A 62,946-nucleotide genomic window follows, 5' to 3' on the forward strand; every position below is an offset into this window, starting at 1 on the left:
TGGATAGATTTGTGTTTTGGAGGGTCATGAGAGAATGTTAATGGTGTTTTACAATATATACCTTTACCCATGAATCTTCAACTAAAACTGTCATTAAAAAAGTTAACTTATGAAACTCTAATGTTACGTGTTGCAAAGAAATTGAATTTAGAGCCTCTAAGTGGATTTAGGCTATCTTATCAAAGAAAATGTAAAGTTTATTTGTTAACCGACAATGAAGATGTTGAACGATTCATTGCTTACATTAGTGTTTCGCAAGATGATGTTACATTGTATGTTGTTGAACCTAGAAGTAGTGAAGTTGGGTCAGTAGCGGGTAGTAATCAACTAAGTGCTTCAACCCCAGTTTATGGTGCTCACAATGTACAATGTTGTTATCAACCTCAAAATCTAATGGTTCCACCACAATTTCATCACCAAGAAAATTTTGTTTCACCACATTTTCAATACCAAACACAATATCAAACACAATTCAAAACCCACAACCTTTCCCTAATCCAAATCCCAATCAACTTTTAGCACCAAATTATGGTTTTCGTATTAACCAGTTAGACGATGATGAGCCAACAGAAAAAATTGTGAGTACTAGTCAGTATTCAAAATTTGATCTTGGTCAATCCCCGAACTTTGATCTTGTTCAATACTCAGATTTTGATGATGTTTCAGAAGAAAAAATAGACCCTGTGTGTAATGATTTTGATATTGGTCAATTCCCGAATTTTGATGATGAAACAGCCGCTGCCGAGGAAGATGTTGTTGATGATAATGAGGAGGAAGTTACGACTGTGAATGAACATGTTGAACATTCATTCTGTAATTCATATAACCTTGAAGAAGAAGAAGAAGAAAAAGAAGAAGAAGTCCCCGAAGAAAAGAAAAAGAAGAAAATGCCACGGGAGTATAACTGGAATATGCCATAATTATTTCAGATACCGGAAGAAGAGTTTGTAAAGATAGCAGTTGATTGTTACACAAAAGTTATTCGTATCAAGAAAAATGTTTGTTTTGATACAAAGGAAGACTTGAAGATAGCTTTGTATATGAAATGTTTGGAAGATGGCTATCAACTAAAAGTTAACAAATCAAGCAAAGATCGTTTCGAAACAAAGTGTATGATTGACAAAAACTATACGTGGCGTATGATTGTAAAGAGGATAAAAGATTGTGAAATGTTTCAAGTTAGGACTTTTATTGATAAACATACATATTCAAGAACCCAAGTTTTTCCTCACCATAGACAGGCAAACAAAAAGGTGTTGGGTGGTTTTCTAGTTGAGTTAATGTTTTTGAATGGCAGGGTATATCGGGGACATGAAATTATGACTGACATTAATGCTCGGTTCAAAATTAGTATCTCATATTCTCAAGCTTGGAGAGCCAAATGTTATGCCTTGGAAATGTTGAGGGGGTCGCCAGAAACATCGTTTGCCCAACTTCCAGTTTATTGTCATAATTTAAAGCTGAAAAATCCTGGGTCGGTAACTTATATCAAAACATATAGAGATGGACGTTTTGAGTTGTTGTTTATCGCCATTGGTGTTGTGGTTTGTAAATCAATATAATTTTGTTGACTCATTTTTATTAGTTACATGCATTTCACATTTAAATGATTATATTTCTTGTGTATATTATTTTGTAGATTCATTCGTTTATTACTTACATGTGTCCAGTTATTATAGTTGACGGAGCACATTTGAAAGGTCGATACCTTGGAGTAAACTTATTAGTAGTAGCCATGTATGCTAATAATGGGATACTACCAATAGCTTACGGGGTTGGTAAATCTGAAACCTCTGATTCATGGACATGGTTTATGGGGCATCTTAGGGATTGCATAGGTCCTATTAGCAATCTGACAATCATATCTGATAGGGCAAACTCAATTGACAACGTTATTAGAAGGTGTTTCCCAGATGCTTTTCATGGACTTTTTGGTGTTCATTTGTACAGAAATCTAAATCAAGGCCTGCTGGTATAAAAAAATCACAAATAGACATACTGGAAGGTTGTAAAAGCTTATTAGGAAGTAGATTTTAATAAGCATATAAATTGTTTAAGATGTGTTTTGCCTCAATGTGCTCAAACACTAGAAGATGTCAGGTTTGAAAGATGGTCAAGAGTACATCAACTTGGAGCAAGATATGGTTTAATGACGTCTAATAGTGCAGAATCAATTAACGCTCTAAGTCGTCATACCAAAAAATTACCTATTACTATGTTAATGGAGTTTTTTCGAGCCTCTATTCAACAGTGGTACTACAAGAAAAGAAACCATGCAGTTATTATTTCTTTAAATTCGTAACTTATCATATTTAATAGATTTTACTAAGTATTATTTATTTAAATTTACAGGAACATTGGAACATTGTGTTACACCATAGACTGAAAAAAAGATAACGAAACGTGTTGTGAAGTCAACGTCATTGAGAGTTAAACCATGTTCAAACACTTTGTTTGAAGTATTGGATAATAACTTAAATGGGCTTGTCGATCTAAATGCAAAGACGTGTAGTTGTATGAAATGACAAACATCTGGTTATCCGTGTGGCCATGTTATAAAAGATGCTCTTCATCTAAACCAAGATGATTCAAGCGCATACGCTATGGATTGCTACACTACAGAAGTATATCGACAGACTTATGTCGAGATTGTCTACACTATTCCACATCCTTATGAGTGGGACATACCAGATGATTTACAAACAGTTTTGCTACCAGTCATGGACAGAAGGCTACCTGGCCGACCAAAAAATCACGATCGTATACCGTCTAAGGGTGAAGAGAAGAGGATATCGACATGTAGTCGATGCAAGGAAAGTGGTCATACAAGGTTGACATGTGGATCACCAGTGCCATCACAATCATCTTTTCCTTTACCAAAATATGAATCCTCATCAAAATCCAAAGCTCATATGGTGCCAAGCAAAAGGAAATCAAAATCACAATCAAAATCTCAATCACAACCGGCTTCACCTTTTGGGACATAAACGTTGTATTATGTGTATTTTATGTGTAAATGCATACATTTTCAGTTAGACATGCATTAGTAACTTGAGTTTGAACATTGCTATGATCTGTTCAGTTGTTATTACTTATCAGATTGTTGTCTGTTATCTTTTTAAAGGTGTTTTCGTTGAATTCGCAACACGATAGTCAAATTCGCAACGCGATTTTCGCGTTGTGATTGTTGCGAAAGTCAAATTCGCGATGCGAAAGTGTACCTTCAACAGGTCTTTTTTGCCTTTCAACATAATGTAGATTGAAATTAAACAACAAATTAATTAAACAAAAAAAATAATTCAACATAATGCATATTAAAATTAAACAAAAAATAATAATTCTTATTTACAACAAATCAATTATAATACATCCAAATGCTCCTAACAATAGGGAACTTGATCTAAATACATCAATTTCACGCAGCTCACTTGAAGGATTAACCTGCAGAAACGTTATGGCCATGAGATTTTCTACACAACTAAAACCAACAAATATGAGCTGAAATTATTGAATTCTAGGTACTTAACCAAATATTTTTAAACCAACAAAGAGTATATATGTTAACAACACTTGCTCAAACTTACCAATAACAAATGGTTGTTTATGCACATTTTCAGCACGCGGATGCAGGTAGGCAACATCTCGTATATATCGCTCTAACCATAAAATGTCAAAACCACAACCTTACTGCACCTCTATCTCTATCAGTGGGAGGTAGAAACAGTTTACCTCATGTCATCATACGTTCCAAGACCATGCATATAAGAGGACCACAATCCCCTCTATCTCTATCGTCTCTCATCATTATAACTTTTAACTTATTTTCCTTCTTGTTTCCTGAATTAGTCCAATAATCAATTGCATCCAAGTATTTAGCCAAATGATCGCTCCATCCCCTACAAATAATATCTTTCAAATTAAACAATGATATGTAATTCAACATGCTGTCATATACTGTCGTCTTCAGGGATGGAAGCTGAAGCTCAACGAGAATCCAATGACGATATTCCATAACAGGGATAAACACATGCAACCATAAATAATAATTCAATTGCGCACATTAAATAAAATTTATGAACACCTTTAAATATGCACATCAAATACTAACCTTATCAACCTCCCACCACGCAGGATAAATGCGGGCTTTTCCATTACCCAGCACATATGAAGAGTCTCTCTAATTCTTCAAGTGAGCTGTGTGAAAATAAGAATGCATAATAGTCAATCGCGTCTTTTTATTTTCTTTAATTTCCTTATAATCAGAAGACGTGACACCCATGCATCAATATGCTGTTTTATAAAAAAAAATACATATATTAGTGAATTTACAAAATTTTAAAAAAATTAATCAAAATCAATATAAGAAGAATATAAGAGTTACCCCCCATTCGAAATAGTCATTCTCTTCAATCCCTAATAAAACTCCCCACTAAGACCGCTCAATAAACAAATGCATATCGTCGATTAGGCATATATCAACGTAGCACCCCTTGCTCCGCTCATATAGATAAAAATCAACTGCGGTCTTAGCCCAAAGGGTATTATCTATAATTATGTCTGGTAGTGTGCTCATCTCCCGTTGAGGAATGGTACTGGCCTGTAATTGATACGAAAGCCAACTCTGATCCATCATACCGGGCATGAGAGGGGGTTTAACAATATGTCGACATAGTATGCCATATGAATTGAGCTCTTGAACGGTGGGAGCGACCTCTTGAACGATGGGAGGGGCCTCTTGAACGATGAGAGGGACCTCTTGAGCGATGGCAAGTGAATCGGGCTTTCTTTTTACGTAGTCTTTGAACTATCGGGGTGAAAGGAGACGTAATGGCACATTCACGACGTCTGATGTGTGAACCCCTTCGTACAAGAAAAATCTGACGTAAATCATCTGCCTTATCGGGCCGCTAAAAATAAATTAATACATTAATCAGTAAATAAATAAATAAATAATGCCGAAAAAGGTTATTTACATTTTTTTAGTATTAAACAAACTTACCTCATTGCGTAGAGTATGAATAACCTCATTCTGCAACGATGAAACAATCTCACGTAGAGCGGCTACCTCATCACGTAAAGTAGATACCTCACCACATAAAACATCATTATCATCGCTTAAAACATCTACCTCACCACGTAAAGACCGTACCTCATCACGCCATGCACCATTATCGTCACGTAAAGTAATGACCTCATTACGCAAAGCACTGACCTCATCACGTAACTCCCTTAACTCATCCCGTAGAGGTGGAGAATAAGGAGATAAATGTCGTGGCATCTTTTTCGGTCGCCTATTATGAGGTGATGGTGGAGAAGAGGCTCGATTATGTGATGGAATAGGTGATGGCTCTTGGTGTGGAGGTATATAATCGGCTCAATCAGGTGATGGCTCTCGGTGTCGAGCTGTAGAATCGGCTCGATCAGGTGATGGCTCTCGAAGTGGGGGGTGCTCATCATCCATCCCATAAAAAAACGCCTACTAGCTTGCCACCAATCAGTGGCAAGCTCAGCCTCTGTGGGTATCAGCCTCTGTAATTGATGTTTGCCTCCTAACAATATAAAAGCTCAAACAAAGTCAAACGTCTACTAGTAAAACAATATATATGAGATATGGTAGTATTTGTGTTAACTTACATCATTCATCATCGTATATGGTAGTAAATCTTCCTAATCCAACAGCCGGATCCTCCTCCAGGTAATAGCCCTAGGAATATTGTTTGAATTTTTTTTAGCATATGTCCGCATGTTGGAAAAAGCCTCAAATATCCAAATCTAAAAACAATATAATACACAAACATTAATTTTAGTAATTGTTAAATAATTAATTATAATTTTGAAACATTATATAGAAATTCTTATCTTAAAACCCAAATAAAGCCTACCAAAGTGTATTTGGAACCATGACCACACAAACTACGACAGACCTCAAAGGTAGACGACAACTTTTTCCAGGTAGCTTTCCATAGATATGAACCCCACGGAAACACGTTCCATGCATTTAGGTCATCTACCAATAATATTAAATCCTCAGAAATAGGTTGTCTTCCCTCTTTGCCTAAAAAGCCGGCATTCAAAAGTAATAAAAGGCATACTCGGACAATATCAAGGTCATTCATCCTAGTAAAACCATCTTTAAAAAGTAATCTTTTCAAGTCGTCGACGTGTAAATTGGGCTTCGCCTTTGCCAGCTCAGGAAAAACCCAAAATAACCATGATGGGCGGGAGATATTACTAATGTACCGACCTACTTCATCGTGTCGTCCGAAACGTAGACCAGTGATTAAGCAAAACTCCTCCCGTCCAAAACAAGTATACACCGGTGGAAAATGAAACCATATCTCTTCATCACCACGTTGTATCCTCTCGGGTAGATCGTTAGTCATGGTCTGAAGAAACAAATGGGTCAACATAGCATCTCCACCTGGATGTTGTACTTTCAGCCATGGCCCGAAACAAGTATTCTCAAACAAATTTCTTTGTATAGGTGTAACTGCCGACGCAATTGTAGTGGCTAAGCTTAATTTATTCCTTAAAGTCAATGAAGCCGAAAAAAATTCCTAACAAAAACAATAAACATACCAAGTTAGATATACCAAAAACTACAAATTATACACTATAAACAGACATGATATTAAACAGGGAAAATATAGTCAAATATGTTTCAAACTAGCACGGTATTCACCCAAGTCATTATTCTATCAATGCATCAGATAACATTCCAGTAGTTTATTATTGAAACATAAATTCGCAACACTGTGAAGTTAGTATTTGTCTTTGTTTTTTGGTTGAAGTAATGCAATTAATTCAAGTTTCAATTTGCAGAAGAATAGTAGTTTTTGAAACTTAAATTCGCAACACGAAAATGAAAATCGCAACGTAAAATTAAAATCGTGTTGCGATTTTCGTTTTACGAATTTCATTTTCGTGTTGCGAATTTAAGTTTCAAAAACTATTCTTCTGCAAATTTAAACTTGAATGAATTGCATTACTTCAACCAAAATACTAACTTCACAGGGTTAAAAACAGTTTAACAGTATTGGTAGCAACCGAATGAATTTACTAAGCAATTTAAGTGAAATGGTTAATCTATATATTGAAATTACCAGTAAATTTATCATCAATTTAAATATGAAAAATATAATAATAATATAAAAATTTCAAAATAAAATTAAAAGAAAAAAGCTAACACTTGGTGGTTGATTTTTCATTTGTGGCCTTGAATGGTAGTGAGAGGGTAACTCTAAGAGATGGAGATATAGGGGAGTCGCCGGAGATGGGGACGGATGTCGCCGTAGAGAGTGAGAGATGGAGATGAGATTGAGTTGTGATTTAGGGTTTTAGGTTATGAGTTGCGATTATATTGTTTACATTTGTATTGCGAAATTAATATTGTGCGTTTCGAATTCGAAAATAAAATTCGCTTTGCGAATTTGACTTCTGTGTTGCGAATTTGATTTCTATGTTGCGATTTACAAATTCGCGTTGCGAATTTCAGATTCGTTTTGCTATTTACATATTCGCGTTACGAATTTGGAAATTCGCGTTGCGGAAAAGAAATTCGCATTGCGAATTTGGAATATGTGTTGCGAAATTAGAGATCGCATAGCAAATTTGTTGGTCATTTTCGTAAATAAAAAAAAATTGGTTAAAATCGTATATTATAAAACATTTTCGGTCATTGAAGTTATTTTCTCTATTTTTTATAACCACATGTATTTAATCAGTTGATCGTCTAATTCGAATCGGATCTTACAAATATAAGGGCACAAAATTTTTTTGGTATAACCATTGATGTCTGATATATTGATCGACTAATCAGAATCGAATATTGCAGAGGCAAGGGAAACTCTCCTAATCCAATTTACTTTCATTTGCAATCAGTGAAATTTAAACATCTGACATTACTTAAAGATCTATTGTCTGATTCTGTTAGACTCACGGGTGGTTGTGGTCTTGTCCCAATTTGTTTTGGTTCAATGGCGTTTTAGATTTTAATAATTTTAAAAATAGGCAAATGTTCGCCCTCAAATTTTTGGGTTCAATTTTTTTATAATTATATAATTTAAGATTTGAACTTATTTTTGAATATAAATATTTTTAAATTCTATGTCAGTTTTAAAATTATGCAACACAAGCCGTACTTTTTTTATTAATTAAATATTAATTAGGTATTTATAAAACTTAATAACTTGACGTATAAATTTAAATTTGTAAATTCAACCATAACACCATAATTTATTGTTTTTATTTGTTCCTTAAGATTCCATTTAATTCATCTTGGTCTAAACATGTTTATCACTTTATATTTTTTTTTATTTTATAAATAGGGTTTTTTTTAATTTTATTGATGGAGTTTATATAACTTAACTCTTAAGGGAAATTCAATGAAAAGTTTATAATAATATGAATTTTATATAAAAACTTAAGTACCAAAAAGAACAATTGAATGAATTTTTTTTTTTATAAAAAATCCATACAATTTCGTTATAAACAAAATATATCATAAAATTGATCAAAAAATATTATTATATAATTACTAGATTATAAAGGTACCGACACATTAATAAGATGATTTTATATTACATAAGAAGTGTAATTAGAGTCAAACTTATATGAGCATAATCAGATATTTTAATTAAGATTGCGTATGATTTTAAAATTTATAGAAAAATATAATTGTTTGATGGCATGGTGGGAGTTTGTGAGTGGGCCAGCGATGGAGGGGCCTATGAGGAATATTTGGCATCAATTAATTATTTGGTCCGCCTGCTGGCCTCCCTACATTTCGCTTTCAAAATGAGTATGAGCTCCCACTAATTGAGTTATTCACGGCATTTCATTTTCTTCCATTAAACAAATTCAATTCAAATATCACTCTTCTACGGAACAATGCATTTCAGTCATGTATACTCATTATTGATCATTTTTAAATAACGACGTAATTCAAATAACGATGTAATCCATAATATTTTAATATATCGTAATCTTGATTCCTTCCGTTACTAATAAAATTCAATTATCATCGTAAAATAAAATCAGCCGGTGGCATGTTGATTGCAATTTAATAAAATAATAACAGTTGCTATTTCTGTAGTCGTCGTTTTTTATCACTTCCGAACTTTTTTTTTTCAACATGAAAATTATAAAAAGAATAATTCCCACAACTCTAAGAGTTATGTTACTTGTCGTACCAGTTTCATAAACAACACTTGTCAAATATTAAATAAAGTTTCTGAATTATTTTTTTTTCTTTCCTAAGTCTCTGCACTTTTATTTACTTAAAACAAGTTCTTATCATTAGATTTATAATTAAATAAATTTTATTATAAATATAAAATTAATTGATGCTAAATATTAAAACATATCTAAATTTAGGAGGGGTTGAAAACTGGATAATTGAGTGCAAGATATATTAAAAATCAATCGAATAAGGTGGAGGTTTTGATAAGAGCATTTGAATAAGGATGGGAGTCCCCATCCCCACAATTTATGATGTATACTAACCACCTATCTGTCAAACCACACTATTTCCTTAATCTTTACACTTTTATCAAATAAACTTTTTTTTATTTTACAATTAAACTTAATTCACATGTAAAGAAAAATCAAATCATTTTTAACAAAAATGTTAGTTTAAATAATAAAATTTTTAACCTTTAAGTGATATTTTTTTTTGGATAAGTAAGCTTTTATTTCCAAAAGAGCAATGTTGCTACAACAAACATCCCTAAAGGGAGAACCAAATACTAACAACAAAAATGGTTAGTCAATGCCCCAATAATAGCATAGAATACAATTAACATTATCAATTCTATTGATATTTTTGCCTCTAAATTGTATTCGAACCAGCTCTTTGATGGAAGACAGAACTTGATCGACTTCTCTGGAGCCACGATGGTAGATTCTTCTATTTCTCTCCTCCCATATCAAGTAGATGAACGAAGTCCAAGCTAGTTTCAAGATTGTAGTAAGAAGGGATTTACCTTTCCATTCTTTACTAGCCCAGCAAATCTTTTCTTCCCATGTCATGTGTGAAACATGCAGTTGAGAAAGATTAAGAATGGAGCTCCAAAGTGATTTAGCAAAGCTGCATTCAGAAAATAAATGGTCCCTAGTTTCATTAGTCTCATTACATAGCACATATCTACAATCATTGACAATGCCCATCCGAGACAATCTTTCCCGAGTTGGAAGTCTGTCCAAGATGGCCATCCAAGTGATCATACTGAATTTTGGTATGTGAGAAGGGAACCAAATGATTTTGTGCCAATTAACTTTGTTTCTTTTTTCTCTAACAGCTTCCCAAACATCTCTAGAAGTTTTAGTTCCTGCATTGAGAATGGGGAGTGCAGTGGATCTAAGTTTCAGAAGTCTCTTTATGCTCCAGCTATGGGAAACTTTCCCTGCCATGTCTTTGAAATCTTCATTCTTAATTACATAGCAATGTAACCAGGCGACCCAGAGGGACCCGTCTCCTGCGAGAATATTGCGAATTAGCTGGACCATGCATGCTGTGTTCCAGTCTTTGATGTTTTTCAGGCCTAAGCCACCTTCAGATTTAGGGCAGCAAAGTTTAACCCAGCTGACTCTAGCTCCTGCAGCTGGCTGGTCAGTTCCTTTCCATAGAAACCTGGAACAGAGTTGATTAATGCGATTTAAAATAATTTGGGGAAGATTGAATTGCCTGCACTAGTAGTTAGCCATACTGCACAGGACTGTTTTAACTAATTCAAGTCTACCAGCGTAGCTTAGGAATTTGCTCGACCAGTGGTGAAGTTTAAGCTTAATTCTTTCAATGAGAGGCTGGCAGTCATGTTCAGACAGTTTTTTGGTTACTAAAGGAACCCCCAAATACCTAACTGGAAGGAGACCTTCTTTGAAGCCAGATATGTTTTTGATAATTTGAAGATTCCGAGAGGAAATACCAGCTGCAAAGAGTTCTTTCTTACTTACATTAAGTTTAAGCCCAGACATGTGATAGAAATGATTGCGGACAGAGATAATTCCAGCAATTGAATCAGGGTTTCATTTACATTAAGTGATATTTCACATATACTTTTATGTTAAAATGTATTTGTCTATCTTATATAAAAAAATTTAGCTGACCTTATTCCCATATGTAATGGGATAAGGGGAGGTAAGGTAGTAGGCTGCTCCAACGCTAGGTTGGCGTCCGTAGGACTTGATCCCACGACCACAAGGTTAAGAGCCTTGCGCTCTACCAACTGAGCTGGACAGACAATTCTGTCTATCTTATATAACATATTGACAAATAATTTAACATTATAAAAATGTTTAAAAATAAATGTTAGAAAATTTCATAAATATTAAAAAAAATCGGCATTTTAAAAAAATTTATTAATCAAATTTAATTTAAGAAATAATAATCAATGTAATAAAATATAGGGTAAAGTATACAAATGGTCCTCGGACTATATGGTATTACTTTACTAAGTCTCCTGACTGTTAAAAGTTTCAAAATGATCCTTTAAGTATATGGAGTTACTTTGTTGAGTTCCTTGACTATTAAAAGTTACAAAATGGCCACCCGACTATTCATTATGTTCCAAAATCATCCTTTTTCATTAATAATTTTATGGCAGTTTGAGTTGTATGTTAACTTGCTAATTGAGACATGATAAACTCCGATCTCATAATTTGAAACGACTATCATATCTCAGTTAACATGTTGAAGTCCAGCTCAGATAACTGTTAAATTTTTAACGGAAAAGCACGAGTTTGGAATATAATGAATAGTCGAGTTACCTTTTTTTAACATTTAATAGCCGAGAGACTCAACAAAGAAACTCCCTATAATTGGGGGATCATTTTGTAATATTTAATAGTCAAGGGACTTAATAAACTAGTATCCTATAGTCATAGGACCATTTATGTACTTTACCCTAAAATATATAAATATATAAATATTAAAAGTTAAATTTATTATTATACTAAAAAATAAATAAGAGAAAGATATGAGGAGATAAGAACCATTCAAAGATGATGAAAAAATGGTCCACCAAAAATAACGTTAATGATGCATGTTGGCCAGTAATAACTTTAACATATCAATGAGTGGGTGACTAGGTGTTGGATTCCAATTCATTTAATGCTTATATTTTTATAGATTCCATTATATATATATATACTTTTCAATTTTAATATAGGTCGAAAACTATATATTAAATAAAATTATATTTATTTTATTAACAAGTGTTAAATTTAATAGTAAAACAAATTATATTCTCAATATAACAATTTAAAATCAAGTCTCGAAGATAGTGTTGTGTAATCCCAACAATAATCATAAAACATAAACGAAAAATAGAAATATTTTTTAAAAATAAAAATCGAGTGGTAAATATATTAGATGGTTGTCATTCGAATTTAATTGGTCTGCATAAATAAATTAGATCGTTGATAATATTCTTTGAACCTTTGGGTCACGATTAGGTGGTTGTGTAATCCCTCAAATATGTGATACATCTCTCATGAATATGTCCATCTCCCTAATTTCAGTTAAAGATTAGTATATCTAACCAATCTTTGTCATTCGAATTTAATTGGTCTGCATAAATAAATTACATCGTTGATAATATTCTTATAACTTTAGGGTCACAATTATGTTTGTCATCATATAATATTAATTATTATTAGTGTGAAGTTTATTTAGTTCAAGTAAATTTTGCTCTAATACATCTCGTATTTAATGATAACATATATAAATATTTTTTTTGTTTGGAAGTGAAGACACAGTTTTAAATTAAATGAATTGCATTTTAATGATCACATCTAAATATATACTTTTCCAGCTTGTGGCTCAGTTCCAACAGAAAACTGTACATCCATAACAACTCTTTGCCCATTTTTGTTGTTGTAATGAATTTCACTTTAGTGATTGGTAATATCATATATTTCTGAAGCTTTGACTGCAAAGCGACAACTATCCTTAAAAAATAATCATATACTCACATCTCTTAATGTTAACTTCCGTTTTCAAATCACAAACATCTCTTAATGTTACGAGTAAATATTAGAAAATCTATTTTATAGTATCCTAATAAGCTTTTTGCAATCCCTTGAGAAGAAGATTTTTTAAGCTAGAATTTTGCAATCCTTCTCACTCAAGTGATTTGGTCAATTATTCTATAACCACTAGTACAAGCGGTGTTTTTAGCGGCGTTTTGATAATAAACGCCACTAACTTTAAACATATAGCGGCGTTTTAATTCAAAACGTCGCAAAATGATAAAATTTGCGGCGCTTTTTTTTACAAACGCCGCAATAAGGTTCATATATAGTGGCATTTTTTCAACAAACGCCGCAACATAAAGTAATTTAACGGCGTTTCAATATGGTTCATATATAGTAGTGTCGTTACAACAAACTCCGCAATAGAAAGTAATTTAGCGGCGTTTTCATACAAACGTTGCAATATTTTGGTATTTTAGCGGCGTTTTTATACAAACGCCGCAATAGATTAATTTATAGAGGCGTTTATTCTGAAAGCGCAACAAAATAATAGTACTGTAGAGGCGTTGTTAGAAAAACGCCGCAGTAGGTTTAATATATAGCAGCGTTGTATGAAATACGCTGCGATAGGTTTCATATAGTGGTGTTTCTATACAAACGCCGCAATAAGATTATTGTTAAAGTCTTTTTTTTTTCAAAATATTGATTGAAATTATAAAGGCACAAATACAAAGGAAAAATTGATGGTAAGAATTGTTTAAAAATAATTGATGGTTAGAAAAATTAACAAATAATTGTGATTAGAAGATTAGATTGAATTAAATAAAAAATAGAACTAATATTAAGAAAATTAATAAATAATTTTATTCATAAGATTGAATTAAATAAAATTAAAGGATTAAATTATAAAACAAATATTTTTAATTAGAGAGTATATAATTTAAATTTAATAAAAAATAAATTTAAAATAAAATATTAAATTATTTTTATTTTTATTTAAAGTTAAATTTAAAATATAAATGTAAATTAACTCAAATAATTATGAAAATTTAAATTTATCTCAAATTTTAAAAAGAAAAATGATGGTGTTGGCCAATGTGGTGTTGATTCTAATAGTTTTGATGGTTACAATATACTCTAAATAATGCTATTATTGTAATAATAATATGAAGGGATTTGGTCTAGTGGTTAAATGTTAAAACTTTCATCCACTCGACACAAGTTAAAATCCTATGGCTGCAATTATTTGTTGTTTTATTCTTTTTTTTTCCTTCTTTTAAATCAATTAAATGATGTCACGTAATAATATTTGATTGATTGTTATTAATTTAATAAAAAATTATTTATTATTAATTAATTTAGAACTTTTTTGTTAATGTGATATTACACATGGATATATCACGTCAGTATTTAATCTACATGAATCTGCCACATCAATATATTATGATTTAGATATGTTACGTCAGCATCTCCCTCTATATATATTTGCTAAGTTAGTTTTAAGTGTCGATTGTCAGTTGACTAATAGTTTTCATCAAATGAGAGAGTTTTTTCATCAAATGAGATATCAAATTGGCAGTATTGTCTAACGTTAGGAATATTTTGTTGCATTATATTTTTATAATTCAAATCAAATTTTTATTTTATTGGTTTTTAAAAATTAAGTTTTTTATTTATTTATAGGAAGCTCGTTATTATTTTAACCAAACTTAAATTAAAGTCAACATTATAATTGTCATATATATTTGGGAATCTCTTATTGTGGGGTGCTTTTGAAGCCACTTGTATAATTGATTGGACGAGGGGCGGAAATGGAATCGAAGGGCAAGTGTTAGACGACAGGGAATCCATCTTTAGGCCTACCCGGAATCTCGTTCTTTTCTTTATTCATTCTCATTTGTCATTTTCCCAAGGAAGACCTTTCCATTACGTCTTTTGAGCTGAAATTTCACCACTGAATCCCAACTGGCCCTCACCATATATATTATTTAGAATTTCTCTTCGTCTCTTTCTCATAGCTTATCACTTGATATTTATGATCAAATATATCCCTTTTGTATCTTATATTATGTCTTTATTATTTTTAAAAATCATTATTTCGAAACTTGAGTTCATTTCTCTATAAAAATAAAACGGGTGTCTTCTTCGTGCTTAACCTAATCCACCAATTCATGCAGACAAATATCCAAAACGGCGAAGTTACTATAAAGCCAAGGGCTTGAATTCCGTGCTTAATTCACCCTCTTTTAACAATTTTTTATTTTATTTTTAATAAAACAAGGCTTTAAGGATATTTTTACCCCTGTGATAGATCCAATTTTTTATTAATTGACACGGAAAAACCATAAGTGAGAAAAATAATAAATTTAATCTACTACAGGGACAAAATTAGCTCTTAAGCCATAAAATAATGATATAAATGAATAATTTTTTTAGATAAATATATTTATTAAAAAGCTTAATAAATAATTATAAGTGAGATAAAAACAAATTTACATTCAAATAGTTTTAATATCTGATTAACCCGTGCTACTAATTTAATTAGAGATAGAAGTTATGATAATTTATTTCCTTTTGGATAAGAAATGTATAAGCACGAAAGGATTGTCGTATAAAAGTTGTACTTAAACAAATATAATTTTGTTGAATATTCATTAACATATTCATAGGGTTCAAGGGGTTCGGCTCTTACATACCCATTTATTTCATTTAATTTCCAAAAGGAATAAAAAATGGTAATTAACACGCTAACACGTTGAAGTGTTAAGAATATGGAAATAGTTGATATTATGTTGAAGCATGAGAAGATAGAATAATGAAGTAGGTTAACTATTGGACTAATGATGTTCATGGATCACTTTGGTACTCTCAAATTTGGGCTGCCTACTTTAGTCTTTTGGGCACCCAAAGGCCCAAGGTTTGATCCAAGTGTTACTTTTCTAAAAAAATAATACATATCTTCAACATCCTCGATCAATCAATCAATTAATGGATCTCATAAAAAAATTTATTCATCAATTCTCTTAATTTTCCAAGAACTCTAAATCCATCTTTCAAAACTAAATTCCCAATTCCTTTTATTGTTTCTCAATTTAATTTAAACAAAGAATTTCTTAAAACTTCATTTTCTAAACTATAATCTCTAGGGAAATCCAAGAAATGATGAAGAACTTCAATTTCTAATACAGGGTGTTACTTTGTTGAATCTCTCGACTATTAAAAGTTATAAAATGGTTTCCCGACTATGCTACTTTGTTGAGTCTCTCGACTATTAAAATTTACAAAATGGTTACCCGACTATTTATATGTTCTAAACTCATCCTTTTATGTTAAATTCGACAGTCGTCTGAGCTGGAAATAAACATATTAATTGAGATAAGATAAAATTTGATTTTAAAACTTTTTGGGTTGTATTTTGTGGATTGACTCTTCATTTATATTATATAGTCGAGTCGATGCTTGAAACATCATGTCACCGAGCTAGTTATTGAAAGCAACAGTGGTACCAGTAGATATTATTAAAATATAATATTATTATATATCAATCAACAGGTTAATATCCAACTAAGACGACCGTCAACTTTTGACAGAAAATGACAAGTTTAGAACATGTAAATAGTCGAACGGTTATTTTGTAACTTTTAATAGTTGAATGACTTAACAAAAAAACGCTATATAGTTAATGAATAATTTTGTAACTTTTAATAGTCAAAATACTTAACAACACAACGACTTATAATCGGTAACCGTTTGTATACTTTATCCTTTTTTAAGTTGTTTGGTGATAATAAAACAAAAGTATTTGTTAAAATGATTTACGAGTGATTTTCAATCATTTTTGGGAAATTTGGATTATTTTCAAAATCCATGTCCGGGTTGTAGTTTTCTTAAATCTTTTATGAGCGATTGTGTATTGCATAAATAAAGACGACCCTTTTAATCTAATTTATTTTACTCACAATCGTCAGGATTCAAACTCTTTATTTTTATTTAAGAGATCAAATGCCTCGTGCTCGTTGTTGGTAGAAATTGCGATAACTTCTTGTGGTATCAATTTTTATTCATCTAATAATGTTAGTAGTGGTTAATGAATAGATTGGAACAAGTGGATTAGAAAATACAATATATTTGTTTAAATTAACATGTTTTATAAGGTGCATTAATGTTGACAACGACATGAATGATGATTATCCATGATGTGTTATACTATATTTTAAACATGGTAAATAAGTACGATAAACAACAACGATTAACAGTAGTCAAAGGATTAAATTAATATAATTTACGAGTTCAATAATTATATTTAATATGTTTTCATAAAAAAATTAAATCAACTATTTAATACGAATTCGATAATAAAATTACCCTTAAACCTAACAACAAACATCACTTCTATGATAGTGTCATGTAATATTGATGATTAAATTGTACAACACCTTATGTCGATAACAATCCAACCAAACAAAAGGAAAATAATTTCTATTGTAATTTTTAAATAATTGAGGTAGGCATTTTTTATTTTTAAAAATTTAAAATATTCCTATAATTATTAATATTTAATTTATTAATCGATTAATTTAATTATATAAGAAATTTACCATATATTTAATAGTTTATAGTTTTAATTTTGAAACTTTTTATTGTATATCATAAGATTTACTAATTTATCTAGTATTTGGTCTTCCTATATGTTCAAACTAGTTGACATTCACACATGGAAAATGGGAGAAAATTATCTTAATTCAAAAACACGTTTTCTAGATTATAATCCCAATTTGTCAATGTTGGCTTTATTTTTTTTTATTTTGTTGGCCACATAATGTTGACTTTATTTAATAAAACTCAATTTGGCTTCACAAATGCACTTCAAACTATTGAAAAAGCTAAATTAATAGTATACAGTTTTGGTCTTATTCTTCATTCCATCCCTCTATTTTGTGAAATCTGTGAAATCATTCTATCTGTTTTAGTTTATCAGAATTTGATCTTCGTACTTTATGAAAACTAAAAGGCTACTTCAATTGGATAATACTATTAAACTTTTATCATTAAATCATTAACTTGAAAATCTACAGCTAAACAATTTATATGCAAAATATAACAAAAATAAGCATTTTAACTATTTGTATGCAACAAGTTTGCAGAAATCAACGTATCAAATTTATGTATTTATCAATTATTGGATTAACTTCTCAATTTTCATAACATATGGTAATCGATTTCTGATAAACTAAAAGTAAATGGGCTAACTTCTCAAAATTTGTAAAGTGAAGGAATGAAATCCATGATAAGACCCACATTTATAACCTAATAAACAAGTTCAAAATTAGTGTGTATTTTATGACTTATAAAAGTTTAGGGGTCAATTTGATTAAACTTTACCAAGAGATTATTTTGTATATTAAGTTATGTTTTATTTACTTGTTATTGTACTAATTTCGCTTGTTTCTAGCTTGTAGGGTTAAAAAAATTTTTAATCATTTCATTTATCTCTCACTGAATTGTTAGTGAAATTGTTTTTGTGTCTCATTTTTATTTAGGATAATAATAACTCTCAATATTCACATATTTTACAATATAATATTTATTATATTCTAAAGGCTTAATGCTCAAATAAGTGCCCAAATTATGTACTTTTTTTTCTTAAATAAGTGTCTCCATTTTTTTCGCTCATTCAGGTGTCTAACGTTACAAATGCTATTCTATTGGGTGTTCGGACCATTAACGATGTTAATTTTCCCATTAAGTGACATGTATCACAACCTGGTAATTTTAAAAATTTTATATACAATTTTAAAAAAACAAAATAATATATTTTTAAAAAAGAAACACATAAATTTTGAAACAACCCCTAAACCCACGACGATCGTTTCCCTTTGTCGTCGAAGAAGCTCTACCTAACCTCTCCTTCCCCTACGACCAAAACCCCTATGATAAAACATCGACGACAAATCGACATTTTAAATCCCACGAACCCTAAGAGAAAAATTACGATCTCACGCAATTTCGATGGTGAATCGACGACAACTACGACAACATATAACTAGGATGATGGCAAGGACTACATCAACGACGGTGGTCTTGGCCGGAGAGGGCGGAGAGGCAGATTAAGGTTAGAATTTGGGATTTTGGGACTGTTTAATAATATAAGAAAAGTTAGAGTTATTTATAAATATAATAATATTTTTAATATGTTTTTTTAAAAATATAAATTTTAAAATTATCAGGTTGTGACATGTGTCACTTAACAGTTAAAACTAACAACGTTGACGGTCCGGGCACCTAAAGTACTAACGTTTGTAATGTTAGGCACCCAGATTGATCGGAAAAAACGTAGTCACTTATTTGATACAAAAGACATAATTTGGGCACTTATTTGGGTATTAAGCCTATTCTAAAATCTTTCCCAAAAATCAGCGTGAAAGACGCGACTATAAACAGAAAATTCATCTCCCTATCTTTTCGTTTCAGAACTTTCTCAAATCTGAAAGGTTAAAATATGCTCTAAATCCTTGTACTCTTTGCACGTATGGAATTAAGACTTCTTACGTTTACTTCTAGGAATTTAGTCCATTTACTTTCATTTAAAAATATTGTATATTATTAAAATAAGAATATAATGCTTTATACTATTATATTAATAGTTTAACTTATGGTAAACTATGATTAAATACTGGATGGCTCGGTTATAATGTGTGCTTATTAGAGTTGTGTAAAATTCAATCTGACTCGAAATAATATTATTTTTTTAATTTTATATTATTCAAGTCAATTTAAATTTTTATTCAGAGTTTGAGTCCTAGTTTATTTTGGATTTTCAAAATTTTAAAAAAAATCTAAAATTGAAAATTAAAATGCTATCGTTTTGGTCTTTAGTTGAGTAATATGATTATTTTGTGATCTAGCCTTTAATTTTCTTGTTTCATGAATTTATTCTTCGAATAAGTTTATTTTTGATAAAATTTGAAATGCATGCTCCTCAACCATTATAGAATACATATGTGGTTTCAATTCATATTTCTAACAATAAATTTCCTATGTTTTCAGTTTAGGCCCTTTAAGTTCGCACAATTTCCTTATTTCTTCAATTCATCCTTGTTTTAAATCCATTTTAACCAAATTTCAATCACATGCTATTTTACCATTGTAGAATATCTATGTAACTTTAATACATATTTTACAAACAAATTTTTATTTTTTAATTTAGTCCCTCAAGTTTACATTTTATTTGATTCGGTTCCCTGATTGCATCTCTTAATAGCTTTGTACTTCATTCAATACTTAATCCTTCAAATACATTTTGAAAAACAACATCATAAATCTATTATATAATTTTAAATGATATTTGATTAATTAAATAACATTATAAATCTCACTTTCGCATGTGAAAAATAATATGAAGAAATATATATGTATATTGTATATGATTATAGAGAGTTTTACACCTTTTCAGGACCGTTGGATGAGAGAAATCAAAGGTTGAGATTAATGGTAAGAAATGAGATAAAAAACAATGAGTTAATCTCAGTATTTGATTTTCCTCAATCCAATGGTCCAAAAAAGGTGTAAAACCCTTAGTTTTACATTGGGTATAGGTGGATCCTAACCTTATTAATGAGACAGGATCCGTTCACACCCAGTGTAAAACTAAGAGTTTTACACCTTTTTAGGACCATTAGAAGAGATAAATCAAAGGCTGAGATTAACAGTAAGAAAGGAGAATATATTCACTAGAGAAAAAACAAGAAGTTAATCTCAGCCATTGATTTCCTTCAATCCAACGATGCTAAAAAGGTGTAAAACTCTTAAGTTTTACAGTGAGTGTAAGTGGATCCTCCCTATTAAAGGGATAGGATTCGTTTACACCCAATTTAAAACTAAGAGTTTTACACCTTTTTAGGACCACTGGATGAGAGAAATTAAAGGATGAGATTAACAGTAGGAAATAAGCAGATATTTATTGAAAAACAAATAATTAATCTCAGCCTTTCATTTCACTCAATCCAATGGTCGTAAAATGGTGTAAAACTCAACTAATAATAATAAAATTTGAATGATAGAAAGATACTCATAAACTCAACTAACTTAATCTGTAATATCCCAAAAATCGGTTCAGTGACCAAAATGTAAGAATTCTAAACTTAGTGGTTTGATTGGAATAAATTTAAAAGTTCATGGACTTAATTAGAATTTATTTGTGTAGGACTGATTATATAATAAGGAAAGATAAGAGGGTATAATGGTCTTTTCATAAGAAATATTTTTATCTTTCCTTTTATGGGATATAAAACACGTAGAGAATGAGAGGAAATGAAAGAAAAGTCTGGAGACTTGGTTTAGTTATCTTCTTCTTCCCGTGACTCCATTGGTAAGGAGAGTTGGTTTCAACTTGATTGTTTCTTTCATTTTTAAATGGATTTTGATTCTTGGAGTATTAGAAAAGCTTAAGCAAGCTTAAAGGAAAGTAGAAGCTAAAAGATTAATAAGTTATGAGAGATTAAATATAAGAGGTTTCAAAGTGAAATTGTTGAAGACAAGTTGTAAATGAATTTTGAGGTTAAATTTGACTTGTCATGAACTGAAATAAGAAATTCAAAGTGTTAGAACTGAATTTGGAACATGTTGATAAATTGGTATGATTATTGAATTCAAGTGAGTATGTGAGATATTAGCTATCAGGATGAGTTAAAATGATATAAGTTGATTTGAATAAGTGTAGTTAAGTTGACATGTAAATAAAAATTTTCTTTGGATATGCTCATATCGGTTTTGTAAACTTTTTAGTTAAATTGATGTAAATATGCTATTTTATTTAATATAAGTTGGAATTTTTACAATTTTGTTCAAGTATATGATTTGACAGGTTAATGTAACATCTCATACTCGTATTCGGGTCGGATACAGGTTGGGAATGTTACATAATCTTTTTCCACTCAACATGATCGAATACTCAATCCTAATGTGTATACCCAATAGACCAAATTTTGAATCTCAAAACCCCATTTTTATTTCCTTATTTTTCATTAATAAGATAGCCTTTAATACAAATTGTTATCAACAATTAATCAAATCTTATATTTGGTTCAATTATTAGTTACAATTAAATTCTCTTTTTGAGTCTGTCAATTCTCATCTTATTTTCGTTTTTAATTATTATCAATAAGATTATAACATGTGTCGTTATCTTATTGGAATATTATTAAATTTTTAAGTGAAATTATAATAAATTAAAATATATATAAATAATAAAAATGAAATGTATAATTATATAAATTTACTTGATTTTATATAAACATTTTTATTAGTAATTAATGTATAATAATTTGATTAAAACTATTTTAAAAATTTAATTAATAAAATTTATAATTCAATAATCAAAATAAAACTGTCCCAATAACATAGTGACATACAGGCCAAAAGATAGTTTACCCTAATTATTATAATATTGAGGGCTAAATTGGCTGTCCCTTTTTCTCATATGTATGGGATAGGGGGAGGTAAGATAGTAGGTTACCCCAACACCAGGTTGAGAGCAGCTTCCGTAAGAGACCTCTGAATTATGAAATGCCCTCCGTGGGACTCGATCCCACGACCTCAAGGTTAAGAACCTTGTGCTCTACCAACTGAGCTAGTTGAGGGCTAAATTGAATTATTAAAATCAAACGGCTACGGGTCCAATATCTCTTTATCATTTGAAGAAAGAATCCCATGTGAATTGTGGGACATAACTTTGACTCCGCTTCCGGTTACAGGTAAAATAAGTGGAGCTCTCCACCTTTTGACCTTCAGTTTCCCCATTTTATCATCACTTCGACACAGTCTTCGAAACTTGTTTATCAGGTTGCCGAGGTACCTTTATTATTGGGTAAACTATACTAAAGACCACTATATTATTCTCAAAGGATCCTTTTAGTCATTAAATGTTTAAAAATTATAAAATTATAAAATTACAAAATGATTATTTAAATTTTATCAAAATATTACAAAATTATCACTGCGATCATATAATTTTTATATTTATCACAATATTATAATGATAATTATGTAATAGTTCAATAAATTTAACAATCATTTTATAACATTTAACATTGACTAAAACAATCATTTGAAAATACTTCAGTGACCTATGGTGAGTTTACCCTTTATCTTTTCTAGACTTGTAGGTCAGTGTGCTGACATATTTGTATACGTGGAATGATTTTATTAGACGGTGAGTTTGACGCGAATATATGAAAGGACGAGGGGTATTAGGTGACACGATGCACAATGCATTGTATTTTGACGGCATTGCTTTGACTCGAATCTTTTGGCTTTGCTTTTCTGACTTTTTTTTTGGTTTCATGTTTTTTTCATCATTATTTCAAGTCGTCTCCGATTCCATGTATTTCCCTATAAAATCAAAATACTGGAGTTCTTCTATGGATGAACAAAAATGGCGGTGGAATTGATGATTGGATTTGGTGCTGCTGGGGATAATAGCTTTGCAGCGAAAATGGAGGAAACAGCTTTGAAAGAGGCTGCAACTGCTGGGATTCAAGGCGTCGAGGAATTGATAAGATTGATGTCCAAAGCTGAACATCTTTACAATCAAGACGATTCTATTAGAACTTCTTCTTCAGATTCGGAGTCCAGCTTTGAGATCCAAGCTGTTACAGATAAGACTGTAAATTCTTTCAAGAAGGTTATTTCTTTGTTGGGTCGTCCCAGAACCGGCCATGCTCGGTTCCGACGCCCCCCGGTTAGTCCTCTCCGACAAGACGAGAAACACAAGCAATTAGAAACCAAAGTAAAGGTGTCTGCTTTTAAGCCGTTTTGTCCGGCACAACAGGTTCATAGGTTGCCTCCTCTGCCTCATAATCATCAACAGAGTAAAAACAGCGCTGTTTCGGCGGCGGCGAAGACCGGTGAAAGGCCTGGTACGATCAATTTCTCATCGATGACAGGGGATAGTGATAGCATGCAGCTGCCATCTTTCTCTTCCCATGTTCCTTCATCCGGTAAACCACCGCTGTCTTCCTCTCTGAAAAGGAAATGCAATTCCATGGATGATGCTGCTCTCAAGTGTGGATCATCATCTGGCCGTTGCCATTGCTCCAAGAAGAGGTTGGGTTTTCATTCTTTTGATCTAGTTTGATCTTAAAAGTTTCATCCATTTTACTGACTTTTTTCTTAATCTGACATAGGAAATCAAGAGTGAAGAAAGTGACTAGAGTTCCAGCAATCAGCAATAAGATTGCCGATATTCCTCCTGATGATTATTCCTGGAGAAAATATGGGCAGAAACCAATCAAGGGTTCTCCTCATCCAAGGTGAGTTGTTAATGCTATAGCTTGGCGTTTCTGAGTCAAATGAACTCGGTCCCTGAGTTTCCCCTAACTCGATTCTTTTTGCAGGGGGTATTACAAGTGTAGCAGCGTCAGAGGTTGTCCTGCGAGGAAGCACGTGGAACGAGCATTAGACGATCCGAAGATGCTGATTGTAACATATGAAGGGGATCACAGCCACAGGCGAAACATCAGTGGTGCACCGGCGACTATGATCCTGGAGTCATCTTAGTCCACCCCCCAATCCAACGGCCCTGAAATGATCATTCAAAATCGAATCAAACCCAAGATCAGACATTCTGTAAAGTTGTAAGAGGTAGTCAACTTGGATCCATGGCTTTAGGGTAGAAGACAATATAGTGTCCATTGTTTTTGGTTTTGTCAGAAGGCTCTGTGAAGAAAAGAAGGCATGGATTTGGTTTGATCTGAATCATGCAAGTGTCGGCTTCTTTGTTATTATTTATTTATTTATTTAATGTTCTTATGCTCTATTTATCGGCGTTATTAAATAAAAAAAATCTCATTAATTATTTTTTAAACAATAACCCTTTAACAGAGTTATTCCTTCAAAGTGTACACGTAAGATTAACTCGCCTATTTATTACGTAAACATGTCTCATGTTTTACAAGATACAAGGTTTTATGCACATTTTAAATTATTTAACTTAATATGATTATTTAATATCTTGTGTTTTTCTGAACGCGAGGTCCATGAGATATTTAGAAATTATCGTTTAAAAAAATTTTGAGATTTAAAATTTGAAAAGATTCTCTGTACATTTACCTCGTTTTGGGACAGTGCGAAAACCACTATAAATAAAGTCATTCCCCGTCCAAATTCCTCACACATTCATTAAAAAGAATTCTCTCTCACATATTCACTCTCTAATATTATTATGGCAATAATACACTTGGACTTGATCTTTAGCATGTATGCATTTATTGGCAGGATAGTCTGGTGATAATTTTTATTTATTAATTTGTTTTAAAAATTTTAATTATTTTAAACAATTTATTTATTTTTTTAATAATTTTGTTCGATTTTATTTATTTATGTATTTATTTCGAATTAATTATTCATTTATTTTGAATTTATTTACTTGTTTATTTATTTATTTAATTATTTCGAATTTATTTGTTTGTTTCGAAATTATTTGTTTATTTGAAGAGATATGAACCTTCATTGAAGTGTTTTATCAATCATTTCCCGGTCCCTCCATACTTGCACGAAGCTAGTTTTGGTTATGTTGGCACTATAACTTATGGTACGAAGTTGCACTCTCCATTAATAAATGTGTTGCTTGAACAGTAGAGACTAGAGATGCACATGTTTCATTTTCCTTGTGGGGAGGCAACTATTACCCTCGAAGATGTCTTATACCATCTTGGGGCTGCTTGTTGATGGAAATCATATTACCAATATGATTCATGGGGACTGGCTAAGCTTGTGTGAGGAGCTGCTCAGACTTACTCTAAAAAATGATGATTTGGATGGAGCGAAGATCTAAATTACAATTTTGGGCTACAATTTTACGTAGCCCCACCGATGCTACTACAGAAATTAAACAAATAATTTTTTAAATCTATGTTTATTTCATTTAATTTATTTATTTATTATATTTAAATTTTGTTTTAGTTTATGTTATTGTAAATTTTTGACGATAAATTTTTAATATATTCACACCATTTTATTTTGCAGCAATATGCTCGTGCTCATATTTTAAAAGTTATTGGGGGATCTTGATGTCTGATAAATCCTGAAACAAAGTGCATTTGATGTGGTTGCATCATCTACGCGATTTGTGGGCCGCTAAAAATAAGAGTTGGAGATCGATATTGTTGGCTTTTTTGTTTCGGGATCTATGTAAAGTTGTTCATTCGAACAAACAAGCAATTGGTGGCTATTTGATGTTGTTACGATCGCGGGCTTGGTTTTGAATGTCGTTTTTTAGCGCCAATTCCTACACAACTGTCCTCATTACAATTTTCACTGCTACAGAGGTAATTACAAATAACCTATGCTTATATATTTATTTCTACATGTTTTTTTAGTTTTACAAATAATTATATTTTATTATATGAATGATAGGTGGATCGTCGCACTTAGCCACTCCCACCTACCACAAAGTATGCGTGACTTTAGATTGTCGATCGATAAGATAATAGACGAGGTAATTAATTTTATAATTTTAATTTGTAAATTAAATATCAATTCTTTGTTTGAGTTTTTGTAACATAGTTTAAAAATATTTGTGTAGTTCGTGTGGACGCAGTACATTGACGATGCTATTAGAGCGTCTACTCCAAATGAGATACGTCATAGGTCGTATGTTTGGATGTTGGTGGTCTCATTGATAGTCTATGAGAATGTCGAGTGCCATCCTGCTGATCGCGTATCGCGACAATTTGGTTGTGTTCAAACGGTTCCACCACCACCAACAACCTTGGACAATGCCTTACATTGCATGACACGACAGAGGAAGACGAATGTTAATTGAGAGGTGTATCATTTGGATTTGGTGATGCAGTAGATGTCAAGGTTTGTTAGGCAACCCGTTTCTGAACCTATCTTGGCTTATGGTGTTTCAGATGATTACATGTCGTGGTACGAGCAAAATGGAATGTCGTATATTCTGACCGAGGAAGAGCGAGCACGATAAATTTATAGGCCTCCCCAAAATCGCCCGCCCACGCAACGTCCCCCGACGCAACATGTTGTAAGTTATGGTAGATGAAAACAAGCTCAAGCCTCATCATCGGTAACGACACATACACTTACAGAGCATCAGACACCGCTAACGACATCTACACTCACCTACTCGACATTTCAGCATATGGCGACGCCGTCATCATTTCAGCATATGGCATCACCGATGGAAGGTTTTTCGTTGACATATTTGGTTTCTATCCGATGGTCATTGTCCATTCTCATTTCCCTTCTACACCAACTGAACTGTATTATTCGTCACCTCCGTGTGTATCTGTTCGACCATTGGCAACATACTTTAGATCTAGAAGTGTTGAGCATACGCCGCTGCAGAGTATGTTCTACGCCAGTCTTGGTTCTAGTGGCAGTGGTGGTACATGCCATGTAGATGATGGTGATGGTGGTGGTGATCAGAGTGATGATGATGCCCCCAAATATAGATTCGTAGAAATCCTCGTCGGACTCGTCATCCACCAGAGTGCAGTACAGGTAGACATAAGCATAATTAGTTGTTTACATTTATAATTTTTTAGTTATTCGAACTACATTTTCTTTTTTTAGTTAATTGAACTTCTTTTTCTTTTTTGTTTAAAAAATAGTATTCAAATATAATGTTCTAGTTTTTTTTTAATTTGTTTAAATTATTAATCAACTTTAAATTATTAATTTGTTTAAGTTATCATTGAACAATATGATAATTAGTTGTTTGGTTTGATGCATAAACAACTTGAGAATTATCATACCCATACAAAATTTATTTTAATACTAATTTAAAAATATAATAAAAAAGTACACGAGTTGTTTAAAGTTCTCTATCACGACGTTCACGGGCAATACATAGTAGAACTGGCTCTTTGCCCTTATGATTTTATGATAATGGAGTTAGTCCTTTATTGCTTGTTGAATATGGTTATTCCTCAAACGTTACATTCAACTCGATATTCCTACCACCAACACATGTATAAGCCTTAAACATCGTCCGAAGGTCGCTTGTATTCGATAAGGTCAACATGTAATGTGCTTTAGTACTAATATTTCCCACGAGAACTTTAGCTTCCAACGAAGACATAAGTTGTGTTGTAGTTTTTTTAAACTCCGTTGAAATCAAATCGTATAACTCATATTTCTTAATATTGGCATTGAAGGAAGTGTATAAATAAGTTCCGGAATGGAACATAGTTGCAGAAAATGTCGCCATTAATATTTGTTTTGCAAAGGTATTTCATCCAAAATAAACACCAGTCTTGTTTTTATAGACAGATTTTCTCGCTCCTTTTATACCGAGACTTGCCATGTTAAATCAAATGTTGCTTCCATGCCAGGAATCTCTACGGAACTCGCGTTTTGTAGAGCGCAAGTTTCCTAAAATGTCAGGAATATATTTGAAACTCACGTTTTGCACAGAGTGAGATTATTGACTATAAATATCATCTTCTTCTATTGATATTGTAAATTTTAACACGATCTATACTTATAAGAGGTTTTCTTCTGTGGCACAACTTGGCACTAAACTTTTGTCAATATTGGTTCTATAAGTTATGCCACCCAAAGAGAATGCTTTTTATAAAAGACATGGACTTCTCGAAAAAAATGCTTGTTTCGTAAATTTTGCCTTTTTCGTCAAACCAACAATGTTTATAAAAGACATTATCTTCGGGTGGCCTCCTCTGCAACTTGTCTTTTATACAATATATTTGTAAAGTCGATTAAACATGAGTAACCCGACCTTCTTGGGAAACACTATGAAGGCATCTTCTTCTGGTGGCATCCTCTATGACTTTTATCGCTCGTGACGATGATTTAACAAATGACACACCACCACTCGTCTTATCGCTCGAGAAACTAATCGTTTCTAAGAAGGCATTCTCTTCAGGTGACTCCATCAACTTATCGCTTGTGACGTGGATTTGACAGTGGTGGGCATGGCTTCCGAGTTCTGAATTCCATTTTATGCTCGATCCACCTCCATCAAACCCACGATGTTTCTAAGAAGGCATCCTCTTTCGATGGCATCCTCTACTTGAGGCATCAAACCCACAGATGACACACCTCGCTCGTTCCTTCATCCTTATTGTTTTTTTAATTGCACTACTTTTGTTTCGAACAATTTTCAACACGGTTATTACACCGCTTAAAATGTCTCGTATGTGCCGATACTAACCATGTTTATCGAGCCATTTTAGCTTGTTCTGTAAACACAAAACCAAACATTGGATCCATTTTGAACCCAATTTTTTATCTTCTTATTCTTGCACAAAACAAGCTTTGGTATCATTTTCAACGCGATTTTTAACCCATCTACAATATCTCGTATGCCTTTATATTAGCCTCAACTGAAAGATAAATTCCAATACTATGTGAAGAATCTTATAAGTTACAAAAAATTTCGAGATTAAATAGTCGAACATACCTATAAACACTTGTGGTTTGATGGAAAAACTAAATATCTCGCTTTTTGGAAAACACGAGGTACATAAATACTTTTCGCGATAAATTTATCGGAATGATTTAATATCTCGAGGTATTAAATAATAATATTAAATCGAGTAATCTAAAAAGTACATAGTAACTCACATCCTGTAAAATGCGAGGTATGATCAAGCACTGGGTAGGACGCGAGTTAATCTTACGTGTGCACTTTGGGTTATTTTTCTAATAAATCTGTTAAGAGAATTATTGTAAAAAAATAATAATTAAGGAGGGGTTTTAATTTAATAACGCCCAATTTATCTGAAAAGTTTTCCCTGAATAATGGTATACAATATGATGGTGGATCTTCTTGAGGATGCTGTCACTTTAATTTGTTCCTCTCTCTCTCCACTAAAGCTCTGAATTATGACCCATTAGTACACATTTATATATTTAATGATATGCAAATGGGTTTTACTGTATCGCACAAAGGAGGGTGTCTTATATATGAAGGTTGACCTTGGCTGAATTTAAATAATGTTGAAGTGAAGTGTGACAAAGAAAGAACAAATAAAGCTAGTGTGTGGTTTTTTTTAGCTTGCGATTGTTGTGGACTGACGTTGATTTTGTGAATATTGGGTAAATATGGTCGAAAAAGTATATTTTAAGCAAATATCTCTCTCTATATAACTGATTGTTTTTTATTTGCTATGTTAAAAATTTTATGATAAAGTATATAAATGATCTTTGATTATAAGATATTATTTTATTAAGTTTTATGAGTATTAAAAATTAAAATAATTACTCGACTATTCATATATTCTAAACTCATTTGTTTGTTTTGTTAAAAAAGTTATAGATCGTTTGAGTTGATTGTCAGCATTAGATTTTATGATGCATACAAATATCGTCATTGCTTTCAAGCACTCACTCGAAGACATATTGCTTGAAACACTAGCTTGACAGTATAATAATATAAACATAGACTCGATCCATAAAATACAATTCAAACAGAGCTTAGATGGACGTCATTTTTTAATATAAAAGAATGAGTTTGAAACATATAAATAGTTGAGTGATCATTTTGTAACTTTTAATAGTCAAAGGACTCAACAAAATAATACCCTATATTCGAGGGACTATTTTTATATTTTACTCAATATTTTATATGAATTATAATATTTTATTTTGGGTTAGTGTATTTTTTTTTTGTGTTTTACCCAACGAATCTAAAGACATTACTTAAGCTTCCGATATGTTCCAGCAGTTAAAGAGTTGGGGGACTTGCTTTACGTAACGAAACAAGCATCTCCCTGTGATTCAACTCAGTTTTAATGTAGGAAAATAAGAAACAGAAGTGGTACCCAAGATTCACGATTCTCGGACCTTTGGTTACAGACTTTGGCTTATTTATTTTACAACATCCGATAGTGTATGCAACAAACTGAAACTATGATCTGGGAGTCCAACTTACTATAATGCCAAACCTTATCACTAGTATTGATTGGTTCATGCTCCTCCTTTGCTTGGAGGTTAACGGTGTCGGTTGGTGAGATTGTTCTTCACTGTTTTAAGCTTGCGAAGGGCTTCTATCATGGTGATCTGTCCATCGGGGGAAACAGAGGTGCAAGACAGTCCAACTCCGATGACTGTTTTTAAGCAATCATATTCTCGGTTGATCTGTCGGTTATGGTACTGCAAATTTTGCAACAATAATAGGAGTTCAGGGTCAAGAACCTGTTCGAAATTGGAAGGGAAAGCCGATTGTGTCCATTTAATTAGACTTGGTTCTCCGACAAAGCTTTCGTGGGTTGGACTTATTCCTGTAAATAACTGCAGCAACACCACTCCAAAGCTGTACACATCCCCTGCTGTAGATGCCTTCCCTCCAACCCCATACTCTGCATCACACAACAGATTCATTACTTCGATCTTAGAGTCTGTCAATAGCATTTTGGGGCGTTTGTGGTAGTACTAACCTGGAGGTAAGTATCCTATAGATCCCTTCAGGGCATTGGTGGAGCTAATGGAAGGTTGATCGCTTGATTTTTCCATCAGCAACCCCGCTAACCTGAAATCGCGGATCTTGGCAGTCATGTCTTGGTCCAAAAGAATGTTGCTGGGCTTCAAATCACAGTGCACCACGGGCACTTCACAATCGTGGTGCAGATAATCTATTGCTGAAGCAACGTCAATGGCCACATTCAATCTTTCCATAATATTTAACCCGCGTCCATCTGCATTCCTTCTGTTCCCCTTAAGCCAGTCTTCGACGCTTCCATTGGCAAGGTATTCGTACACCAATGCCAGGAATTCCACGTTTTTGTTGTGCACACCCGAGCATGACGTGATTAGCTTGACCAGATTGCGGTGCCTCACGTTTCTTAGAGCTTCACATTCGGCTCTAAAGCTCTTCCAGGATCCAATCCGCCCTATATCAAGGACCTTGATTGCGACAAGGACGCCATTAAGACACGCTTTATAAACTGAACCAAAACTCCCATATCCAATCAAATTTCCAGGGTCGAAATTCTGAGTTGCATTTCGGATCTCATGGAATGAGATCAATTGGTGTTGCTCCTTCAGCTGTTCAGAAGTTCCAGTGATCATGTGCTTGCCCTTTTTTATATAGAACAACGAGGCTACAATGAAACACAAAGAAAATGTTGCAATCACAGCTACAATAACATAAACTTTGACTAATGTTCTATGGCGGCCACGCGTGTTCTTACAAGTCAAGGGCGAGCAAAGCTTTCTGTAACCCTTCAAATCGACGCTAGAAAGATTCTTGAAAATCCCACCGCTTGGTAGGGTTCCTTCCAAGTCATTGAAAGAGAGGTTCAACGATTGAAGGATTTGTAGTTTTTGAAGATCTGCCGGAATGGAGCCTGAAAGTTGGTTTGATGAGAGATCCAAAGTTTCCAGTGCTTTCACTTCCCCAATCTCTCCTGGAATTGGGCCTGATAGCTTATTGTCGGCCATGTATAATTTCTCCAAGCTCATGCAATCTTTAATCGAATTGGGAATATTACCAGACAAATGGTTCATGGACAGGTCAATTGCAACAACACTTTTTAGAAGTCCGATCTCTTCAGGAATTGGTCCATTAAGAGAATTCTTGGACAGGTTCAACACAGTGCTCAAGCTTGGGATATTGAGAATTTCTTTGGGGATGCTTCCGTTGAGTGACAACTGTCGTTTGGATGTCAAAATAAATTCATTCTTCTCGGATAATAATTAAAGGAAAATTCGTAGCGTAGAGAAGTAGGGTCAAATCCACAGGGACTTAGAAAATTATAAATTTCTGTCTGAATTATTTATGCCAGGCGTGAAACAGTAAAAATAGAGGGATTTTAGTAAAAGATAATAAAATGATTAAATAAAAGTAATTAAAGTAAAAATAAGAAGATGAAGATTGTAAATAAATACGGTAAAAGTAGCCTCAATCTTCACTTTGATTCAATTTCCTTTAGATCATCGAATAAGATATTCTCTTCGGGATTTACGTCGGTTACTTTGTCTACAAGGGCTATCCTTGTGACTCTATCTTGTATACCGAATACCCAAGGCAATCTTTGATTTCGGCTTCGGTAGTTGATTCTAACAACATCTATTGTCGTAGATCAAATACCGTTTAAGTTCGTGGCGACCGACTCGGATTGTTGTTTCTATAACCGTCAATTCCGATCTCAATTCCCTCTTGGCGAAGCTATCTCGCCAAGTGTGTTCCCAGGAAGTCGAATTGCTTTCTATAAGCCGAATCTTCCTCCCACACGTTTAATCGTAACAACTTCTTGACCAAAGTCAATCTTCGATTTTGAAAACTGTTTTGATTTTGAAAAATAAGCGCAGAGATTGAGAGAGAGATTCCGATGATATTAAGGGACCGTTTCAATTCTCCCGTTGGAATTGAATCATCGCGACAGCTCTCGGCTTATGAAAAGTTTAGCTAAGCATGACAAAAGTCATACTTAGCATAAAAATAAAACTTGAAAATAAAGAAAAATAAAAAGAACTTGAAAAGGAAAAGAGAACTTTTATAAAAACTAGAGAGAAAAGAAGAATGTATTCTGAATGATTAGTTTAGGCTTACCCCAAGTGGGTATTTATAGCCTCTCAAAGCCTAAAGGATAAACAAAGAAAATAATAAAATAATACAAAAGATAATTGTTTTTAAATTTAAATTCAAACTTAAACTAGTCTCCTAATGCAACTCTGCTCGTCAATCTTCCAGAAGGCGTGTAGACGAAGTCTCCTAGAAACCGCTGCTGACTGGACCTTCTAGAAACTGCCATGTCAGACCGCGTCGTGCCCAGAGTCGTGCCCATGTCTCCAGCCGTGACCAAATAATAAAAAAAATGCAGAATTCGCCCCGTTTTATCACCAATTCTGGAAAGTAAGGACCTGCACGAAAATAGACATAACACAACCAAATCAGCAGCAATAACTTCACAAAATCGAAGAAATAACGAACAGATATTAACGATTCTGAACACTCATCATTGAGCCTGTTGTGGGACAAATCCATGAAGAGCTATTGAAGTAAATGTTCTAGAATGAATCTAGAATGCTGCTGAAGTAATCTGCTGTTGTGTGTGTGTAGAATGTAGTGCAGTTAGTTTGTTAGTATTCTGTTATACCAGATTACCGGCTTAGGGAATTTGTTGTTATGTGTATATAAACCATGCTCTCATTAATTAAGAATTAAGAAGCTTTCTTTACAGATTTCAGTCTTCTTTATACATCCTAATATGTTATCATCTGCCTTTTGATCCTGGAGATTGCTGCCTTCATGGGTGAGTGTAGCAACATTGCTTTTGAATTCGGGGAAGCTGCTCGTAGTAGCAAGATCTTCACACATAAGAAGATCAACATCTTGTTGGATGAAATGAATTTCTTGCTGTTGAAACAACAAGTATTGCTCACGGTTCGCAGTCACAAGTTAGAGAGGCTGCTCAATGGAGAATTACTACCACCACCGGCTCGAATTGCTGATGAATCAGGTGCTAGTGTTGTGAATGAAGACTATGAAAACTATGTTGCACAGGACAATGCTCTAGCGTCCTGGTTGCTATCTACGATTAATGATCCCTTACTGCCCCAGTTTGTAGTAGCTGAAACCGCAATTGATGGATGGCAAACGGTTCAGAAATTCTTTGCTAATCGGTCCACTACGAGTGTGATGAGTCTGCATTGCAAACTCAGATCCGTCAAGAAAGGTGATGATAGCATGAGATTCTATCTTACAAAGATTAAAGAAGTGTGTGATGCACTTGCAGCGTGTGGGAGTGCGATCTCGGACCTTGAACAAATTGCTACCATTCTCAATGGTCTCTCAGTTGAATATCAACCATTTGTGGCTGTGATTACTGCAAGCAAAGAAATGTTTTCTGTTGACAGTGTAAAAATAGTCTTGATGGATGTTGAGTAACAATTAAGTGGTTTTTAATCACAACAATCTCTTCCTATGAGTGCGAATGTGGCTACTTTACGAACAAGCAATCGTGACAATGGAAGGCCTACAGCTCAGGTCTACAATGGCAATAGAGTTGGCAATTATAATAGGAGTAGCAAACCTACAGGGCGTGGTCATGGCCATCCTCGGTTGCAGTGTCAGTTATGTGGAAAGAATGGAAATTCGGTTGATCGCTACTAGCATCGCTTCGATCTGACATTTCCAGGCATGTTAGCTGACAAAAATGAAGGTACTGAAGCACATCATACTGTGCTAGATGAATGCAAGTCATGCAACAGTGGTGTGCATGCTCAAGCACATTCTGCATCAACAAATTCTAGTCGATGGATTGTGGACTCAGGGGCTACCCACCATATCACTCTTGATGCCTCGAACCTTACTACTAGCTCGGATTACACTGGACCAGATAAGGTAGTTGTTGGTAATAAGCATAGCCTAAGTATAGCTCGAGCTGGTTTTTCAGCTATGGCTACTAACTCTCGTGTGCTGGTTCTTAATGATTTATTGCATGTGCCCTTAGTAACTAAAAACCTTCTTTATGTGTCAAAGTTTGCTAGAGATAACAAGGTAGTTTTTGAGTTTCATGCAGGGTCGTGCTTGGTTAAAGATGAGGTGACTAAAGTGATGTTGCTTAGGGGACAAGAGCATGCATGCCTCTATCAGTTCATAACAAATGCAGAATGCTTGGAAGCTTGTCATGCCACAATGATAGAAGGTTTCAATAGTAGTAATAAAGAGTATGATCTATGGCACAAGAGGCTTGGGCATCCTGCTCATCATGTCCTTGTGCAAGTATGTAAACAAGTTGGTGTAATATTTCCTTCTAGAAATAATATGGTTGGCAATTCATTTTGTGTTGCATGTAGATTGGGTAGGAGCCATAAACTTCCATTTAATCGATCTCAAACAGTGTATACCATGCCGTTTCACTTAGTTTTTAGTGATGTATGGGGTCCAGCTCACATAGCCTCCAATGGATATAGATATTATATTTCTTTCTTTGATGCATGCACGAGGCATAGTTGGGTCTACCTGCTCAAAACCAAGGATCAGGTTCTGCCAACTTTTCAGTTGTTCTTCAATCTCAAACAAACTCAATTTAACGCCACAGTAAAATAAGTTCAAAACGATTGGGGAGGTAAGTATCGATCAGTCTCGATGTGGCTTAAGTCATTAGGCGTAGTGCATCACCTTGCATGTTCACATACGTCTGAGCAAAATGGTGTGGTCGAACGGAAACATAGACATATCATTGAGTCAGCCTTGGTTCTCATGGCTCAAGCTTCAATTCTATTTAAATTATGATCTTATGCAGTATACACTGTTGTGTACCTCATCAATCGGTTGCCTACAAGCGTTGTTCAAGACAAATCCCCATACGAGATGATGTATTCCAAGAAACCAGATTACAAATATCTTCGAATCTTTGGGTGTCGTTGCTTTCCCCATTTACGGCCGTACAATGCTCACAAACTCAGCTATCGATCCTCTTAGTGCATGTTCTTAGGATATAACACTCAGCACAAAGGTTACCAATGCATGGACTCGGATGGTTGAATATTAATTTCACGTCATGTTATTTTTGATGAAGAATTCTTTCCTTTTACAGTATCAGGCAGCAAGACTGAATGCAAGTGTGCATTGCGTAGGAATGGTGTGAAAATTCCTATAATAGGTGGTGCTCAACGTGTCTGTATGGGAAGAGAATCATATGGTGTTAACCCTGTGACCAATGCTGATAAGTCAGGGTCCAATTCTTTTAATAATATGAGTCTGCCTGAAGATGCTGGTCATGAATCAAATGTGCAGCTTGTGGTGTCAGGAAACAATGCAGTAGATGAGGATGAGCAACAAGATGAGAATATAGTTGCACAATAAAGTTTAAGGGAGGTAAGTACTTCCTCATCGACCCAGGTTAATGAAGGATCGAGAAGCAACAGTCGAGGTAGTCATGATCAGCATGAGACATCACTACCAGTGACAGGCCATCACATGATAACACGCAACAAAATTGGAGCATTCAAACCCAAATTGTACTCCTCAACTCTCAGTGATGGATCTGCTTGTCAGAATAACAATAGTATAAATGAGGTTGAACCTCAAAATGTTCATGAAGCCTTCGAGAATCCGCTGTGGAAGGCTTTCGTTCTTGCTGAGTTTGAAGCACTTCAAAGGAATAATACTTGGTCGCTTATTCCTCTTCCAGATGAAAGATCTGCCGTAGGCTGTAGGTGGCTGTTTCGAGTCAAGCATAATGCTGATGGCTCGGAACAAAAATATAAAGCTAGACTCGTGGCCAAAGGGTTTTCACAAGTGCCTGGCCAGGACTTTCAAGAAACGTTTAGTCCTGTTGTAAAAATGTCAACAGTAAATATTGTATTGACAATTGCTGCTCGCAATGGTTGGAGCTTAAGGCAAGTAGACATTAATAATACGTTTTAAAATGGTGAATTAAATGAAGAGGTGTTCATGGAACAACCTCAAGGCTTTGAGCAACAGGCTGCAAATGGAACAAGGTTGGTGTGCAAACTACAGAAAGCCTTGTATGGGTTAAGGCAAGCACCAAGGAATTGGTACTCCAAGCTAAAAACTTTTTTGGTGGACTTGTCAAAGCTCTCGTGCAAACAACTCTTTGTTTATTAAACATAGTAATTTCACTAGCACGTATGTCTTAGCCCATGTTGATGATATCATTGTTACAGGAGGTAAAAATGAGGATATTGGGAAAGTTCTGAAGTTATTAGGAGAGAGGTTTTCACTCAAAGACTTGGGTACGCTTAACTTTTTTCTTGGAATTGAAGTTAAGTGTGTTGATGGTGTAGTGTTTCTCAGCCAGAAGAAGTATATAATAGAGCTGCTCGATAAGTCAGGAATGAGTAAGGCCACAACAACTCCTACGCCTATGGTTGCATCGGTTAAACTGTCAAGTAATAATGCATGCATATTATTAGAAAATGCAAAGGAATATCACAGTTTGGTTGGGTCTTTGCTTTATGCTTGTCATACAAGGGCAGTCATAACTTATTGTTTGAATAAGCTAGCACAATTCATGCATGCACCATGTGAACAACACTTGGTGGCTGTCAAACGTGTGTTGAGATACCTTAGGGGGACACTCGATTATGGCTTGGTGTTTTTTGCCAAAAACAGAACCGTTTCAGCTTGTGGCCTTTGCTGATGCCGATTGGGGAAGCAGTGTTGATGATAGAATGTCTGTATCAGGCACTTGTGTCTTCCTTGGTGGCAGTATGGTTCAATTGAGTTCAAAGAAATAGAAGATAGTTTCGAGGTCCACCACAGAGGCTGAGTACAGGACTCTAGCTTATGCCACCTCTGATATTATTTGGCTTGAAGCATTGCTGACTGATATGAGGGTTCGAGTTCAAGCTGCTTCAGTGGTGTGGAATGACAACACCAGTGCAATTGCTATGAGTGCTAATCCAGTATACCACTCTAGGACAAACCACGTGGAGTTAGACATACACTTCGTAAGGGAATGCGTTATTATAGGAAAACTTCAAGTGAACTTTGTACCTTCTGAACATCAAGTGGCATTAACGAAAGATAGCTTTGTTCAGTTCAGGCAAAGGCTTGGTGTGTTGTCGTTTCTTGAAGTTGAGAAGAGAAAAAAGTAAGGGGAATATATAAGTAAATGTTCTAGAATGAATCTAGAATGCTGCTGAAGTAATCTGTTGTGTGTGTGTAGAATGTAGTGCAGTTAGTTTGTTAGTATTATGTTATACCAGATTACCGGCTTAGGGAATTGGTTGTTATGTGTATATAAACCATGCTCTCATAAATGAAGAATTAAGAAGCTTTCTTTACAGATTTCAGTCTTCTTTATACATCCTAATTAGAGAAATTTCTGGAAGTTTTGAAAACTAGAAGGTATTTAACCCACCAGTAGATTTCCAGACAAGTAGATTTGGTATAATTGTTGAAGATCACCAAGATTGCTTGGAATCCGACCAGATATCTGATTTCTGGCCAAATTCAATACTTAGAGTTCCACCAGTTTATCCATCTCAGGTGGTATTTCTCCGGAGATGGAAATGTAACTCAAATCAAGCAAAGTCAAGCCACTAAGTTGGGAAGTTGATGATGGTATGTTGCCAGAAATACGACTTTCTCCGATTTACAGTTTCTCGAGCACCTAGGAAAGATTACCGACGGATTCTGGAATTTCGCCGCCCAAAGGATTACCATTTAAAGCAAGAAGCTTTAGATAAGAACTGTTGGTCAAAGAAGTGATGATGTACTAAACACCATCATCGCCTGTACTCAACATTTCTAGAAATGGAAGATTTCCCAAACCCGGTGGCACTGTTCCTCCAAGAAGATTGTATGCCATGCGAATGACTTTTATATTGGTGAGAATTTGCAAAGAGCCTGGAATCCCACCGGTGAACTTATTGAAGCAAAAGTTGAAGACCAAAAGATTAGGGAGTGTGACCCCAACGTTGTAGGGAAGTCTACCCCAAAGATCGTTGGAAGCTAAGGCCAAAACAACTAGGGAAGACATGTTGTAGATGGAAGAAAGAACGAACAGCCCCCTTAGATAATTAATGGTGAGGTCAAGCACCTTAAGATTTCGAAGACGACACAACTCGGTGGGAATGCTTCCTGTAAGACTGTTGGTGCCCAAACTCAGTGTGTCGAGTGACGAAATATTAGCTATAGAAGCTGGAATTGCGCCAGTGAAACGGTTTCGTCTCAAGTTTAAAACTTGAAGTTTGGCAAGCCGGTCAAGATCATTAGGGATGCTTCCAGTAATCCTATTTGACATCATATCAAGAGCTCTAAGCTCAGTCAATTTGGTTATATTCGACGGAATCACACCAGATAAGATATTTTGGCTCAAATTTAGATATATTAAGCGAAAGAGATTCCTCATTTGAGCAGGCAATGCACCCGAGAGTTGATTATCTTGAAATTGAAGGGAACGAAGGAAGGAGAGGTTCCCAATGTGAGGGCTTATGGACCCCTGAAGATGGAACCCGGAAAGGTTGAGCTCAACCACTCTGGTGCTGCGTTTGTTGCAGAGAACTCCAGTCCAGTTACATGGAGATAGGTTTAGCTCCCATTGTGAAAGGATTCGGGAGGGGGGGGGGGCCGAAGTTGATTATCTTAGTCCAATTTATATTTTACTTAATGCCGTCTTCATCATGCACATACGTTGCTATCTCTCTGTTTATTCTTTATTATTATTTTCGCTAATTTTACGTATTCTTCCTGATCTGTACAGAGGCGGCTACGTCGTTTTTCGTTAATATTATTTTCTCTAATTTTAAGTAAATCGTCATGATCTGCACAGAGACGTATAAAAATAACTCTTTAAACTCCATTCAAATTTGATTTTTATTGTTTAAAGAATATTTTAATTAAAAATAGGTGTTTAATATTCTTTCGTTATACTTTTAAGTGTCTATCATTAAAAAATATGTTAAATGACAAATGTCACGTTCATTTTGTTATAATTTTTTTAAATATTTTATTTTTCAAAAAATAAAAAATATACAAACGTGACATGTGTCACTTGACGATATTTTTTAACGATAAACATTTAAAAGTATAACAGAGAAAATATTATACATATATTTTTAACAAAATTTTTTTTCTATAGGCAACAAAAGTCAATTTTAGGTATAGTTTAAACTCTTATTTTTTTATTAAACCTTTTGTATTTATTATTAGTGCAAACCATGTGGAATTCCAACAAGTGTTTGTGCGGATCTTCAATGGGAAACCCGTGGAAGATGGGAAGAAGATGAATGAGTCTCGTCTTTGATTGAAATGGAGTCCCACCACTAGGAAAATTGATGCATAATGTCGTTTGAGTGACACGTTTTATGGTTAGCTCTCGGATCGTTTGTTCTTTTTCTTCTTCCATCGGGATGTTGTATGTGTCGTCTTCAGAGTTTGTCTCCGGATTTGATTATGCTTATGAACTCTGCTCTTGTTCTTTTTGTTTTTTTCTCTTTTCTCGAAGCGTTTGTGCGTGGATTCCTCGTGCTCGTGCTTCGATCTCCGGATCTAGATCTACTAATTCACTTGGGTTTCTTCTGGTCATAAATAAAAAACTTGAAAAAAAAAATCAGTACTTGCGATTAGTCCCCGTCAACGACGCCAATTTGATAACCGTCGTTTTGCTATCAAAATAATTTTGGCTTCTTAATAAATAGAAAGGAAAAATAGTATAGAGAAGCATGGTCGATCCACAGAGACTGTGGTGTTTCTGATTTAGTAAAACTCTTTCTTGATTTTAGAAGAAGATAGAATTTCAGATGAAATTGAAAAGATAAAATAAAATAAAATAAAAAGGAAAAATATTAAAATAATAAATAATGATTTAAAAATAGTAATAAATATAAAAGGAGGTTTTAAATTATTTAAAGAAGTATAATGAGATAAAAATTAAATAAACAAATAAATAAAAAAATAAATTGGGATAAAGAAAATTTATGGTAAAAGCAGCCTCAGACTTCAGCTTTGTCTCAAATTACTCGGATCATCGAAACAGATCTTTACTGCAAGATTCATGTCGGCTTACAAAGACAATTCTTCGTTGCCGACTCAGATTATGTTGTTGCAACAATAACTGATTCCGATCTCAGTTTCCTCTTACCAAACAATTTTGCTAAGTGTGTTCTCGGGAAGTCGAATGTGCTTCAATAAGCCAATCCTTCTTCCAACGTTAACCATAACAACATCTAGACCAACGTCAACTTTTGGTTTTGAAAATCGTTTTGATTTGAGAAGTAAGCTCAGAAAAAAGAGAGAAAAATTCGAAGCGATTTAAGTACCTTACAAATCTCACGTTTGAAATTGAGCATTTGCTTTAGCCTTCTGTTTAAAAGAAAATTAGCTAAGCATGACTAAAGTCATACTTAGTATATTTGTAAACAAAGTTTTAAAGGGAAATAAAGGAAGTGTGCGAAAAATAGTGAGAAAGCTAGAGAGAAAAAAAGATTTTATTCTCAGATGAGATATATATGTTTCTAGGCTTACCCTGAGAGTGTATTTATAGCCTTTAAATTCCTAAAAACAAGCTAAAGATAATTCATAAAATAATACCTTAAATCTTAATTAAAACACTTAAAACTATTTAAACTAAAATACCTAAAACAAAGATAAAATAAAATAATATTTAAAATAATATCCTAAATCCTAATTGAAATACTAAAATTATTTAAACTAAAATTCCTAAAGATAAAATTAAAATAATATCCTAAAACATGAGTTTAATTCAAATCCGAATTGCAGAAACGTGCTGCTGATCTGTTCGTTCTTCTAGAAGCGCTGACTGGACCTTCTAGAAACTGACACGTAAAACCATGTGATGCCCAGAGTCGTGCCCATGTCTCCAGCCGTGACCAACTAATAAAAAATTGCAGAATGCCTTCCTTTTAGTGCAATTTCCAGAATCTGACGTCCTGCACAGAAAATGAATTAAAACGAACAAATAAGCCATAAAAACCAATGATTAAGGAGTAATTTAAAAGTAAAATATTAACTAAATTAAGCACTTATCAAATTCCCCTCACTTATTCAATGCTTGTCCTCAAGCATTCCTCAATTAACATATCAAAATCATAAGTTTCCATCTTCAATTTCAATTTATTCCTCAAACTTCCAATCGAACTAAGTTCATGACATTTGCCGAATTCAAGTTACAATCAAGCAAAGACACAACTAAAAAAATTTAAACTAAGCAAGACATCCCAATTAATTGCCAATTTCAATGAAACATAACTCAATACCTCAGAAAGATTCACACATATCCGCTTAAAGTGTTTGAGGTGAATGAAATCACTCAAACCAAAACTAACCAAAATATTACCATAGGCTTGGAATCCAATCAAGTCTTCACTACGAAAAATGAACATAATGAAATAATCAAGGGTCTTTAAACAAGGTGTAACGGGGCTTAGGTTAGGATAGGGAAAAGGCCAAAAAGAAAGGTTTAAAATACCGAAACAAGATATCGAAATAATTAAGAACAATCCATGAATTAACATGAAGCACAATGAAACAAGGAAAATGAATAGATGAAAGACAATTGAAATGATCGATTTTTCTTTCCCTTTTTTTTGCTATTCGAAACAGTGAACATTTTGTTCTTTTTTTCTTCTTCGAAACAACGATTTTTTTTCTTTTTCATGGAACAAGAGTGATACAAGATCTCAAGTCTCGGTAAGGGCACGAGAAGAGAGGAAAATAAAAAGAAAGGCTTCAAGTTTAATTATGAGGTATAAAACAAAGAAAGGGAAATAAACTCAAATGTGGTCCACTAGTGGTTATATAAACATATAGGTTTTTTGGGAAAAGTGAGTTTATCCTAGGTGCCCCTATCACATTAAAACATTACGTTCAACATGTAGTCTCGATATGCATTGTGATTAAAAGTTCTATAATATCCTAATTAGTCCGGCACACTCAATTCAAACAATGATCAAGAAAGAAAATGTATGCTCGTGGATCAAATCTCAAAAGAAAAATTTATATGCACTGAGTCAAGTTCATCTCTATCGACAAAAACATGAAATATCAATATTCAACAAAAAATTCACCAACTTTACAAATCACTGCATTGTGATTAAAAGTTCTATAATATCCTAATTAGTCCGGCACACTCAATTCAAACAATGAGCAAGAAAGAAAATGTATGCTCGTGGATCAAATCTCAAAAGAAAAATTTATATGCACTGAGTCAAGTTCATCTCTATCGACAAAAGCATGAAATATCAATACTCAACAAAAAATTCACCAGCTATACAAATCACCAATCATGCAAATTAAATTCGATCAAAACATGATCACAATCCAAAAGGAAGCAAGAGTATAAAGTGAAGTTCAAGACTAGCAACCAACGATCCTAACACATCAATATCAGAATAACTCAATTTCAAACAATCAAACAAGTCAAGGAAAAATTTGACGACATGCTTATCTTTCCCCCATCACTTAATCCGTTTTGTCCCAAAACATATGTCAAATTTAAAAACAAAGAGAGGGAAAAGGAATACTCCCCAATCTAGTGGCGACCACGGCCACATCCATGTCAAGACGAGCCCGGGCAAAGGTAAGAAATATTCGATCGGAATTCGAATCTGTTCAGAGAAAAATAAAATAAAATAAAACATCTGATAAAATAAAATAAAATAAAATAAATGGAATGAAATACATTTTGCTAAAAATAAAGTGAAATTAAAATAAAAATAAAACGAAATGGGTTGCCTCTCATCAAGCGCTATTGTTTAACGTCGCTAGCTCAAGGACTTGATTCAGACTATATGTTTCGAGAGAAATACTTCTTCCACTTCATACGTTTTTCCAACTAAGAACTTCCTTATGAGAAATTCTAGGATAATATAATTTTTTTTATTTTGTTCTCTTAGATTTTGGCTTTCTCATAGGCTTTTTTTCGGATCTTTTTTTGCTTTAAAAGCTTATCCGAAATAGTACCTGGTGAAGTAGCATTTTCAATCTAAAAAGGCATTTTTTAAATGTTTTGGTATTTATTTCAATTCTATCTAAGGTGCCTGCAAAACAAAAGGTAAAATTTTAGTTTTAGAGAAATGTAAAAAGAAATCAGAATTGATTGAATGAATATTTTCAAACTCCCTTTCTTCCTCTTTGTGGCAAAGTTCAGGATCCTTGGAGAGATTATAAGAAAAATTAGATTCAATATATTCATCAATTAAAAGATTTATAACATCAACATAATTAATTCTTTCAACACGATCCGGGCATTTCATTGCTTTGTAAACATCAAATTCAACGATCTCACCATCAAATTCCATTGTCAGCATACTACTTCTAACATCGATCTTTGTATGCGCGATGCTTAGGAAGGGTATGACTAAGAGTACCTCGGAATAAGAATCCGACCTATCATGTTTCATGTCAATGACATAGAAATCATCAAGAAAAAATAATACATCGACATTCACTAAGACATTTTCCATCACTCCTACTGGATAGATCACAGATCGATCAACCAACTATATGGTTATTCCTGTTTCCTTCAAAGGCTCGTTAGTAATCATTTTATAAATAGAAAATGACATAACGTTGATTGAATCTCCTAAGTCACACATTAAACGTTTAATTTTAAAATTACCTATTTTACAAAGTATAGCGAACATACCTTGATCCTTCATCTTTGGTGGGAGCTTTCGTTGAAAAATTACAGAGACATGTTCTCTCATATTTACCTTTTCGTGCCCCCATTACTTTCCTCTTTGTAGTGCAAAGTTCTTTTAAAAATCGAGCATACCTTGGTACTTGTGTAATTAGTTCAAGAAGAGGTATGTTGACTTGAAGTTTTTTGAACACCTCTAAGATCTCTTTTTCTTCAGCTCTTTTATCACTCTTCATCAACCTTGATGGGAAGGGTGGTGGCGTGATTTCATGAGAAGAAAAAGAAGGATGTGAGTTAGACGTACCTTGTATTTCTGGAGGTGGCGTTTCCTCTTGTTCTTCCTGATGTGAGACTTTTTCTGCTGGAACTTCGGGTGAGATGCTTGTTCCACTTCAGAATGTGATGGCACTAATATTCTCTCTCGGATTTAACTCCGTTTGAGTAGGTAGTCTTCCTTGTGATTCCAATTTTCCCAAATTTTAAGCTGGTCGGCTCACTTGGTTATCCAATTCTTGAAGATGTGTCTCAGTTCGGCTTTGGAATTTTTCCTAAAAAGTTCCCTACATCATTGATTTTTGCATTGCCTCCTTGTACCAGTGGGTAACAATTCGTTGGATGGTCTAACTTTGTGCATATCCCACATGCTCTTGTTGCTCCAAATTTTCCTGTAACAAGTTAATTAACTACTTCAATTAATTTATCTAACTTATTTTCAAGGGAAAATGTACTTATCTCATGAACCCGTCGGCTGAGTTCACTTGAAAACTATTGAGAGTTGACTGCCATGGTTGAAAGCAATTCCCTTGCTGTTAGGGTCATGTTGACTAATGCTCCTCGACTGGCGACATCTACCATTTTCATCTCCATAGGTAAAACGCCTTCATAAAAATATTGAATTAACATTTTCTCACTTAATTCGTGTTGCGGACAACGAGCGCAAAGCTTTTTAAATTGTTCCCAATAGTCATAAAGACATTTTTCGCTCTTTTGTTAAATGGAAAGAGTGCTCATTCGTAATTCGCTTGCTTTAGCCGCTGGAAAGAACCTGTCAAGAAAAATTCAACTCATGTCAGCCAATAAATTAACTAAATTTGGAGGTAAATAAAATAACCAATCTTTAGCCAAGTCGGCTAAAGAGAAAGGGAAAGTCCTCAATTTAATTTGATATTCAATAACTCATTGTGATTTCATGCTAGTGCAAACCATGTGGAATTCCAACAAGTGTTTGTATGGATCTTCACTGGGAAAGCCGTGGAAGATGGAAAGAAGATGAATGAGTCCCATCTTTAATTGAAACGGAGTCCCACCACTAGGAAAATTGATGCATAATGGCGTCTGAGTGACAGGTGTTGTGGCTAGCTCTCAGATCGTTTATTCTTTTTCTTCTGCTATTGGGATGTTGTATGCGTCTGCTTTACAGTTTGTCTCCGAATTTGATTCTACTTTTGAACTCTGTTCTTGTCTTCTTGTCTTTTTCTCTTTTCTCGAAGCGTTTGTGTGTGGATTCTTCTTGCAAGTGATTCGATCTTCGGATCTAGATCTATTAATTCACCTGGGTTTCTTCAGATCATAAATAAAAAACTAGAAAAATAAATTAGTACTTGCTGTTAGTCCCTAGCAACGACGCCAATTTGAAAACCGTAGTTTTTCTATCAAAATAATTCCGACTTCTTAATAAATAGAAAGAAAAAGTAATATAGAGAAGCAGGGTCGATCCATAGGGACTGTGGTGTTTCTGATTTAGTAAAACTCTTTTTTGATTTTAGAAGAAGATAGAATTCCAGATAAAATTGGAAAGATAAAATAAAATAAAATAAAAAAAGGAAAATAATAAAATAATAAATAATGATTTAAAAATAGTAATAAAGATAAAAGGGGGTTTTAAATTATTTAAAGAAGTATAATGAGATAAAAATTAAATAAGCAAATAAATAAAATAAATAAATTGGGATAAAGAAAACTTATGGTAAAAGCAACCCGCGACTTCAACTTTGCCTCAAATTCCTCGGATCATCGAAACAAATATTTACTCCAAGATTCACGTCGGATTACAAGGGCAATTCTTCGTTGCCGACTCGGATTATGTTGTTTCAATAATAACTGATTCCGATCTCGGTTTCCTCTTAGCAAATAATTTTGCTAAGTGTGTTATCTGGAAGTCGAATGTGCTTCAATAAGTCAATCTTTCTTCCAACGTTAATCATAACATCCAGACCAATGTCAACTTTTGGTTTTGAAAATCGTTTTGATTTGAAAAGTAAGTTCAGAAAACAGAGAGAAAAATCCGAAGCGATTTAAGTGCCTTACAATTCTCACTTTTGGAATTGAGCATTTGCTTTAGCCTTCGGTTTAAAAGAAAATTAGCTAAGCATGACCAAAGTCATACTTAGTATATTTGAAAACAAAATTTTAAAGGGAAATAAAGGAAGTATGCGAACAATAGACAAAAAGCTAGAGAAAAAAAGAATATTTTATTTTTCAGATGAGAGAGATATGTTTATAGGCTTACCCTGAGAGGGTATTTATAGCCTTCAAATTCCTAAAAACAAGTAAAAATAATTCATAAAATAATATCTTAAATCCTAATTAAAACACTTAAAACTATTTAAACTAAAATACCTAAAACAAAGATAAAATAAAATAATATTTAAAATAATATCCTCAATCCTAATTGAAATTCTAAAACTATTTAAACTAAAATTCCTAAAGATAAAATTAAAATAATTTTCTAAAACATGAGTTTAATTCAAATCCGAATTGCAGAAATGTGCGGCTAATCTATTCATTCTTCTAGAAGCACTGACTGGACCTTCTAGAAACTGCAACGCCAAACCGTGTGATGTCCAGAGTCGTGCCCATGTCTCTAGCCATGACCAAATAATAAAAAAATTACAGATTGCCTTCCTTTTAGTGCAATTTCCAGAATCTGACGTCCTGCAGAGAAAATAAATTAAAACGAACAAATAAGCCACAAAAACCAATGATTAAGGAATAATTTAAAAGCAAAATATTAACTAAATTAAGCACTTATCATTCCATCATCCATTGCTATTAAGCCAACCATTAATCCATCTAACACTTCTATTACACTTCCATCATCCACTGCTATTACGCCAACCATTAATTCATCTCACACTTCTATTCCACCTCCATCATCTACGGCTATTACGCCTATCATTCATCCATTTCACACTTCTATTTCACCTCTATCATCAACTACTATTACGCCCACCATTAATCCATCTTACACTTTTATTTCACCTCCATCATCCACTACTATTTCATCCACCATTCATGCTATAAATGTTCATCCTATGGTTACAAGAGGAAAAATGGGTATTTTTAAGCCTAAGGCGTTCTTGGCAGAAGGTGTCTCAAAATCTTCAACTGTCTTTAAGGCGTTTGCTCAGCATGCATTGAGTGAGGCTTTTCACTTTGAACATTTGTCTCTAATGAAGAATAAAACATGGGATCTTCAACAATTACTTCCCAATAGGAAACTAGTTGGATTTAAATGGTTATTCAAGGTAAAGCGTAAGCCTGACGGGTCCGTTGATCGGTACAAGGCTCGTCTTATTGCCAAAGGATTTTCTCAGACCATAGGAAGTGTTTTTTGTGAGACCTTTAGTCTGTTGTGCGTGCATTAACGATAAGAACTGTGTTGGCTGTTTTTGTTCTTCAAGGGTGGTTCATAAGGCAAATTGATATTAACAACACATTTCTAAATAGAAAGTTGTCTGAAGAAATTTATATGAATCAACCTCATGGCTTTGTCAAGCATGGTCCATGTGGTGAAAATCTTGTATGTCGGCTTAGGAAGGCTCTGTATAGACTTCGTCAAGCTCTGAGAGCATGGTATAAGACTTTAACTGCTGCTCTAACTTTAAAGATAGGGTTTGTTACTTCCAGAGCTGACTCTTCCTTGTTCATTAAGAGCAATGCATATTTTAAACTTCTGCTTATGGTCTATGTGGATGATATTATCATTGCAGGAAGTGTTGAAGATGATGTAACTATTTTTGTGAAGTAAATAAATACTGAATTTTCTTTGAAAAACATAGGGCAGCCTGAGTTTTTCTTGGCTATGGAAACTCAGTATTGCTATACTGGTCTAACCCTTAATCAGAAAAGATATTTAGCTGAGTTATTGCTAAAGGCTAACATGTCTAATGTTCATCCAACCCCCACACTAATAGTGGTTACATCGAAACTACAAGCTAATGACGAACAGATGTTTGATGATGTCCATCTTTTTAGAAGCATTGTAGGTGGTCTTCAATATGTCACTTTGACTCGGCCTGACATTGTATTTGCTGTTAATAAGGTCAGTCAATACATGAACAACCCTTGTTTGGTTTATTGGAATGAAGTCAAACAGATTCTCCGGTATTTGTGTGGCACTATTGATTTTGAACTGTTCTATCAGCCATCAAAGTCACTTGCCCTCATCTGCTATGCAGATGTAGATTGGACTACTTCTGTGCAAGATAAGAGATCCATGACGGGGTTTTGTATTTACCTTAGAGGTAATCCTATAGCCAGGGCCGGTCCAATGAGTTTTAATACCCTGGGCGAGATAATAATTTTATACCCCTATCCGAATAAAAATTGTTGTTCACTACAAGGGTAGACTCAAAATAAACACTCAGCCATTACAAACCAAAATAGAAATCCATTCAGATAAGTCCACTGTAAGATGCAAACCTTATTGCAATTGCCATCAACCAAGTGTGGAGAAGATATTCCATGAGAGAGGTCATAAGTAGACAAAACATCTTTCAGCGTGCTACTTATGTTTTAGCTCATAAAAAAATTAGCTAAAAGCTACAAAAGACCCAGAAGAAAGCTTGACAAGTAATCCTATCAAGCCCTGCCAAGCGCAACCAACATGGAACAATCAAATTATCATTTAACAGGCAGTGAAATATGAATATAGGCAAGAACGCATATAAAAAGATCAAAACTTTTCAGCTTCTGATATAAAGAATGAAGCTTTATGAGGTTAATAAAACATTGGTGATATCTGGGAACTTCTCTTTAATGGCGGCTTTGATTCTCGATCCAATCGATTCGGGACCTGTGTAGTTCACAACGCATTCCCCGCCATCAATGGAAAATACTTCAACGCTCCCACCGTAATTCTTGATAGCCAGTCTCAGTATATCAAGATGACGATTCACTTCCTGTTTATTCGCGAATTCCAAACAAATTTCAATTTAGATGAATAATCTTTGTTTTGTTATTTTCGACGAATCTCAAGTTTGGTATAGAAAATTCACCTCAACGGTTGTTTCCTTCACTACATCGTCGTACACTTACCGGATTTCCTTAACTGCATCCCCAAATTTTTCTTTCAAAACCCTTTCGATCCCCATTTTCATGGTGGTTGTTGAGCTAGGGCAGCTCTCACATGCTCCTAAAACTCGATCAACTCTACATTAGCCAAAAGCACATGGATAATTAAATCATGAAACAAAGATAAAAAAGAGTGACCTAGGAGTTTGAGAGAGACGACGCTGTCTTCGACGGACAAAACGTCGACGTTTCCACCATCGAAGATCAAGTAAGGCCTCACATCCTCCAGAACCAGGTCCACGTTTTGAGCGGTGAGCTCGAACTGCTTCGACGAGTATAGCCCGGGAGACGAGCCGGTGGCCGCGTCTGGGCCGGGCTCGACGCTTTTACGGCCATTTTCAGTCAGATTCTTCTCGGAGGGACCCGTCTGCGTTGATTTAGGGATGAGTATAGAGGCACAACAATACCTGAAATTACCTTTGTGGCTATAGGGAACTTAGTAAATCTGATGCCCCTATATGTTGCTCTGGGCCGTCGCCCCTACATGCTGCTCTGGGCCGTCGCCAATCTGACACATATATTGGGCCGGCCCTGCCTATAGCTTTGTGTTCTAAGAAGCAAAATGTTGTTTCAAGATCAACCTCTGAAGCTGAATACATGAGTGTTGCTAATGTCATTTCTGAACTTGTTTGGATTGAACAATTTATTGATGAAATTGGAATTACTTTGGAAGGTAAGCCTGTTGTTTGGTGTGATAACACGTCGACAGTCTCTATGACGGCTAACCCTATTCATTATGCTTAAATAAAACATGTGGAAATAAATGTTCATTTTGGTCGAGAGAGGGTTCTTGCTGAAAAACTTCTGGTTAATTATGTGCCTTCAGCTGAGCAGCTTGCTGATATTCTCACAAAGCCAATACCTCCATCGCAGTTTCATAATGTGCGACAGCAGCATGGTGTTGTTTCTCTTTCAGCTTTGCAAGAAAAGAGAAAACCAGGAGAATGTTAGAGTACCTTAGTGTTAGAATACATAGTCTAGAGTCTGTGTATTTATTATGTAGGCCATTGGGCCGTTGTAACAGATTCATTGTAACTGCTTGTATCAGGCTTTAAATATGTGTAGTCTGATCTGTTTGATTAAGGGATCAATTTTATCAACTTTAGTAAAAATGAAATAATATTTCCTTAGTTTCTCTCTTCTGTGCAGACTTTCCCTTTTCTATTTTTCCTATTTCGTTTATGACCTAACGATCTTAATTTTCTTGTTCGATCCTTCATCAGAGTCTTCACCGGAGTCCTCATCTTCGATCTCCTGCATCTAATAATTTATTCAAGATATGTTTTAGACCTGAAATGATAGTTTTGAAGTGTGCATCACAAAAGAATGTATTTATTGTATGATGAACACTAAACCAAATTTATACATCAATGTAGAGAAAAACGTCCTTCGATGCAGTATTATCATCTTTCAACAAATCAAGTAAGAGAAAATCCTTCCGATTCGTTATCATCAATATCATTCAAACTACTATAACGTACACCATCAATGACATTGATGTATATCCACTATGTTTTATTTCACTTATTTTGAGCCAAATTTAAGATTATTATACACCTATACTATCCAATATACCATTTATTGTATATGAATTGATATTGTTTCGTGGTGCGATCGTACTTAAAATTTTCAAATTCTCTTATATTTTAGATTTTTTCTTTAGATTTTTTTATTGATTATCTAATTTCGTATCCCCGACATAATTTTCTACGTCCGTCGGTGACCACAACCAATTTGAACAACAATGTTATATGCACCGACGCCATCTTCTGAAATTTCATTGGCCTCGTTTATTGGTTGGATTGTTGATCAAACACCTTCGTTGTCATTATTTTTCACAGGTCATTCATTATTGTACGATTAGGACGTATCAATAAATGAATATGCTGATCAATGCATGGTGACATTGACAGTGTTGGTCAAAATGAGGGAGACAATGATAATGATGATCCTATTGAAAAATGTGTAATACATACAAATCTGATGCATGATCAACGTGTACTGCACTGCGAAACTCATTCATTTAGATATAATTAGTGATATTATATTTCTTAATCTTTATTGTATATGACAATATAATATTATATTTTGATTATGTTTAATATAGTTTAAGCACAAACTTTTGAACATATTAAAAATCCAGAGAATTCATGTTATGGTGGCCACACTTCCCTCCTTCAAAGAATTGTTATCACCAGGATTATTATGTAAAATAAAGGTGTGTTTTTTGAAAGATATAACTGAGTAGATGCATCTTTATTTTACATAATAGTGTTAGTGATATTTTGATAACTAATTAGGTTTAGATGTTAATTTAATAAATATTATTTGTTTGAAAGAAGCAACTAATTTTTATTCAAAATAGGAAATATATCAAATTACAATAAATATTTACAATCATAATCGTAAATTAAGCACATAATTAGAAAAATTTTCTACAATCATTTAAACAAAACTAGTAACTTAAGATCACATAAGGACCATACAAGGAAAGATTAAATCTAACCAAGAAACTTGAACAAAGATAGATACAAACAGATTTGATCGATCGGTAAATGAACCAAAAAAGGGATCAAACTATTGAAAGACCATCGACAAATCGTAAATCATACTCGAGCGACGTGAAAAACTATCCACGAACGCAAATCGGATATCCAAATTCAATCCAATGGTCCAAAGCAGGGAAGATCAATAATATTTTAGATAAACGCCATCTTAGTCAGTCGTGATGATGTCAAATCAACTCTTAGAAAAAAGATAAATGAAAATGGCCAAACAACCGAAAAACATTCAAAAAAACATAAGAAAATGTGTTATAAAGACATATGAAAACGTGTCATATAGACAGACTTATTTAAAATCAAAAAAAAAAATACATACACAATATAAAAAAGAAAAAATAATATTGGTGGTCAGCAACCATTAAAGCTAGTATTGTCGTCAATCAACGAAGACAAAAAAGAAAAGAGATAAGAGATACACCAATGGAAAAATCCTATTATGTGACTTTGTATAATAATTGAATCTTGGGTAATTTGTAGAAAAATCTAATTTAAACATTATAATTTGTATAAAAAGAATGCTGGGAACTCAATCATGTTTTGTCATTTCATAATACTTGTATTTAAGGATGTAGACATAATTTTATATTAGGAGATGAACTTATAAAATTTTAAAGATAAAAGTATATGATTATCAGAAAATACAAAAAAAAAACTTAAATTATACAAAAACTTAAAATTGTCGAGGGGGACAGCCCCAATCGTCACCTAGTTCCATCCCTGAACTGTATCATACCTGCAAAGTGAGTGTCGATATTTTCTTGCTTGCACAATTGAATTGAAAGGAGGCCTAGGCCATGGAACTAAGAGTTGACAACTTTGCAATAAGGAGGGCCCCAAACATCTCGAACAAGTGGCTGCTGGATCTCTACTGAAGCATCGATCATCGTATACAATTGTCCGAAAGTGCTAGTGGGACACCAATTCAGCCATTCCGTCGGCAACCATATTACTCTCACGACGAACCCATAGAAGCAGCTGCCCCACTTGAGCATCATCTGTTTGCACATGTAAATATCCAAAGCCAAAGGTCCATGCAACTTGCAACCCCCATATTTCAGCTTGCAGCGCATTGGTGACTCCTAAAATTTTACATAAGTCAACTAAACCAGTCACCTTCATCGTTGCTTTTGAATAGGAACCATGGGTCGCCCCCTTGGTTGGGATAAACTATGCTGGAACCCTTTCTCTAAGAAGTAAGCCACATCGGAGATACAAGGCTAATATCTTCATTTATGGTCTTGTTTTAGCACATCTAAAGCGGTGCTTGGAGATGCTAGAGTGACCAAGTTTGGAGACGGAAACCAAGTTTTTGGATATGCTAGGAACAAGGAGCAAGTTATTTAATCGTAAAGATCGAGTAGAAGTAACCAAGCTAGAGTGACCGACCTTAGATATTGATAAACTATTACCATTACCCACAAGGAGCTTACCCGTGCTAGTATACTCTTCACCAGCAACAACATTAGTCGCATCCAAGGTCACATGATGAGAAGCCCCGGAATCTACAAACCATTTCCCAGATGATCGAGAGCTCGCAGAACCTCCATGGCTAGATTGTTGTCCACATTCAGCCATCATAACAGAAACAGTACCATCCCAAGATCCTTGGTAAACACAACCACACCCATGAGTAGAAGCAACCGTGCACACGTTAGCAGACGGAGGATTGGTCGGTGCCAAGGCCTTGTGATTAGTAGACATCCCACAAAAAATCTGGTCAAACCTATACCAGCATCGATCCACTAAGTGGCCAACCTTTCCACACAATTGGCATTGAACCCGTGGTTTACCACGACCATGACCTCCCTGATACGAACCAGAGGAACCCAGATTCTGTTGACTAAGCACCGAAAGGTGCATATTAAATGCACCGAAAAAAATGAGTTGTTTTGTTGATTTTTTGGACAATGGCTAAATCATAATTTAGTCATTAAACTTTAGGATATTTACAAATTAGTCCTTAGTTTTCAACTATAAATACCCTAGCTCATTTAGCTTCAAAATCATCCCAAAGCATTCTAGCTTTCTTCCAATACTAGAGAGATTTTAGAGAGTTTCTTGAGAGTTGTTTTCTCCTTTTTATCTAGAGAGAATTATCATTGTTTTCTCCTTGGTAGATCGAGAGAGGTTGTAATTCCTATTTTCTCATAGTGAAATTCTTCTACCGTTGCCCATGGTTTTTACCCTAAATATTTTAGGGGTTTTCCACGTAAATTTTGTGTCTCTTTTATCTTCAATTTTATTTTCTCAAATTATCAGTTGCAATTTTGCTCTATCTGATAGCCGTCTTCCGCAACAATTGGTATCAGAGCTAGATTAGAGTGTATAATATCTACTTATTGTCTTTGTGGTTGCCACCAAAAGGTGGATCCTCCAACATAAGAAAGTAAGAAGGTATTACCCATTCTTTGAAGGTTCCAGAGAACTATTCACGATAGTGAAATAGTGGGAGCTATCCGTAATAGAAGCTATGACAACGAAATTTGATATTGAAAAATTCAATGGGAGAAATTTCTCACTGTGGAAATTGAAGATGAAGGCCATCCTGAGGAAAGACGGGTGTCTAGCGACTATCAATGAAAGGCCGGTGGATTTCGCAGATGACAACAAATGGAACGAGATGGACGGAAATGCTATGGCAAACTTTCATCTAGCATTAGCAGATGAAGTATTGTCAAGCATCGAGGAGAAGAAGACAGCTAAGGAGATATGGGATCATCTCACCAAATTGTACGAGGCCACATCGTTGCACAATAAAATTTTCCTTAAAAGGAAATTGTACACTCTCCGTATGCCAGAATCTACTTCAGTGACAGAGCACTTAAATACACTGAACACCTTATTTTCTCAGCTTACATCCTTAACCTGTAAAATAGGAGAATAAGAACGTGCTGAACTTCTACTTCAAAGTCTACCGGATTCGTATGATCAACTCATCATCAACTTGACAAACAATAATATCACCAGTCTAGTCTTCGATGACGTTGCAACTGCTGTTCTACAAGAAGAAAATCGGCGCAAGAACAAGGAAGACGGACAAGTAAATCTGCAACAAGCAGAGGCATTGACAACAATGAGAGGGAGATCAACAGAACGTGGCCAAAGCAGCAGTCACAAACATGGTAGATCGAAGTCGAGAAGCAAGAAGAATTTAAAGTGCTACCATTGTGGAAAGAAGGGTCACTTGAAGAAGGATGGTTGGAGTCTCAATAAAAACTCCAATCCACAAGGCAATACCGCAAACACTTCAGATGATGGAGATGCTCTATACTGTGAAGCGTCAACCACCGTGGAAGGAAGAAAACGATTTGCAGATATATGGCTCATTGATTCAGGAGCAACATATCACATGACCTCAAGAAGAGAATGGTTCCATCATTATGAACCTGTCTCAGGAGGATCTGTTTATAGTTGCAATGATCATGCCTTAGATATCGTTGGCGTGGGAACCATCAAATTGAAGATGTATGATGGAACAATTAAAGTTGTTCGAGATGTGCGGCACGTGAAAGGCCTGAAGAAAAATTTATTATCCTACGGATTGTTGGATAATAATGCAAGAAAGATTGAAACACAAAAAGGAATCATGAAAGTGTTCCGTGGAGCGCTTGTGGTGCTGAAAGGCGAAAAGATAGCTGCAAACTTGTACATGTTGAAGGGAGAGACTTTGCTAGAAGCAGAAGCCTCTGTTGCCTCATGTAGTTCAGATTCTGCAATGCTATGGCATAAGAAACTTGGACACATGTCAGAACAAGGAATGAAAGTCCTTGTGGAGCAAAAGCTACTTCCCAGCTTAACAAAGGTATCACTTCCTTTGTGTGAGCATTGTATAACAAGTAAGCAACACCGGTTGAAATTCAAAACATCAAATTCTAGAGGCAAAAGTGTTCTAGAATTGGTTCACTCTGACGTATGGCAAGCACCGGTCACATCCCTAGGCGGAGCAAAATACTTTGTCACATTTATTGATGACTACTCCAGGAGATGTTGGGTGTACTCTATTAAGAAGAAGTCAGATGTGTTTGCAACTTTCAAAAACTTCAAAGCGCGGGTGGAACTTGATTCTGGAAATAAGATCAAGTGTTTCAGAACAGATAATGGAGGAGAATACACAAGCGAAGAATTTGATGACTTTTGCAAGAGAGAAGGCATCAAAAGACAGTTCACAGTGGAGAACACTCCTCAACAAAATGGAGTGGCAGAGCGGATGAACAGAACCTTGTTAGAAAGAACACGAGCAATGTTGAGGGATGCAGGCCTAGAAAAATCATTCTGGGCAGAAGGAGTCAATACCACCTGTTATTTGGTGAATCGAGCTCCATCAACTGCAATAGAGCTGAAGACACCAATGGAGATGTGGACTGGTAAACCAACTGATTATTCAAACCTCCATGTATTTGGAAATATTGTGTACGTGATGTACAACTCCCAAGAAATCTCAAAGCTGGATCCAAAATCCAGGAAATGCAAATTCTTGGGGTATGCTGATGGAGTCAAGGGGTATCGCTTGTGGGATCCCACTGCCCGCAAAGTGACCATTAGCAGGGATGTTATCTTTGTAGAAGATAAGCTACAAAGAAAAGAAGACGATGATAGCGCTGAAAAGTCAGAGACTACACATATACATGTGGAAAAGGAGGTTGAACAAGGAGATTCTTCTGAAGCAGAACCAGCATATGATGAACAAGAACCAGAGAGTTCTGAAACTCCAACAACTCGTCAATCAGATCATGTGAGAAGACGTCCCAATTGGCACTCAGATTATGTTATAGAAGGTAATATTGCATACTGCCTTTTAACAGAGGATGGTGAGCCATCAACATACCAAGAGGAAATAAACAACTCTCACTATGGATGATGGCGATGCAAGAGGAAATCGAAGCCCTTCATAAAAATAATACATGGGACCTTGTGCCACTACCACAAGGAAGGAATCCAATTGGTAATAAATGGGTCTTCAAAATCAAGCGAAATGGTGACGATCAAGTTGAGAGGTATCGTGCAAGATTGGTGGTCAAAGGATATGCTCAAAAAGAAGGTATTGATTTCAATGAAATATTTTCTCCTGTGGTTCGACTAACAATAGTTCGAGTAATTCTGGCAATGTGTGCTACATTGAACTTACATCTAGAGCAACTAGATGTTAAAACAGCTTTTCTTCATGGAAATCTTGAAGAAGAGATTTACATGCTCCAGCCTGAAGGATTTGAAGAAAAAGAAAAGAAGAACTTGGTTTGCAGGTTGAACAAATCTCTGTACGGTCTAAAGCAGGCGCCGAGGTGTTGGTATAAGAGATTTGATTCCTTCATTATGTGCCTTGGATACAACAGACTTAATGCAGACCCTTGTGCTTATTTTAAGAGGTCTGGTGATAACGATTTTGTTATATTGTTGTTGTATGTGGATGACATGTTGGTTGCAGGACCCAACAAAGATCATATTGAAGAATTGAAGGCACAACTGGCTAGGGAATTTGAAATGAAGGACTTGGGATCAGCAAACAAGATTCTAGGGATACAAATTCACCGAGACAGAAGTAATAGGAAGATTTGGCTTTCACAAAAGAATTACTTGAAGAAGATCTTGTCACGATTCAGCATGCAAGATTGTAAGCCAATTTCTACCCCTCTTCCTATTAACTTCAAATTATCCTCCAATATGAGTCCTAGCAGTGAAGAAGAGAGGATGGAGATGTCTCGAGTACCGTATGCATCAGCAGTGGGAAGTTTAATGTTCGCTATGATATGCACAAGACCAGACATTACACAAGCAGTGGGAGTGGTTAGTCGGTACATGGCGAATCCAGGCAAAGAGCATTGGAATACAATGAAGAGGATCCTGAGATACATCAAAGGGACCTCAAATGTTGCATTATGTTACGGAGGATCAAACTTACTAATCAATGGTTATGTAGATTCTGACTATGCAGGGGATTTGGATAAAAGTAAATCTACTACATGATATGTGTTTAAAATTGCTGGTGGAGCTGTATGTTGGGTTTCAAAATTGCAGTCAGTCGTGGCTACGTCCACAACAGAGGTAGAATATGTAGCAGCTACACAAGCCAGTAAAGAAGCAATTTGGTTGAAGATGCTATTGGAGGAGCTTGGGCACAATCAAGAGTATGTTTCTCTATTTTGTGACAGTCAAAGCGCCTTACATCTAGCAATGAATCCAGCATTTCATTCAAGGACAAAGCATATACGAGTTCAATACCATTTCATTCGTGAAAAGGTGGAAGAAGGGACGGTAGATATGCAGAAGATTCATACCAAAGACAACATAGCAGATTTCATGACGAAAGCGATCAATACCGATAAATTTACTTGGTGTCGATCCTCTTGTGTCCTGTCAGAGACGTAAGCAACATGATGGTACAAGGTAGAAAGAATGGTGTGAAAATATGATTGTTCCAATCAAATCTTCAAGTGGGAGATTGTTGACTAAGCACCGAAAGGTGCATATTAAATGCACCGAAAAAAATGAGCTGTTTTGTTGATTTTTTGGACAATGGCTAAATCATAATTTAGTCATTAAACTTTAGGATATTTACAAATTAGTCCTTAGTTTTCAACTATAAATACCCTAGCTCATTTAGCTTCAAAATCATCCCAAAGCATTCTAGCTTTCTTCTAATACTAGAGAGATTTTAGAGAGTTTCTTGAGAGTTGTTTTCTCCTTTTTATCTAGAGAGAATTATCATTGTTTTCTCCTTGGTAGATCGAGAGAGGTTGTAATTCCTATTTTCTCATAGTGAAATTCTTCTACCGTTGCCCGTGGTTTTTACCCTAAATATTTTAGGGGTTTTCCACGTAAATTTTGTGTCTCTTTTATCTTCAATTTTATTTTCTCAAATTATCAGTTGCAATTTTGCTCTATCTGATAGCCGTCTTCCGCAACAGATTCTGCCCAGGTATTTTGACCAACCCCGACCCTGAAGAATCATTCACCGTCAATTTTGCCATATTAGCACTAATAGAGAAACTGTCAGCTTCCTCAAAACCACGCTGTTGAACCTCTGCATCAACTAGAACAGAAATTACTCCATCTAAAATGAACGGCTCCCTGCTGGCAGTGATGACGACAATAAACGGGAGATATTCAGACGGTAACCCATTCAAGATCGTCGCCACTTGTTCATACTCGGACACCGGACTTCCACAAGCCGCAAGAGCATCACACAACTCTTTAACCTGAGAAATAAAGTTACGCATACTCAGCTCCCCTTTTTTTATATCTTTCAACCGATAATGCAAGTTCATTATCGTTGTCGTAGAATTGCTTGCAAAGAACTTGGTAACGGTGGACCAAACTTGCGCAGCGGTGTCAGGACCAACCATGTGCGGTAGAATCGAAGGTGACATCGTAGATAACAGCCAAGAGGCAAGCGCACTGTCCTGGGCAACAAATATTTCATAAGCTTCATTCTCAACAACAGTTCCATCTTCTAACGCCACCGTCGTCGACGGAGGAGTGACCGCACCGATAAGAAACTTCTCAAGTGTATGGCTCCTCACATCTAGAAGCACTTGCTGCTTCTATAACAAGAAGTTACGATCATCCAAGACCACACTGAGTCTTTTGTTGGTGAACGCCTTTTGAAAACCCGCCGATGAAGCTTCCTGATCACCCATGGCATGAGGAAGAGAAGACGAGAAAAGCCAACAAAGAATTAGCTACAGAAACGAAACCCACCAGACCTCAAGGCTACTGACACCATATTAAAATTTTGATTTAACAAATGCCTCATTTTCTTTATTTCCCAAATACCACATATATACTGATTTTTTTTTTACAATCCCTACTAGAACATTCCTATACAGTTATACTAGATTTGTCTTGCTGGTACATTCTCTCTAACAACCAAATAACAACTTATTTGCTAATCATTGCTATTCACGTAATAGCTAACACCGACTGACTGAAAGGACTACCTTCTGCTACTCATCGTTATTATTTCCACTTCCATCTCCCCCAACCTGCAAACCTCAGCTGATGTCAGTCATGTCATTGCCTCCACCTTTGCCTTTTCTTTTTATTCCCATTCCCTTCTCTCTTTATCCCTTCATTACAAAATCCCAATCATTCGATCAATTTACAATGATTCAAGCGGAGTTTCGATTACACCCTGAATCCATAGTTTTGACAAATTTTACATCCTACATTATTGGCAGTGGATAGGGGAAAAAGAAGGTGCACTTTTAAGCAGACGCTTTGCCCCTGATTCAAATAGCAAGAGAGGGGGTGCGGAAGTGATGGTAAAGTTTGATTGTTTGAATAATCGTTTCATATGATTATTTTTATGAAATAGTATTTAATATTAAAATTTTAAAATTTAGAGTTTGGATTTTAATATTATAATTTATAAAGAGAATAGGGGACCCATACCTTGGATTGATGGACACAAAGAATCCCTTGGATTGAGGGTCCTTTTTATTTTTCTTTATCGTTCATAAGCCACAATATAAAAAGAAGAGAAAAAAAGGACGTAATGTGCATGTGATCCAACAGCCTTTTGTGTTCCCTCTTCTAATCCCAAAACTATATATACATGTATGATTAATGACCTTTTGACTTCAAATTTTTATTTTATCAAATTAAATTAATTAACAAAATATCAATCAAGACTTAATTTAACAAAAAAAAACTTTATTTTATTATAATATGCGTTGGATTCACCTGGAGTGAACTTTTATAAATTTAAGATTTGCAATTTGTTTTACAACCTTTGGCCTTCAATATTAATTAAAAGCTAAAATAAAGAATGAATTTTAGTAGCGAGATTCAAACACAAAACACATCACAATTAAGATTATATATTTATTTTTTATTAGTCTAGATGAATTAGTATTTATTTAAAATATTTTTAATCACTTGACAATAAAATGTTCAAATATCCTTACAGACATCATACTCAAATAAAACAACCTTTAAAAATAATAATTATCATTTAACCATTGAAATCGCTTTGTTATTGCCACAGCTAACATCATTTGAATGAGAAATGAAGTAATTTCATGATCTTGGTAAGAATATATTTTGTCCTTTGTACATGCCCAAGTTTCACATGAGTGCACTGAGTGGATAGCTTTTTCAATAACAAAGGAATGAGGGTAAGCAATATCTCCTCCTCTTCTTCTCTCCTTTTTAATAACGTTAATCCATAAAATGTGTTTTTAAAATTAACTTTTTTTATAAGAATCAAATTAATTTAGTGGTTAAAAGAATTGATATTGTTCTTTAAGGTGACGTGTTTGAACATCAGTGATGGCAAAGATAATTGAGTATTTATTACCAAATGATTGAGAGTACTTAGAACAAATATTATTTTGTAATCACTTAATCTTAATAAAAAAACAACTTTTGCCATATAAAATATTATATATATAATTTCACTTTATATATATATATACACACATAAATATCTTATTTATTATTATTCTTATTCTTATTATTATTATTATTGAAGCTACTTGTTAGGCAAGTTCTTATTTTGCGGAAAAAATGGAGACCATGATGGACCACAAACATTCATCACATAAGAAAAATGGCAATATTGACAAGAAAACGGGAAGAAGAGAATTCAGTTGATGAAACAAAATCATGCATTGTATATGATATTTTACGCTGCTAACGCTACTGAAACAAAAATATTATTTATACCCATCCATATTAATGATTTATCACTTCATGCCTATTGGCATTGTTCATTTAATACAAATAAAATAAGGAAAAATTAAATATTTGATTGAAATTCATTTTGATCGTGTTCAAGTTGACTCGAGTTATCTTTGTTAGTTTTGAAAGTACATTTTTATACTAATATTTGTATTTATTATTGTTAAATTTAAAAAAGAAGGTAATCTAAGTTAGCTTGGACTTAATTTAAAATAAAATTTACATTATCCAAATTTGATCCAAATCGATCCAAGCCTATACAATTAAACCAATTATTCAAGTTTAAAAAAATCTAGTTCTATGTGTTCACACTATAA

General features: G+C 34.3%; 1 protein-coding gene, 1 non-coding gene and 2 pseudogenes across 3 annotated transcripts; 1 reads left to right on the plus strand and 3 right to left on the minus strand.

Moving 5' to 3' along the window:
* Positions 1-22,537: 22,537 nt before the first annotated feature.
* On the minus strand, positions 22,538-22,612 carry TRNAK-CUU. Its single transcript has one exon. It is a non-coding gene; the product is annotated as a tRNA-Lys (tRNA).
* Positions 22,613-23,314: 702 nt separating this feature from the next.
* Positions 23,315-24,591, plus strand: LOC120126376 (probable WRKY transcription factor 7). 2 transcript variants are annotated; one of them, XM_039144585.1, is made up of 3 exons: positions 23,315-24,075; positions 24,156-24,281; positions 24,366-24,591. In XM_039144585.1, the coding sequence occupies exons 1-3, from the start codon at positions 23,405-23,407 to the stop codon at positions 24,526-24,528; spliced, it is 960 nt and encodes a 319-aa protein (XP_039000516.1). In that variant the 5' UTR covers positions 23,315-23,404; the 3' UTR covers positions 24,529-24,591. The 2 variants fall into 2 exon arrangements, with proteins under 2 accessions (XP_039000516.1, XP_039000517.1); XM_039144586.1 differs by lacking the exon at positions 24,366-24,591 and having other exon boundaries at positions 24,156-24,285.
* A 6,354-nt stretch (positions 24,592-30,945) lies between these two features.
* LOC120126447 lies at positions 30,946-48,153 on the minus strand (annotated as a pseudogene).
* Positions 48,154-49,975: 1,822 nt separating this feature from the next.
* On the minus strand, positions 49,976-50,986 carry LOC120126448 (annotated as a pseudogene).
* Between the last annotated feature and the right edge of the window lie 11,960 nt (positions 50,987-62,946).

This window comes from Hibiscus syriacus, unplaced genomic scaffold, assembly GCF_006381635.1.
Source record: "Hibiscus syriacus cultivar Baekdansim isolate YM2019G1 unplaced genomic scaffold, ASM638163v2 tig00110458_pilon, whole genome shotgun sequence".
NCBI classification, from domain to species: domain Eukaryota; kingdom Viridiplantae; phylum Streptophyta; class Magnoliopsida; order Malvales; family Malvaceae; genus Hibiscus; species Hibiscus syriacus.

What these genes read in the sequence shown, in the direction of transcription:
- LOC120126376 (XM_039144585.1), top strand. Translation starts at nt 23,405, where the DNA reads ATGGCGGTGGAATTGATGATTGGATTTGGTGCTGCTGGGGATAATAGC. An exon ending in TGCCATTGCTCCAAGAAGAG is followed by an intron (nt 24,076 to 24,155) that starts GTTGGGTTTTCA and finishes AATCTGACATAG; the next exon opens with GAAATCAAGAGTGAAGAAAG. An exon ending in AAGGGTTCTCCTCATCCAAG is followed by an intron (nt 24,282 to 24,365) that starts GTGAGTTGTTAA and finishes TTCTTTTTGCAG; the next exon opens with GGGGTATTACAAGTGTAGCA.